This window comes from Budorcas taxicolor, chromosome 13, assembly GCF_023091745.1.
Source record: "Budorcas taxicolor isolate Tak-1 chromosome 13, Takin1.1, whole genome shotgun sequence".
Taxonomy (NCBI): Eukaryota; Metazoa; Chordata; class Mammalia; order Artiodactyla; family Bovidae; genus Budorcas; species Budorcas taxicolor.
In genome coordinates, this window is record NC_068922.1 from 56,343,150 (window position 1) to 56,404,097 (window position 60,948).

The window sequence follows — 60,948 nt, forward strand, 5'->3', positions numbered from 1 at the left end:
ATACAATATTGTAAAGTAATTAACCTCCAATTAAAATAAATAAATCTATATTTTAAAAAATTTTTTGTAGAAAAAGAAAGTCTTCTGTGTGCCTCTGATAAGCAGTAATAAACCAGTGGAGAGGAAATCACACCGAAAACATCCCTGCACTGTAGCCCCCTTGGTAATAATAATTTTCCCCCCAGGGAAAGTTATTTCTTGCCAGGCCTTTGTACAAGTTATTTCCTTGGCCGTGTTCTCACTTTCTTTCCCCACCCCTCTCTCTCTTTCACACACACACACACACACCCCTCTTGCCTTCCTGAATAACTGACACCTCCTCCAGGAATCCATTTCCAAGGTACTCACCCCAGAGAATAGACATTCACCCCTCTACCACCTTCTCTTCAGCCCTGAGGTGGCCTGACAGTTTTATTACCTATTGTGATTTGTGCTCTAGTGGCTCCTGGAAAAGACCCCTTTCTGTTAAGGGGTGATGAGGAGTGCAAGCTCTGGACTCAGCTCCCCTCCTTCTTCACTTCCGAGGTGCGTGGCCTTGGGTGAGTTACTTGTTTTCCCCAAGTCTACCACTGTCATCTACAAAGTGAGGTTGATAACAGAATGTGAGAAATAATGTAGGCAAATGTTTAACACAGGCCTGGCACTTAAATCAGTGCTCAGTAAATATTTGTCAAATGCATGCAGTCTATATACAGACTGAGCTTAAACAATACTCCATAGCCTATTTAAGAGCTCCTACAGGTTTTTGAGAAATCATTGGCATCACCATTATCACCATTTGACAGGTTCCCAGACCTGTAGCCAGACTTCCTAAGTCAGATCTAGAACCTGTATTTGTGCAAGCTCTCAGTGTGTTGTCTTGCTTCAGAACTAGGCTGTTTCTTCATAGGGACAGTGCTCAGCAGCTCAATGACCACTGACAGCCTGGAGATGATTCCACAGATGCAAAGTCCCCAGGTCCACTCACATTTTCCCATCACTATCATACCTGATGTACCACTGCTTAAGCTGGCAGTGGAGTTCTCTATGGAGCTATGGCCATAGGCGATAGATATTAGTATTTGGAGACCATTCCATGGGAATGTGGTGCCCAAACAATAACTAATCTGTTCAGGACCCTAAAAATACAAGTTTGTTAATGTTATTTATGACAATGGTGGTGGTGATGGTGGTGGTGGAGACGGTGATGGTGATGATGGAGGTGATGGTGATGGTGGAGGTGATGGTGATGATGAAGATGGTGATGCCAATGATGGTGATATCAATGATTTCTTGAAAACCTGTAAGAGAAGGACTATTGTTTTCCTCACTTTACAGACCAAGCAACAGGGGCTCAAAGTGTTGAATAAACTTAATCAGGCAGGAAGTGCATGATGGACTTGATGCCAAGCCCTTGCTTTCTCCCAAACCTCAGCAGATGTTCTAAACACCTACAATATGTCTTCTGTTAATATATATACAGTGTTTTCATCCCTTGTGGGACACCAGGGTTGGAAACATGATTCTTTTGTTAGGGTTACATTCGAGTTCTCCATAATCCTACCATCTCAATCAGTCTCAAGTTTAGTTCCTGACTAACAGACACAGGAATAGAAGTCCATCTCATGGTGGTAGAGAGGTAACGTGCTTTTAATATCTGTGTGTTCCTCTCCATCTCTCAGTGAAAATTGCTTGTGGCCAAGGGACCACTTCTAGCCAAAAGGATTAAAGAGCTACTGTGTTTCTTCATCTTTTCCCCACTGCAGCAAACTTGGAAGTCCAAATTGTACCGTTACTGGCCTTTGTCAAAATGAGAAATAAAGCACTGTTAGGTTAAGGGAACTTGTGGATTTATCTGCTCAAGCTGCTTGCTTTAACTTCCCTGGCTGCACACAGAGATTAATTTCAGGGTTAATTTCTCATTCCAACTTCTCCCATTCATTGCAAAGCTCAGGCCTTTATGGTGGCATTTTAATAATTAGAGTTACTGCATTATTCTAAAATTATTCTTAGCCTGTTTGGCTTTTGATGAACAATTCAGTGTTTGCTCCATGTTTAAAAACTGATTTATAGAATGTGTCAAGTCTTACAGTCAATGTCACCGAAGTTATTAAAAGCTAAGAGAAACAGACAGCTGCCTGTTGGGTCTTGATTAACAAGTCATGTGATGGATTAAGTTAATAAGCTTCCAAAGTAGGAGATAAAAGCTCCAAAAAGGCAGATCCAGAAAGTGAAAACACAAAGACAGTGCTGGCCACGTGGCCTCTAATAAACACCCAGAGAAGCCCAGAGTAGGGGCAGGAGTCCTGTAGCTGCTCACCTTGTCCCGTTCCTACTCTCCCTCAACCTGTCTTCCAAAGAAACTTGCCTATCCCGCAAAGCTGCGCAAAAAATGCAACAGAAGAATATCAACTTCTGTGGAAATTACAAACAGAATTTCATGAATATCACCCTCCTTTCATCTAAAGAACCTAAGGAAGTTTTTACAAATAATTAATTAAATTCAATTAACCCCCAAGTATTAAATCTCAGATGTCTGAATCCATAACTGAATCTTTCGAAGGAGGAGAAATCCATTACATGCACAAACACATAGACTCAGACCTTGATGGCAAGGAAGAACTTTCTTGAAATTGGGCATTTGGGTCAAAGCCCAGTGTTTCCATCTTCCAGGTTCTGCTAGTCTTGGTTTTATCATTTTCTCATAACTGCTCTGCTGCAGCCCCTGTCCAGCTGTGGCCCATCTCATCAATGTGGTCCCTTTAAGCCATTCAAAGCAGGGGGAGCAGCTCATGGGGGTCCCAAGGGTCTCTGGGAAAGTTTGACTCCAAGTTAAAACTTCTGAAGCAAGTCATTTCATTAAAGGGAGTTTTCTTACTTAGGCTTATTCCTAAAAACCAAAATCAAGCACAGAAGTAAGCTAATTGGTACAGATAATTGTCCAGAGGGTTGTGGCATCACAAGTTGGTGCAGGACCAGAGAAATGCAGTCAGCCATTATTAGGGGTCAGCCTCTGTCCTCTCTCTTGTCAGCTCCCCTCCATGCTGCCTAATATGGTGCCCTTGGCCCTCGAAGCACCACAGCTTCCCCTCATGGTTGCAAAATGGCTGCCACTGCCCCTGCACTTACACCCACTCAGGTTCCCTACCCAAAGACTTGATTAGAAAGAACTCCTGGGCCTGACCCTCATTGCCTCAGATTGGCTGATATGCTCATCTCTGAGCCAATTATGGTTGTGATCCTAACTAGCTTAGGTCATCCACAATTTTCCTCTAGAGCCCATGTGATCAGGGGATGAAGAAAGAGGACTGCCCAAAGGAATTCCCATATGTGCTTTCCCAGAAGAAGAGTGAAAAGACGTGTTGGAAAGACAGTCCTACAGACAGATTCCTACAATACCAACATACCAAAGTTCCTCTGCCATAGTTGATTCTGGATCACATTGATGTCCTTGAAAATGCTGAGACTCTGGGGAGCTGAGGTGAGAAAACCATCCATCAAAATGGAACCTCAGTCTTACGAATAGACACTGATGCACAGATTGGGGAAGATTCCAGCAAGGGAGAGGCAGAGCTGGACCCCTTTTCAGACCACATGTCCTACTGTGGGCTGTGCCTGGCTCTGGTCTCCGTAAACGCTACAGATTCCACATCAACTTTCTGTTAAACATGGTACCTGGCACGATGAGCTCGTTTTGCTGGGTTGAAAGCATTTCACATGTGAATTCTGTCTACTCCAGGTTTGTTTGGTCAGGGGCAAGCAGCTCCTGTCTAATTATCTTTATTCTGTTTTCAGTCCCTGCAGGAAGTGGCTTAAGAGCATTTTGATGACAGGGCAGTGTCAACCAGGGTAAGTGGTGGGAGGGAGGCAGCCCTGGCCTAGAGGGACCCCCTGAATACACGATTGACTGCACAACTTATGTGTCTCAGCTCATCTGAGGGGGGATGTTCTTTTAAAAGAGAGTCATTCGCTTCCTGCCATCTGAGTGGGTCCGCATGGGTCTGTGGCAGGGTTTTCCACCCTGAGCACTACTGGCCTTCTTGACTGGCTCATTCTCTGTTGTGGGCACCATCCTGTGCCCTGTGGGAAGTTTAGCAGGATGCCTAGCCTCCACCCCCTGCCCCCTGCGCATTCCAGGAGCACCCTTCCCTGAGTTGTAACAACTAAACTGTCTCCAGACATCGCCCAGGGCCCCTGAAACAAAATCGCCGTGATTGGGACCCCTGGCCTGTGGAACATGCCTTTAAAGTACAGCCCCCTAGAGCTCTCTGAGGCTGCTGACTCCAACTTCATTAAGCTGGGCTTCTCCCCACGGAGACAGCAAAATACAGAGTGAATTTCAGCTCTCGGAGGTGGTTCATTAGGATGATGGGAATAAGAGTAACAACAAAATCACTCTTTTTTTTCCCCTCAGTTAGTTTTATAAATGATCAATTAATGAAGACTGCAGCATCTGGAAACCGCAAGCAGTGGACGATATTGTTCCTAAAACCTGGGAACGGCCCAGTGATCTCTCCTGGTGAAGGCTCCTTCAGGGGTTCAGATTTCTATGTGAATTTTCCTGATTGGCAGACATAGCATCCTCAGGAAATTACCTTTTTCTTAAAACACGTGTCCTGGTAACACCGCCTCCCCCAGGTATGTGAATCCACTTAGCCACAGAATCCTAGGAGCCTGGTTGTGAACATCTCAAAGCGAAAGTGAAAAAGTGACAGTGTTAGTCACGCAGTCGTGCCCAGCTCTTTGCGACCCCATGGACAGCAGCCCGCCAGGCCCCTCTGTTCATGGGATCCTCCAGGCAAGAATACTGAAGCGGGTAGTCATTCCCTTCTCCAGGGGATCTCCCAAGGCAATTACTATAGAATTGATTGTTTTTAAATAGACATATGGGGAATACAGATGTCAAATGAGCACTCTCCCCTCACCTGGGCCAGCTGCACAATGATGCCAAACATTTCCCAGGTTCTGAACCCCAGCCCCCTTCACCCCACTTTCAGCCCATAGAGCTGTTACTCAGGCTAATTCCTCACCTGCTTACCCAGCGAGGCCCTGAATGACTTCTGACACTTTCCAAAAGTCAAATCCCAAGCTCAAAAAGTACTATGTGGCCAGAAAAATAAAAAAGAATATTTAAAATAACCTTGTCACAGGGGAGCAATAGCCATTTTGGAGAGTTTCAGAACTACAGTAAGTCATGCAACATGACGAGTGACACCTGCGCTGCACAAATATTTGAACAAAATGGAAAAAAACCTGTTCAATGAAGAAAACTAAACAAGGCAATTGCTCTGAAGTATGACACACATATTTTGCTATGTCAATGTTTTTTCTATTTATTGGTTTGCTTTGTAGGTCATATAACCTGCATTAATCAGTACTAAGTTTGGCTGTGAATGACAGAATACAAACCCCCAGTAAACAGAGACAAATGTATTTTTCACTCATGAAAGTCAGGTGATTCAGGCCCTCATGGTCCCCAAGGGGATGAGGCTTCTTCTAACACATCATTCTCCACTGGGAAGTCTCCATTCCCAAGATCCCCAATAGCCTTCCTTCACGGCCACATTCCCACCAGCGAGGAAGGGAGAGGGCTGGAAAGACCCTCCCTGCTCTCTTCTACCTCAGCATCCACTGAGATGTGCTGCTGCGGTGTGAGGTCCATTGGCCAGAACATGGTCACCTGGTCACATCAAGTTCAAGGAAGGCTGGAAAATGTCATTGTCATTTAGGGAAGCCATTGCCCTCGCTCAGACTTGGGAAAGAGGGACAGAAGGGACAGTGGGGATGGGGGACAGTAGTTTCTGCTGCCACCCACCCTTGGGCGCCCACCTATCTGTGCTCACACACAGAGAATGCCCTCCCCTGCATCCCCGTAGGGAACCGGCTATAAGGCCCCAGCCAATTTCTGCACCTGGCTCCCAATCCAGGATCCCAGGCAAAGCAACATCCTCTCCAACAGAAATGGACGAGGTTCTTCATGATTTCACAACCTACAAACTAGATCATAAGTTCCTGGTCTCAGCTCACCGAACATAAGGTCGATGAGTATGAACAGGAGGATGCAGCCATTTGGAAAAAAGCAAAATACTGAACAGCGTCACCAGTGACCCACCTGCAGGAGCAAACCCAGGGAAGCAGGAACAGTGGCAACCCCTCGGCAGCATCACCACGCCTGGCCCCACCTGCATCCCGGCTGCTGCCTCCCCTGCTCTGGGCTGGGATGGGATGCCCCTCCTGGGACCTGCATGGTTTTCACAGTTTGCTCCTTGTTTTCAGGGATTGCTCTAGAGCTGAATAATCAGAGGCTTTTTCAGACCAGGCTGTGGTTTCTTAGGCAAAGCACTTTTTCAAAAACGTAAAGATTTCTGATCTATTTGTTTCCAGTGGGCTCTCTTTGTTGAGACATAGTTTATAACCCTGGAGTATCTGACCTTCCTTGTTGGCCTCCAAGCTCGCTTTCTTTCTCGGCTGACACCTTCCGTCCCTTGGTACATGGCACCACCCACCTCAAGCCACCCGAAATGATGGCCCTGGGTAGGAAGGCAAAATCCTTAGAGATACTCTTGCCCTCAGGCTCACAGATTGGTGGGATGGGGCACTTGTTTTATTTTCCACTAAGTGTACTGCTTTGCACAAAATCATTTCAATGACTGATGTCATTTGAGGGACACAGCAGTTGCTTTTTCAGCCCTGCAAGGCTCCAAATTACCCAGCTCTCAGTCAACTTAGATTGCAGGCTTCAGGCGAGACCGTCTCCATTAGCACAGCTGCCTACATTTCATGCCATTCCAGCCCTGGCCAGCAGTCGCCCATGTCCATCTCTCCTGTGGGACTTAACTCTAATGCATTTCTACAGTATGAATTTCTCCCACAACTTTCTTCCTCAATCCTTTTTCAGAACAAGGAATGTGAAAGTGTTAGTCACTCAGTCATATCTGACTTTTTGTAACCCCATGGACTGTAGCCTGCCAGGCTCCTCTGTCCATGGAATTCTCCAGGCAAGAATACTGGAGTGGATTTCTATTCCCTTCTCCAAAGGATCTTCCTCACCCAGGGATTAAGCCCCTCTCCTGCAGTGCAGGCAGATTCTTTACCATCTAAGCCACCAGGGAAGCCCAAGGGCTGCTTTCCAAAAAACAACAGATGAGAGTTGTTAGTAAATGCTTTGTTTCTGCTTGATATGGGTCACCTGTCCTCCAGACCCACTGCCTGAATCCCTGCCCCCAGATGCATCTACAAGCTCATGCCCCAAGTTTGAGTTCTTCTATTTACAGCTTGCTTATCCTGCTCCTATAACACTTAAAAGTGCATGTGGCCTTGAGTGACAGAAAATCCAAAACAGCAGTGGCTTGAACAAAATGTATTTAATTCTCTTTCATTTGAGTCCAGAGTAACATGGTCCTGGAATGGGTCCAGCAGGGCTCCCTGGTGTTAGAGACCTCCACCCCTTCTATCCTGTCAGTGCACCATGCATCAGCTAATGACAATGTCCAGAGCGGCTGCCCCTGAGCCAGTCATCATCTCCTCATTCCAACCAGTAGAAAGAGAAGAGAGGGAAGAGATGAATCTACATCCCCATCCTTCCAGGACACTTCCGGGAAGTTGCCTTCCATTGACTGGAATGTAGTCACATGGCCACACTGGCTGCAAGGGAGGATGGGAAGTGTCATTCCCATTCTGGCCACACATTCTGGGTCTTTTATTGAGGAAGGAGAGGTAACAGATACTGAAGCAATTCTGCTGCAGCTGCATATTCTTGTCACATTCCAGTACCAGTGACCTCACGCTGGGAAAGTGAAAGGACCAGTCTTTTCTGTCTTTATAGCTCCAGCATTCTTTCTCCTCCTCCTTCTTCTCCTGGCGGCAGAGGCAGATTTATTTGGCCTCTAACACACACATTTCAGAGGAGACAACAACCACATGAGGTCTGCCATCTCCTGCCCACATGCCATCTTTCAGGGGACTGTTGCTATGCCTACTCAACAAGGGCATAAGATAAGGTTTCCTGGGTTAGTGTTTCAGCTGGGAAACTTTTAACAAAGATAACTTCTGTGCTCAGTAAATTAGAAAAGTAAGAAAAACAAACTCCCTTGATGAAAAATTCCATAAAGCCAATGAGACTGTAAATGGAAATGGAAACCCAAAATTGATGAAATGCAAAATAAATATTTAACTTATGAGATGGCAGCTATCTTTGGATTGCTAAGTAATTTGGAGGCTAATGTTCTTTAAAAAAATCACATTTTCTAGGAAAATATTTACTATTTCTGTTTTATTGCCTTCTTCATTGCCATTAGTAAGACTTGGTTTCATTCACGAGTGTATATAAATTCCACTGGAGGCTAACATTTTTTTCCCCAAAACTTCCAGGTGAGGCTGTTTCTAATGGAAACCCTTTAAAGCATGGAGATAGACCTGGGAATCAATCTGTGGGGAGAACCAGCCAATATTCAAGAATGTTCCCTGCAGACGTCAGTTGGGGCAGGTGATAATATATAATATAGACTGGAATCTAAAGGGGAAAGTCAAAGCATTATACCAGGTGGGCTTCATAAACATGCCAACAGGACCAGTGTCTCCACTGGACAATATACCCCAAAGGCTCAAGACCTATGAAAACATATATACAGGCTTAAGAATACACAAAGAAAACAGCAAAATCAAAATTAATAAATGTCTAATTAAATATCTACAAAATATAACATTTTGTTCTTGCTAACTGTTCAATTCCACATTCTTGAATTTTTCATGAGTATTTTATTTATTTATTTATTTCATGAGTATTTATTTTACTTCTGAGAACAATTAGTGGGAGAGAGCCTCATAATGTAAGAATGCACTAATAGGCACAACTGCCAAGATTTCATAACCATTAGTAAAGGAGTCAATTACCTACAGCCAAAAGCAAACTTATCTAAAACCTGTCAGAGTTGTATGGCAATGTATTTGATTTTAACACAGAGCATAGATAAAGTTGGGCTTCACTTATGGCTCAGGAGGTAAAGAATCTTCCTGCAATGCAGGAGACCCAGGTTCAATCCCTGGGTTGGGAAGATCCCCTGGAAAAGGAAAGGGCCCCCTACTCCAATATTGTTGCCTGGAGAATTCCATGGACAGAGAAGCCTGGCAGATTACAGTCCATGGGGTTGCAAAGGGTGGGATGCAACTGAGCAACTAACACTTTCACTTTTCAGTTTTCATGGATATATTTAAATGTTAGATGAGATGTGGAGTTCCTAAAAAGAACGCCTTAGACAAGGGGGTCAGCGTTCTTGTTTTCTTTAAAAGGCCAGGAAGTAAATGTGTTGGGCTTTGTGAGCCATATATCTCCATCGTGATTACTCAGCACTGCTATGGAAGCACAAAGTGGTTATGGATGGCCCTTAAATAACATATGAGCACAGCTGTGTACCAATAAAGCTTTATTTACAAAAACAGATGGTGGGCCAGTTGTTCCCCATGGCCATAGTTTTCTGTCCCTTGCCTCAGATCCAGGAGCATCCAATGACTTCCTACTGACCCTCACCAACCATTCAGACTCAAGAGTATACTGTTCTAAGACAGGACTAAGATAGGAATCCTGAATTTCCCAGAAAACTTCGTAGACTCTCCTCAGAATCATTCCAGAATTAGCACAGCTATTCTACAGAACTGTGAGTCAGTTTCAGACTTTCCAATCCTTTGGAGACGGTTTTCTTCTTTTTCAGTTACCCAAAGCACTAGGTGACACGTGAAATAACTATATACTAATTCTTGTGATCTCTTGCAGTATTTCCACAGCTTCTTTAGAAAGAAAAGTTTTAACTCTGCATCAGCTAAAACTTGGGGCTTCCCAGGTGGCACTAGTGATAAAGAACTTGCCAGCCAGTGCTGGAGATATAAGAGACACAAGTCTGATCTCTGGGTCAGGACAATCCCCTGGAAGAAGTCATGGAAACCCACGTCAGTATTCCTGCCTGGGAAATCCCGTGGACAGAGGAGCCTGGTGGGTTACGGTTCATAGGATCACAAAGAGTTGGACTCGAATTCAAGAGGGTGTGCACAAAAGACTATGCTCATTAGTTATATAATCTTTTTAGAGTTTGCCATAGGCTTTTAGATAACTAATATATATATTAAAGTGCCCTGGTATCTTTTAAAATTTTGCCTAACCAGTTTCTTATATATTACACAGCCAAGAAAACAGTATATACAGGGCACATGTCCTACTGTTTACTTTTTTTTTTTTTTTTTTCAGATAAAGGACACTATCACCTCCCCCCCAGTTTCCACAAGTAGTAAATGGACATGTAAAAATCAATTAAAGTTTGTGGTGTTGTATAAAAATAGAATTTAATCAGAACTTAGTCACTCAAAGGCTCCTAAGTTATTTTAATTACATAGTATATGCGAGTTAAATTATGTCGGTTTTTTTAAAAATATTTACCACTCGTAAAGTTTTAATTATTTCTCTTATGGTAATAAATTTTATCTATTTATCTACTCAAAAAGTGCAATGGGATTAATATATTTTTAAAAATCACTAAAACTAATTGCAAATATTCTACAAAATATTACCCTATTGTTTTTCACTTAAACTGAAGCAGAACCATAATAAAGAAATTTAAGTAAGCACTTAAAAATCTTTTCCCAGTTTTACCTGTAGTTTTCCCCAGCATTACCTATTGTTCTCAAATAATTGGGGTAATCTGTGGATTATATTTCATATATTCTCAGAGTTGGCCTGCTCATGGAAGCAAGGAATTACACAATTAAATTCAAATTTCTCTAGAAAATATGCCTGACAAATTTTTTTAAAAAGTATGGCCTGCTGTTTTGTTTTGGTTCAAGATGTCCCAGAATCTCCAATCATTTAATCCAGACTCAGTTTACCCTCATTCTGTTAGAACTAGAAGGTAATGTTTTAAAAACAAAAGGAGAAAAGCATTCTAGAATAGTGATTTCCCCTTGTGAATTATTCCAATTCACCAAAATATGCATTTTTTAGGAACGAAAAGCTGACTCAGAATATATTTCTTCTAGTGGAGCAGCCTTTGGCCCCAAAGAGTCCAGCAAGTCAGGCGGTAGGTCATGTTCAGAGAAGGTGAGAGAACTGAGGCTGTCTGCTTGCTCACACTCGCCCTCCTCTGCATAGACGTGAGGTGGGTAGCCAAGATCACCCTTGGGGTCGTGGGTGCCACAGAGCTGCTGGAGGGGAACCAGGGAGAGCAGGTGAGTGCCGTGGCCTGTCCCATCACAGGCCTTTCTACAGACTCAGATGAGGCAGCAAGCTCAGGGGAGGGACCCCATCACACTCCTCCTCATCTCAGGGAGGGAACACTGACAATGATGGTGCCCCTGACCTGGGCAGGATGACGGGAACACGGAAGAAAACCGCCCACCCCTTCCACCCACTTAGGGTAGACTCATCCCTCACCAAGGCCTGAGACCTCCCCTCCTGGCCCTATGCCTGCTGTCACCTTGAATGACCATCCTCAATACAGGTTTGTGGGATGGACGGATGGGTGAGGTTAAAGGGCTTTCCCCTGTTGACCTTCAAATACCCTAGAAGGTTGCTAATGGAAGTCTGAGCCTGTTTCATAGGTTGAGGTGGGGATGGGTTTACAAGACTCTTCTAAGCCATCACTGGCTCACAGCATTTATGTGAGAATGAACTCATCTAAGACCTGAAGACGTTCAGAATCAGACCCCCACACACACCATGTCCCCAGGCTCTCAGCCAGCTGTGTCCACCTTGCTCGGCTCACGGGGTCTCCTCCAGGCTCTCCATTTAGTGGGAATATCGTCTCCTGGCCCTGCATCTACTGGTGCCCAGATCTGCTGCCCACAGTACCTGGGAACCTTCATCCTTACATCACACACCGGCAGGGACTGTGGTCACCGTGTGGCCCTATGCCTTGGGGCATGGGTGGTGGGGGGAAACCAGCTGACAGGTGAATCCAGGGGCTGGGACCGGGGTGTCATCAGTCCCATCATGTTCCCTCAGTGCAGCCAAATAGATAACTAAGGATGGGACTGGTGAGCACACAGCAAACCAGGGTCTGCAGGGGTTCTGTGCTCAAAGCTCCCAAGGCCTGTGACAGCAGAAGCTTCCAGCCCTGATTCAGCAGTTTAGAAGCCCTGTGAGATCAATAATTCATCATAAACCCCAACTAAGTTAGAAGGCTCACAAGGGAAAGCACTGGGCCTTCTAATCTGCTGTTTTTCCCTCCTCTCACACCACCCAGCTCAGCTCCAAGTTTGCACTAATGAAGGCTCCCTGCCTGCCTGGGGGACAGGAGGATGGGCCTCAGCAGGAAGCAGCCTCCTTCAGCCCAGTCAGACGGTGAACTGGTCCCCACCCGCTCCATCCACAGGGCACAGCTGTGTGGGGTGGAGAGGGCAGATACACAGATGTGAATGTGGGTAAGCAAGATGACATGTAATGATAACCAGGCACTAAACTAGAAGGGTTCTCACTTCCCATGACCCGTCTTCATCCACTCTAATAGCCAGAGGAAGGGGCCCCCAGGCACGTCTCACAAAACAGGTCCCCAGGAGGCTCCGATGAGCACCCAGACCCTCTAACCCGGCATCTGCAGAGTTGGGGGCCTCTTACCTGACTCAGCACCTCCGCCATCACTCCTGCTCTCATTTCCAGGGGTCCTCTGGGCACCGCGGTATCAAGCCAAACCTGAAAAGCGAAGAAAGGAGTCCTAACCCTATCGGAGTCAGCTCACAGCTCCCCTCAGTTGATGGCCTCTGCTGGCTGGCACACGGGGGCCACCACCAGGGGGAGGACTGTCTCAGCTCTCCTGGAGGGGACAACAGGCCGAGGGCAGTTTAACCAGATGTCACCGCCATGTGTGCAGGGAGAGAGGGCAGCCCTGCCGGTTTTGACTGATGGACTGGTGGACCCTCCACGCCTTGGCTTCCAGGGAAGAAGGAAGCCGAGTGAGCCTGGCCAGCAGGGTTTGGGTCTGGTCCACACACGTGAATGAGCAAGAGGCTGACTGCCCCACATGGGGAAGCTCATCTCACTGCCTGTCCCCACAACACACAGCTCATCTCAGGTTCCAATCCCCCTCCTCTTGCCTTGGCAGGTCAGCCGCACCTTGTGCGCACAGGGTGCCGAGTGGCCTTCTCTCTCTCATGGACCCAGGTCTCAGGTTATGGCTGAGGAGTGGGGTAAAGCCATGAGGAGGTGGGCTTAGCATGCCCCACATGGGGGCCACCTGGGACCCCAGAGAGCCCCACCTGCATCGTGTAGTCAGGCCCGTGCAGGTGAGCCCAAGCAGCCCCTCACTCAGCCTCACACAGGTGCAGGGCCTCCACCCAAGGTGAGAGGAATGTAGTGATGGGCATGCAAGGTGCAAGAGAGGCCGCCTCCACCTGGGGCCTCTCAGGAAGAGGAGGGAAGGCCACCAGAGGCCAGGAGGCTGGAGGCAGCCCAGACCTGCAGGCGGAGGACAGTGCAAGAGAGACCAGATGACCGCAAGTCTCAGGGCTGCAGACCATCCCAGGACAACAGCCAGCTGTCAGGTGGGTTTAAATTGGAGAGTGACATGAGAGCTTTCCCTGGTGGCTCTGAGGGTAAAGCGTCTGCCTGCAGTGCAGAAGACCCAGATTCGACCCCTGGGTCGGGAAGATCCCCTGGAGAAGGAAATGACAACCCATTCCAATATTCTTGCCTGGAGAATCCCATGGATGGAGGAGCCTGGTAGGCCATAGTCCATGGGGTCCCAAAGAGTGGGACATGACTGAGTGACTTCACTTTCACTTTCAGAAACACATTGGTGACTTTTACAGCTGCAATGACTTCTGATCACCCCTGAATTTAGGGGTACTTTGTATACTCTGGGCTTCCCTGGTGGTACAGAGGTTAAAGCGTCTGCCTGCAATGTGGGAGACCTGGGTTCGATCCCTGGGTCGGGAAGATCCCCTGGAGAAGGAAATGGCAACCCACTCCAGTATTCTTGCCTGGAGAATCCCATGGACAGAGGAGCTTGGTGGGCTACAGTCCACGGGTCGCAAAGAGTCGGACACGACTGAGTGACTTCACTTTCACTTTGTATACTCCAGAAGATGTGTATAAAACACTGTGAAGTTTGGGATAATTTTACATGTCCATGAAGATATACAAACACACACCTGTCTGTACCCGTATCTATCTATACACATAAACCCATCCTATCACCATTGCGAACTGAACTAAACACTCTTAGCCAAAGAGATAGCAGGGATAACCCCTACCAACAACCCTGGAGACCTGCTGCCTGGCGATGCTGTGTCCTCAGTCACTGCCCTCCAGCTCCGTGGGCCTCTCGGGGGAGGATACAAGAGACATAGGCCCTTCCTCCAATGTGCTTGCTGGTCAGATCCTGTGGTCCTTCCCAGTCTGGTGGAAGGCACAACACCAGTCTCCAGGGAAACTCAGGGTCGATTTTTGCTTGAGTAGATTTTAGGTTCCACCACACGCCACTTTTTGCTGCTTTTGCTTCATTTTGCTGCATTTACCGCACATGACTCTGTCAAGGCCAAGAGCACAGTTTCCCTCCCCCAGCCACTCGGAACGGAGGACCTGGCTTCATGCATGTTCCCAGGACCCACGACTCCTCGAAGGTACTTCAGCAAGAGTGTTTGAATTTCATTCTAATTATGTGAAAGTTGTTTTAATGATAATATTTAATGTTATTTTTCCAATATAATGGAGAAGGGCTTACATCTTTTTAACTGAGGCCTCCCAACATGTTAATAAAAGCAAAAATGTTATAATTTGCTTTTATGAAATTTGAATGAAGCTTTTTATCACTTGTTTGCTAAATCAAGAGAACCTGATATGATAAGCTGAGCTCCCTTAAAGATATCTGAAACTGTTTATTGTCATAAATTGAAATTTTCTTGACACGTTAAGAATAGATTTCAACAATGTGAGGCAATGAATTAGGTTCTAAGGAAGAACTCTGCAAACTTCCTCCACTATAGCCAACTTTCTTTTTATTGTTATTGTTTCCAGTTGAATCACTGTTTTTATTTGTTGCTTTGGTAACAGGTGTATGTTGTAAATGGCATTGCACTTCAAAATCAGTACTAATAAAAAGCCGCTCTTTCCTATTTTATTTATAATTGCATTCTTTGTAAGATCTCATTTGTAAAGAAGGATACAGTATTGTAAAGTAAAAAAATAAAAATAAAAAAAAATAAAGGTGGGAAGAAAAAAAGAAAGGTTTAGGAGGAAATGGACTAGTGGCCCCTATGGTCCCCTTAGTTCAAAACTTCTATAAATACATAAAGAATCAAAGCAAAAAAATACTCAGGCCTTCACCAAGTTCCTAGCTTCTCAGCAGCAAAAGAAACTTGTCAGGGACTGAAATCCTCTGGTGCTTTCAGGTCTGGAGGTAAGTACTTTACTCAGTTCCCGTCTGCTCCCTAGAAGTCATGGTTCAGACCGTAAAGAATCCGCCTGCCAATTCAGGACACCCAGGTTCAGTCCCTGGGTTGGGAAGACCCCCTGGAGAAGGTAATGGCTACCCACTCCAGTATTCTCGCCTGGAGAATCCCGTGGACAGAGAAGCCTGGTGGGCTACAGTCCATAGGGCTGCAAAGAGTCAGACACGACTGAGTGACTAACACTTTCACTTTTTTCACTGCTTCCCACATTCACTGCTTTCAGCTTATTTGGATGTTGGTCGGGTGTATTTTTACCACCTTCCCCCTTCCCAGTTTCCCATTTTCAGGGCTTCCCACGGCTGCCAGGACCGTAAGGTCACTCTTTTCATGGTAACTTCTTCATTGGTACTTACAGGAGTAGAGTATTTGTTTCTCACACTTGGCTCAAAAAACACGCCATGACCCTGAAATTATTTTAGAAAATGAAAAATTAATTAAAGTAAAAAAAATGAATTGTTTATTGGTTTCATATAAGTTACCCAAGATGCAAACACATAACTAGAAATTCTTGTAACCATAAGGCCTCCTGTTTCTGCACTAAAGGTATCTAATGATAGCTGCTGCTGCTGCTGCTGCTGCTAAGTCGCTTCAGTCGTGTCTGACTCTGTGCGACCCCATAGACGGCAGCCCACCAGGCTCCCCCGTCCCTGGGATTCTCCAGACAAGAACACTGGAGTGGGTTGCCATTTCCTTCTCCAAAGCATGAAAGTGAAAAGTGAAAGTGAAGTTGCCCGGTCGTGTCCGACTCCTAGCAATCCCATGGACTGCAGCCTACCAGGCTCCTCCGTTCATGGGATTTTCCAGGCAAGAGTACTGGGGTGGGGTGCCATTGCCTTCTCCGTCTAATGATAGCAGTGTAGGTATTCCTAGCAGAAACCCATGGGTGAGTTTTATAGTTGCTTTGTGGGGATGGAACATGAAAATATGAGATTTTCAAGCCCATCTTGGGTCTACAAAATTCACATCAGACTCATGGTATGCTGAGAGTGTGGCCTCAAAGTCTGTGAATGTGGCCCATTCATCCCTAAGACCCAAGACAGGTTACATAATTGGAAGGACCCAGCACAAAAAATGTGAGCCCCTTGCCAGATACGAAGTGTTTCAAGATGGTGACAGGAGAGTATTAACCAAGTACAAGGCACTTCTGAGCACAGGGGCCTGTGGGACTGACTGGGTTCCATGCCTATGAAGCTGACCCTTCCACGGTCAGAGGCACACACCTATCAATGCACAAGCCCTTTCAACGATTCATGGAATCATGTTTGTGCAAAAGAGAAGAACTCATTTTTATCTTGGCTCAAATGTAGCCTGAGAAACTAATGAATTATAGAGGTCTTGAATTTTTTCTTAAAAGCTTTCCGTCATGAAAACAATGACTCTTTGGCCCTTGAGAACCCATTTTAGCTCGTGTCAGAAGAGGAAATTTTTTGTTAAACTAATAGCTAGCTACACTGCTGCTGCTGCTGCTAAGTACTTCAGTCATGTCCGACTCTGTGCGACCCCATAGACGGAAGCCCACCAGGCTCCGCCATGCCTGGGATTTTCCAGGCAAGAACACTGGAGTGGGTTGCCATTTCCTTCTCCAATGCATGAAAGTGAAAAGTGAAAGTAAATTTGCTCAGTCGTGTCCGACTCTTCGCGACTCCATGGACTGCAGCCTACCAGCTCCTCCATCCATGGAATTTTCAAGGCAAGAGTACTGGAGTGGGGTGCCATTGCCTTCTCTGAGCTAGCTACACTAATGAAGCCCAAATAAGGTCTGTATTTGAGGCCTGTGTCAATGGTGTCATACCAAAGTCAGTTTTCTGGTTTTGATAACATACTACGTAGACTTTCATCTTGGGGAAAGCTGTGTGGAAGGTACACAGGAACTCTGAACTATTTTTACAACCGTGTGTAAGCCTGAAAAGTCATCTTAAAAAGCACAGCTATAGTTTTAGAACGGGTACATGGAGTATATAAGGACACGGATCAGTTTGGCAAGAGGTGTGGAGTCACTGAACTGGAAGTTGGTTAGGGCCAAGGCCACTGCTCTTGATCCTATAGATGACCTCTGATACCCGGACACGAATGCAGAGAAATGTATTTATTTGTGGCTGTCATATTTGATCAGAGCTATCAAATAACAACTCAGTAACAACCAACAATCACAATAATTAGTTAGATATATGAGAAGGTTTTCACCACTATGTGTTTGTTCTACCAGAATCACAGAACCTTCTAGAAGGGAACTCACTGTCCATCACCAGTGAAGTCCCAGCAGCAGGAGCAAAGCCATGCAGCTCACTGGAGTTCCCAGGACAAGGTGTACTTGGTCAGATGCACTCAATGGAGAAGGTAGTGTTTCTTTTATATCCTAGGGGAAAACGCTGGTTTGCTCCAAAGGTAACGCATTTCCCTCTAGGTGAAAATAAAGAAGCTACACCTTTTCCTGCTCAGATACTCACATGCAAATAAAAATGAGCATTATGATGAGGGGGAGGGGAAATGGAAGTAAAAAAGGAAAGGTGAAGAGAAGCAAGAAAAAAAGAATAAAATAAAGTGGGTATATGTGACCCAACGTGACGTGAAGATTCTAACATTCTATGGATGATATTATAGACACCTGCCAACTGAATATGCACACAAGATCTAGAAGATGACACAGACAGATGAAACTGTTTAGATCTAGGGATGGGATTGTGGACAATTTTTGCTTTGGGTTTCTATTTTTAACATAAGCCCTTCAATCATGAAATAAAATTTCAAAAAAAAAGTAAAGCAGGCACAGGTCCTCAGTAACAGTTCTAAGGAAGTCTGTGCCTTGTCACAGATTTTAAAATAGCAGGTCACCTGATAATCATAAGTGACAATCTCACTGAGGGAAGGTGTGTAAATGGCTGACTATCAAACCAGCCACAACAGGTACACTGACTATTTGCAGGACATCATAAAGGGAACCTAGAGACCCACCAGAAAATAGAAGAGCAGCCTTGGTGTCCTCCCCTGCAGATGGGGGAGCAAGTACCCTCTGGTAAAGATGCAGAGGGATTATACTTGCAGAGTGCAAACCCCAGGGCACGATTAGTGGGCCAGAGGAGTTCTTACTGTGCTTACCAGGAGCTCTGGCCTCCAGAAGCTTATAGGCCAGTCAAGGAAGAGAGGCCCCTGCCAGCCCTCCCCAGGAGTCTCCGTGCTCCCTCCCTCTGGGAACATGGAGTGGTGGGCAGATGCCCTCTGGCCCTGGCCCTGCTCTCCCCAGCCAGGTGCCTGCACAATAAATGAAAGCAGCCCTGGGTCAACTTGGTCTTTTCCAAAGTGGAGTCTTCATCCGCTTAGAGAAGGGAAAGTTTAGCCAGACTGGGAACAGGGTTTCAAATGACACTGAACTGCGTGGTAAGAAAAATCAGTCCCTGTCTAATTCCTCGTCCATGCTCCTAATGACATCAAGGAGGAAGTGTCCGTCAGGTGCCAGCCTGTCCTGGTTCTCTCTCTCTTTCCACATTTTCTACCTAGAATTACAGGGTTCTATTTCTATTGTGTCTATGTTTCACCCACCTGCTCTTTATACAAGTAAAACTTGTTTTCTGCTTACAATTGAAATATTAAATTTCCTGTTTAAAGAAATGCACTTCTTTTGGACACAAGTCCATTTAAAGGAAATAATGTTTAAAGTCATGAAATTAGCATTGGACGGACTGGAGTGTGGCCCTGAGCCATCCAACACTTGAGCTGGGAGCAAAGGCATGTGAGGCTGAGCAGAACTGCAGGGGTTTTGCAGGTGGGGGTGGGGTGAAAGCAGGTGTGGCGTGGGCCTGTAGGGGGACTTCCCAGGATGTGGGTGGGGGAGTAGCCATGGTGTCCCCCTCGCATCGAATGATCATCGAAGTCACCCCTCTTGTTTCAACACAAGCAGCAAACGAGCCACACTCACCTTAGCTCCCAGCTTGGCGCCCGCCTCGGCTGGGCTGATGGACAGGGCTGGCATGTGATCCCTGAGGTATGATCTTCCCTGTGGGACAGAGGGAAAGAAATATGACTGGGGCTGAAATTACAGATGGTGGCATTAAACACAGACAACAGGGAGTAATGTCTCCCCTCTGGCATCACAGACAGCATCCTGAGCCTGGAAAACACAGCCTGTTCTGTGAAGCAGGAGGGCAACCCTGACAAGCGGACGCTTTGTAATCGCTGGTCAGGAAGTGAAGTTTCTTGTTGTTTAGCGGTTCACCTGAAGTGATGGCAACAACAAAAACCAAGCAACCAAAGAGAAAACCTTGTTGCAATCAGCCTCAGCATCTCAAAACTGGTCCTTGCCCTCTTCCAAGCCTCAATGATGGCTCTTGGGGTTACCACGGTGGGCAGTGCTGTGTGGAGCCTTATCCATTTCTCACTCAACGAATACTCACTGAGGGACTCAGAAGTTGAGAAGTGCTGGATTTCTTCTCTTTTAAAAAGACTGATTTATTTATTATTTCAGCTGTGGTGGGTCTTTGTTGCTGCGAGGGCTTTCTCTAGTTGCTCCAGGTGGGGACTACTCTTCGTCTCGGTGCTTGGGATTCTCACTGTGGTGGCTTCTCTTGTTGCAGAGCGCAGGCTCTCGGGCACACGCTCAGTAGTTGTGGCCCACGGGCTCAGTTGCTCTGCAGCATGTGGGATCTTCCTAGACCAGGAATCGAACCAGTGTCTCTTCTCCTGCACTGGCAGGCAGATTCTTGACCACTGGACCACCAGGAAAGGCCTGGATTTCTTTTCTAAGGGCTCACTGGCTTCCCCACAGAGAGGGGAGGACCCCGTGCTGTCCTGCAGACCCTTTTGATCAGGGGGCGTGTCCGGTGGCAGACAAGGAGAAGGCAGGTGGAATCAGTGATGGTGTCTAGATGAAGGGAATCTTCTCAACAGTATGCAGTGTGCCCAGTGTGTGGATGCAGGCTGGTGTATTCTATTCACATAAGATGGAATAACAGGGAAGTGTGGACACAGTGGGGCAGCCTTATTTACCAGTGGCTACAAGGACATAATTGGTAGCTGCTGTTAGTAATACTAGAGAAACTCACCTGAAAATGTCATTTGCCCTAAATAAAGTTTCTCGGCCTCAGCACTGCTAACACTCAGGCAGGTGACTTCTCTGTCATGGGGGCTGTCCTGAGCACAGCAGACCAGCCTGCCATGTCCCCTGGTTGGTTCTACCCACCAGACACAACAGCATCACCCACCCCCACCTCCCCGGCCAACTCTGCACTCGCAGTTGAGTTGTAACCACCAACACACCTCTAGACACTGCCAGCTATCCCCTGGGGTGGGGATGGGGGTCAGAATTGCCCCCAGTTGAGAGCCAGTGCCCTAGACAAGTGTGACGAGATGATGACATGAGGGGTGGTGAATGAGAGCAGTATGGAGGGCCTACTGCATGGTCCTCATGAGTCACAGTCTAGCTCCACTACCTGGGGAGGATCGGCTCTGCTCTCCTCGTTCCACGCGATCAGGGTCTGGATCCCCTCATCCTGTGGCACGGAGCAACCCTGCCTCTTGGCTTCAGACACAAGGTGGCATCGCAGCAGGAGGAGCAGAGCAGCTGTGACGAGACGGGGGGAGAGGAGATGCTGGAGTTCCGGCCGATCAGAGGTTCCCTCCCACAGGAGCCTGTGCTGCCAGCATAGAACTCGGCTGGGGGCTCATGGGGGCAAGCTGAACCTTCATCAATCTTTGCAGCCTCAGCACTTAGCACAGCCTGGGGCACAGTAGATGAGAGGTCTGATTTGTCGGACTGATTGAGTAATACTATGTGACCAGCAATATTCTACTGTCTCCTTGAAAATTGAGCTTCCTTGTTAGCCTTTGCCAAGCCTGGGAGCTTGTGTACATTGCTGTCCTCAGCTATTAAAATCACCTCTCCTCTGTTGCTCAGTCATGTCTGACTTTTTGCGACCCCATGGACTATAGCCCGCCAGGTTCCTCTGCCCATGGGATTTCTCAGGCAAGAATACTGGAGCGGGTTGTCATTTCCTTCTCCAGGGGATCTTCCCGACCCAGGGATTGAACCTGCGTCTCCTGCTTGGCAGGAATCCACAGACAGTGGACCGCTGTCCTTAGACAGTGTCTGTCTCTAGGTTCCATTGCTGTAAAGTCTGCTACTGAGCAGAAGCCCCCCTTGCCAGGCAGGCAGTCTGTCTGACCAGGGTGGAAACCTCCCATCCAAGCCTGGGCCTCCCATGAGCCTGGGGGTCATTCTCAAAGGCACCCCGCTGACCTCGGCCATCTGCGCTCCCCACCCCTGAGGACTCTATGCCCTTGGCTTATACCCAGGGAGAGGAGCTGCATTCCCAGGACAGCTCCTGTCTATGCTGACCTGCCAGAGCCAGGAACGCTACACAGAGAGGGACCAGGGTGCCCGGCAGGACCCCAGCTCTCGCGACGAGGGGCTCCGCACAGGTGAATCCATCGGGACAGGAGCAGACCCTCACGTGGACAGTCTGCTTCTGGGAAAGTCCCTGTTTGTCTCCGATGAGAAGCGGCACAGAGTAGTCACCAAGTGGAAGGGTTCTCTGCATTAGAAGTTCCACTGAATAACCTGCAGAGGGAGGGGGACCTTAGCTGCGTTGTGTTCATTCGCTCAGCTGCTCGGGGGTTATTTCTTAATGCCTCCCTCATGCCAGGCTCTGTAGGAAGTTTGAGGTGGCCATGACCACTCTCTCCCATGGACACCTTCTACTGCTAAGTCGCTTCAGTCATGTCCGACTCTTAGTGACCCCATGGACTGCAGCCTACCAGGCTCCTCCGTCCAGGGGCTTTTCCAGGCGAGAGTTCTGGAGTGGGGTGCCATTGCCTTCTCCCCCATGGACACCAGCTGCATGTAAAGTGGTTCCCAAGACCACCCTCAGGTTGATGATTCTCTAGAAGGGCTCAGGACTCACTGCAAACTGTCTACTCATGGCTACGGAAACAGCACCCCAGTTTTTCTTTAGGGGCACCCACACTTTCTGAACTCTGCCCATGTGGATCAGGAGAGGCTAAGCCCAGATCCCAGCCCGGTCCAGGTATGGGCTCAGAACCAGCCATCCAGTACATCTGCCCTCCCAACCCCCACCCAGGGTTGAGCAGGGCAGGTGGCTCAAGCCTTGTGATGATGTACACCTTCTTGCCAGGCACCAGAAAGAGTCCCAGGGACTCGCGGCCGCCACCCTGCTGTCTCCAAAGGAGAGCCTGCCTGCAGACGAAGGGACCACAAAGCCAAGGTCAAGAGCCACCGCCTCCAGGAAGTCCTCTGTGCGCCCAGGTCTGCTGGGACACAGGCTTACCTGCCCCTTTCTTGGTGACATAAGCTAGCACATTCCCCTTGGCCTGAGTGTGTGTGAGTCAGGTTTCTGTCCTTTTCCAGCCTTTCTCTCTGGCCAGTGTGATACGCACCCTTGTTTTCCCCCAGTCTCCACACGTCTTCTGTGTCTCCCCACGTGTTGTCCAGTTTGAAAGTGAATGGGTTGGAGTAGGGCTCTAGGTCGCTGTCCTCCGCCTCGATGAGGAGGGGTTTGTCTCCCGCAGACTGACAGACCTCCAGGTGCTGAGAACTCGGGCGGAGCATGGGAGCGTTGTCGTTGACGTCTGACAGGAAGAGCAGCATGGTCCCCGTTCCAGTCTGCGGAGGGACACCTGGGTGGGGAGGAGGATATCCCAGCAGGGCTGCTGATTAATTCCAGAGGCTGCTCAAGCACACAGACGCCTGCGAATGAGCGCTCTCGGCCTCTGCAGAAAAGAACCACTCCACAGAGACACTGAAGCCAATTCCCTTTCAATAAGCTTTATTGCAAGGGCTGGATCTGTTTTCCTGCTCTTTTGAAAATCTGGGTAGGATAAGTTAATAAAACATTTGTTGAATGAGGGACAATTGTTGGGTAGATGATAATATCAGCCATGGAAGTTGTTAAAGCAGGAGAGGGGGTGGGGTGGGGGGGAGCAGCAGTGGGGGATGGATGTGATGTAGTTCTGGAGACCTCAGCTTCTATGCTGGGTCCACACTGTGGTCCTGGTCTGGATCCTGCACTAGAGTTTTGCAAGGTGTCACCCCTGGAGGACGCTGGGCAACAGGTACCTGGGATCCCACTACCTTATTTCCAAAAACTGCATGTGTGTCTACAATGACCTCAAAATAAAAATTTATTTTTTAAAAACTATTCCACTGAAAAAACAGTGCCATTCAATAAAATATCCATAACAGAATTATGGAACCCTCACCTAAAACCAATTAGGAACACATATTTAATATCTCCCTAAGCAACATTAATTATACAACTGTTAATTATGCAAATGTGATATACAACCATGTATGCCTGGGAATCTGGGTTCATAAGACAACTCTTATTACAATTCTAATTTGCAGATTTTCTTAAATACAATCATTAAAATTACTTGATATATTTTATTTTTCTAGCTTTCTGCTTTGGTAGGTTTAGAAATACAGCCTTGAGAGAGATTATAGAGAAACGTGTTAAAACATGATGATAAAAATCACCGATCCTGGTTGATGACAAATTTGTCCTGCACAGTCACATTTTTCTGAGCTTATAAGACGGTCCAAGTGCAGAGAAACTGCTCATGTTTATCATATGCAATTGGCTTTGACAAAGAGCTAGAGAGTTGTCTTAAGAACAGATGAAAAAGATGCTGTGGTGGTGGCTGTGTCCTTATCAGGCTCATCATCTCTTCTGAATGAACACTGCCCCTCTTTCTATGGCATAGCCCCCTAATTTGCCATTTCAAGAATTATCATCAAAAATAATCATCAGTATAGATGCACAATGATAAAAAGGTTTATATCTTTCCCAGTTGTGCTGAAAGACACTCACCTGTGTCATTTCCCTTAAGAGCAAGAAAACATAGCCCCCTCTGACAATTCTGGGCCAGTGCTTACCATCATCTACAGCATGAGCGATGATTACGTAAATGCTGTCATTGACATGAGGAGATTCGCGGTCAACCGGCTTCACAGTGATGACCACCCCAGAGCGCTCATCGATGCTGACCCAGTTTGCGGGATCATAAGCCAGTTTGTATCTTGCAGAAGAAAACACATGTAATTTTTAAAATTAAAAAGTTACATCAAGAGACGAGTCCAAATATACCATGGCAGGCACAATTCCCATTGTGAATCCGGGAAATTGTAAGAACCTCTGTTAGGAGTGTTCCTGGCTCTGATGAAGGCCCAGAGACCTGAGACCCGACCAGAGTGTCAGAGCAATATTCACTGAACACCAGGTGTCCTGTCCTTGTCGGGCTGCACATAACTCTGTCCACCTCGGGGAAAACATTTCATCCTGGAACAGAGCCAGTCTTCAGTTGCCTGCAGGAGCTGGTGGCTTCATGTTAAGCCAAGCCCTCCTGTACAACAGAAGCACAAGACTATATTACCCCTGGAGCCTAGAGGATTCACACGTGGGTAATACAGCCAGGCGACGTGGTTGTCTACATCCTGCTTCATCTGTGTGCACCTGGTAACCCTTTTAATGGGCAAGCACACCTGGCCTACCAGAATTCCCCAAGATCTGTCAGAGTCAGATGGCAGCCATCAGAACCAACTGGGACCATCGGAACCCAACCTACCTGCTGAGAGACCCATAGAAGGAAAGGCCTGGACCCCCAGGCAAACAGAAAAGATGTCGCTCCCCAAAACAGCTGAAGACAGGGGATTTCATGTGCCTTCTCTTCCTCATCACTTAAAAGCCCTGGAAAAGGTCAGTAACTCTGCCTGATATTTGTCAAGTCAGGGTTTACAAAGGGACCAACCATACTCTAGGGACAGGAATATAGCCCTGAATCAGATCTGGGGTCTCTGTGGGTATCCCCCAGATGAGGTCCAGGCAGGGACTAGGAGCATTGGCATCATCTTGGAACTTGTTAGAAATGCAAATCTCAGCCCCAACCCCAGACCTCAAAATCAGAGACCCCAAGGGTGAGACCCAGCAAAGGGCATTTAACAGGCCTTCCAAGTGACTCTGATTCATGCTGCAGTTGGGCCTCTTTAACTCAGCACTTGCCTGCATAAACCTGTGGTGGTCTAGAACTCCAGGTTAGCTGCCCCCAAGGAGATGAGAAAACTGAGAAGCAAGCGTCAGGAAATTTTTATAGTCAGTGGCATTACTGTGACCCCCAAGCACACGATCATTTTTTTGTAATTTATTTTTAAATATTTTATAAAATAATTATTCCACAGTGAACTGGAAATTTTAAAAAGCAAATCTGGTCCTTCTCAATGGTTAAGTCAAGAAGCATTGCTCTAAGGAAGAATCTCAAACTCTAGTGCACACAGGGGTGTCCCGAGCAGGTGCAAGAAATGAGCAAAGCTGGTCGGATAAGGATTGATGTCAACTGATGAGCAAGAGGTCAAAGGGATCTCCCCCCATGCCCCCAGTGATCATGACCCCATTGGACACAGACTCAGTAATGCGAAATCTTCCTGTTTCAAGAACATTCAGTAATTCAGGTTGTTAGCATAGTCTTGATTTTTAAATGCTGGCAGCTTTATTATCTCTTTCTTTTTATTGCAGTAAAATGCACATAACATACAATTTACCACCTTCCCCATTTTAAATTGCATTTCAGTGGGATTAAATATTAATACATCACACTGCTATGCAACCATCACCACCATCCATCTCCACAGCTCTTTTCATTCTTGTAAAATTGAACTCTATGCCTACCAAACAATAACTTTCCATTTCCCCTCCTGCCAGCCCCTAGAAATCACCATTATATTTTATTTCTTTATGAGTTTTGACTACTCTAAGTACCTCCTATAAGTGGAATTGTACAGAATTTGTCTTTTTGTGACTAGTGCATTTCACTTAGCACAATGTCCTTAGGGTTCGTCCATGTTGGAGCATATTGCAGAATTCTGTTCATTTTTAAGGCTGAATAATATTCCATTGCATGTATGGACCACATTTTGTTTTCCCATTCATCATCAATATCTCCCTGGGTTGCTTCCACATGTTAGCTATTGTGATTAATGCTGCTATCAACATGGGTGTACAAGCATCTTTTTGAGGCCCTGTTTTCAGTTCTCTTGGGCATGTACCCAGAAGTAGAATTGCTGGATCATATGGTAATTCTATTTTTAATTTTTTGAGGAACTCCCCTACTGTTTTTCTCAGAGGCTGTATCACCTTATATTCCCACCAGCAGTGCCCAAGGATACCAATTTCTCCACATTCTCCCCAACACTTGTTTTCCTTCTTGTGTTTTTTTTTTAAATTGGAGGATAATTGGTTTACAATGTTATGTTGTCTTCTGCTGTACAACAGTGTGAATCAGCAATTGAACTGAGGTGGTTCAAATCTGGTGAACCTAGAGCCTGTTTTCTGGGGTTTTTTGATGAGTGTGAAGTGGTATCTCACTGCAGCTTTGATTTGCAGTCCCCTCATGATTAGTGATGTTGAGCATCTTTCATGTGCTTGTTTGCCACTTGTATCTTCTTCAGAGAAATGTCAGGTTTCTTGTCTGTTTTCGGATCAGGGTGGTGTTGTTGCTCTTGTTGAGTTTTCAAAGTTCTCTATATTTTCTGAATATTAATCCCTTATCAGATGTATGACTTGCCAGGATTTTCTCCCATTCTACCTTTGTACTCTGTGGATAGTGTCTTCTGATGCAAAAAAAAAAAAAAAAAGTTTCGGTTTTCATGAAGTCTGATTTGACTATCTTCTCTTTTGTTATCTGTGCCATTGGTGTCATTTCCAAGAAATGATCGCCACATCCAGCGTTGTGAAGTTTTGTCCTAGGTTTTCTTCGAATAGTCGTATTATTTTAGGTCTTACATTTACTTACTTGATCCATTTTGAGTTAATTTTTAAAATAATTTTATTTATTTATTTTTGGCTGTGCTGGGTCTTCGTTGCTGCTCAGACTTTTCTGTTAGTTGCAGCGAGCAGGGGCTCCTTTCTAGTTGTGGTGCACAGACTGCTCATTGCAGTAGCTTCTTTGGTTGCTGAGCAGAAGCTCTAGTGCACGAGGGCTTCAACAGTGGCATCCCCCTCAAGAACACAGGTTCAACAGTTGTGACGCATGGGCTTAGTTGCTCCACTGCGTGTGGAATCATCCCGGATCAGGAATCGATCCCATGTCTCCTGCATTGGCAGGCAGATTCTTTACTATTGATCCAACAGGGAAACCCTTGAGTTAATTTCTGTATATGGTGTTAGGTTTTCCGTTTGTGTCTTTGGATATCAAGAAAGCCTCTTGAAGATAAAAGAAAAGAAAGTGAAAATGAAGTCGCTCAGTCGTGCCCGACTCTTTGCAACCCCATGGACTATAGCCTACCAGGCTTCTCTGTCCATCGGATTTTCCATGCAAGGGTACTGGAGTGGGTTTTATCCATTCTGCCAAGCTCTGTCTTTTAATTGGAGAGTTTAATCTTTATATGTCTAAATTAATTACTGATGAGAAGGGAATTAATGTCTGTTAATTTTTCGCCCACCCCAGCTCCCACAGGCTGTGTAACCAGTTCCAGGGATAGAGGCACAGCTGCCTTGCATGGGGCTGGATGTAAGGGAGGTACTGAGCTAAGAGCCGAGATGAACCGCAATGAACCATGGTTTGCACTGTCTTCCCTGAAAGTTGCAATCCTTCCACAGATTCCTGAGTTCCAAATTCAGCCCATCAGATGAATTCTGCCAGCACCATCATTGTCCGGATGGGGACCAGTTCCCGGTGCTTATCACTCTGCCACCTTCCTGGGGATTGTGGCAACTTCATTTTAAAAAACAAAACACTAAGCAATCCAAGTATGTATCAACAGATGAATGGGTAAACAAAATGTGGTATATATACACACAGTGGAAATAATATTCAGCTTTAAAAGGAAGGAAATTCTGGCACATGCTGAGCATGAATGAAACTTGAAGACACTATGTATGCTAAGTGAAATATGCCAGTCACAGAAGTAAAGTCTGTGTGATCCCATTTGTGTGAAGTACTTAGAGCAGTCACATGCATAGAGACAGAAAGTAAAATGGCTGTGCAGGGTCCTAGAGGTGGGGGAGAATGGGGGGTTTATTGTTTACCGCGTGCAGAGTTTTAATTTGGGGAAATGAAGAGACGGAGGAGAGATTTTGCAGATGGGTGGTGGGAAGGTGCAATGTGACATACAGTATAAATGTACTCAATGTCCCTGAACCGCACACTTGAAAACAGTGATAATGGTAAACTCTATGTACATTTTGCCACAATTGAAAACACTTCTGCTGGCCAGAAGCCACAAGGCTGCCAGTTTACAACATTTGGTAAAGAGGGATTAGAAATACATAACAAATTATTTTAACACAGGAAAAAGACTGTGAAATAATTGTGTGCTCTATGCAAAGGAAACGAACAAGTGAATTCCTCCCGTGAGGGTCAGAGGACACTACAGAAGGAAAACGGCATCGAACCTGGGCTAGGGGAGTTCTGGGGTGGGTGACTTATGGCATTTTCACGACTGGGATGCAGTCGCCCTCAGGAGCACGTAGAAGGAGCCAGTTTCGAACAGGAACCCTCTCTGGCACGTGGCTAATTCTGCATGAATTCCCACCCTTCCCACTCCAGTCTCCCCACCTTATCTGGCCGGCGGTTCGATCTGGATCTGTAGCGTTGAACATTCCCAGCTGAGTCCCCGGCCCTGCGCCATCGACCTCACTGACGATGAAGGTCCCCGGGTGGAAGGTGGGCGGGTCGTTGGCATTGGTCACCCGCACACTCACGGTGGCGCTGGCCGAGGCCTGTTGGGGCCTCCGCAGCTGCCCCCCTTCGCAGGAGAAGAGCGGCTCTTCGTTCTCCACGACCACGACCAGGCTCCACGCTGGCTGAGTCTCATGGTCCAAAGGCTGCCACCCCAGAGAGAAGGTTTCATTAGTCCCCGTGGCTCTGCCGGCCAGAGAGAGCCTCTCAGCATGAGTTGTCACTGCTAACCCAGCGCCTGTGGCTTCTGTGCTTCATTTATTATTTACATTGTCTTTGATAACGATCAAAAGACAGTTGTCAGCCCATTTTCAAATCATTTATAGAGTTCTTTTTTTTTCCCCTCCCTCCTCCTGGTTGCAAAGAGCCACCATCAGTCAGAGGGTAATGAAAAATGCAACAAAAACCATAACCTAATGAAACATTAATGTGACAACTCTCCTGCAAAAACCCAGTGGCGCTTAGGGAAATATGGGTATTAATGATCATAGCTATTCAGGGGACAAAGTGGTCAGTGACTTAAAAGGGTTGAAAGACTACGAATATTTGGGAAATCCAGCCCCAGGCATTTGGCTTGAAAAACCCACAGAGCCCTGCTATTCACAGCGTGGTATGGCCCCTCGGCATCATCCGGGAGCTTGTTACACTGACAAGCAGAATCGGCCCCACTCCAGATATATTCATTCAGGTCTGCCTTTGAAGCTGACCCCCAGGCTGACTCACTTGCACTACACCAGAGGCACTGGTCATTCTAGGGTCTACCGAGAGCAATTAAGACTAAAGGCGCTAGAGTCAGACTGCTCCAGTCAGAACCCCTACTCCAGTCATGTCACTTCGTGAAAACAACCCAGCCTCTCTGGGCTTCAGTTTCTTCATCGTTAAATGAGATAATAATACTTTATTGCGGGCCAACTCTCTATTAGGCACAGCAGGCATAGTGTCAGGAGCCCACAGTATTTTTACGGGTCCATGCAAATGTTCTAATTTATTTCAAACCCAGAATAAAAATGCACTCATGGGGTTCGAGAAAATGTCGTCGTCGATGATTTTATCACATCAGGAGAAAGAAACTGATGGGACTACATAAACATACTAAATTTTGTCTAAAACAGACCCAAAGAATTTAATGTTGAAGTAACTGGTCATATCTAAAATAATCTTGAATACTGATATGATTTTGATGGGAGGAGCCATGAAGGCAAAAAGCTGAGGATCCACACAGCCGTGCATTCCTCACTGGCCATGGTGACTTGTGACCCAGCAGGCCATGTGCTCAGAGCACATGAATCATCTGTTGGCACCTACTTCATTGTCAGGAGTCCTACAGAAAGGGCCTTGATATCTACAGCCACCTTCTCAGATGCATTTACCTTGATAACATTTAAAATCCCTTCATTGGTCTCAGGATCCGTCGAAATGTCAAAATGTCCCTCTTCGTTGCCGTTCGTTATGTTGAACTTCACTCTCCACGCTGCTGTAGATGGTGAATCACCATCTTGAACCCCGAGACGTAACACACCCTGGTTGGCCCAGCCTTCCGAAATCTGAATGTTATACTGAGAGAGATGATCATCATTGTCGTGGAGAAAAAGAAACACAGTCGGAAAAGAGAACAGAGAAGAAGCAAGAAAACGTAGAGACAACAACTTGGATGCTTCTCCTATGACTGAACTTGACCACTAAGGATCTGGAAGTCTGTCTGTTATAGCAGAAAATGTGTCAACAACAAATTATCTCGTCCCTGTGACTGGATGCCCAAATAACTGAAGAGCTGCGTAACTTTAAAAGTGCCCTTCTATCCAATGCAAGGCACCACTTTTTAGAATAATAGTACACACCTTATTTTATGCTGCCTACAAAAATCTAACTCTACTAGGATAGAGCTCTTATGTATTTTAATTAAGGTGATAATCTTTCTAATACATAATAGATCTTTAAAATAGCTCCTTATTCAATACTTTTGGTGACAAGATAATTTCTCCAGCACATCAAAATAACAATGTGTATTTTTTTTCCAGCCCTACTTTCGAGAGTACAGCTTTTTACTAAGTTGGAGAAGGATTTTGAAACAAGACTCAGATATAATAAATATGTTTCAGTTATTACATACTGTTAAGTGAGCTGCTTTCATTGGAAATATTTAAACTTCAGTTTATACAATTAATTTTTTTTAATGACACAAAAAATAAGTGTTTGTAGCATTTGTTTATTCAACAAAGACTGTTGTGTACCAAATTCTGGTTTAGATGCTGTGAACAAAACAGCAAAAATCCCATCCCCAAGGAGCTGAGAACTGAGTGTATGTATGTTGGGGGGTCAGGTTGGGAATTTAACCAGGTCATCAGAAAAGACCTCCCTGAGAAGGGTCAGAAGAAAGACAGAAATACAATGGACGTTTTCCTCTTAAAAATTAATATGGAAGAGTGAAAAATTAAGAAACTAAAAGCAGATCATGACTGGTTTTTATTTCCTCTCTTAGCAATCTTCTGCATTTTAAGTGGTTTCATATTCCCAAACTGATTGGGACAATGAGTGCCAGCACCTTCCTCAAGCCTGAGGACCTAGCAGCCTGTGAAATCTTGTGTGGAGCCCTATATATAAACCAGGTGAGCTGGGGAAGGCCTGGCCCAAGTCTGCCTGCCCATCTTCTTATTTCAGAGCTCTGAACATTGTGGGTCAGGCTTGGGACAATTGGGCATGGTAGCAGACATTTCTGGTTATCACAACTTGGGATGCTACTGGCCTCCAGTGGGCAGAGGTCAAGGATGCTATTGTTCAACACGGTACAGGTCACTGGGCAGCCCCTCCCCACCCTCCCTGTGCCCTTCCTCCATCTCCAAAACATCAGCAGTGTGGAAAGTGAGAGGCCCTGAAGTGGACAGAGCCTGGATCCTTTGTCTTCCCCGAACCTCGGCCATCTCACCTGCAGGATGGAAAATGCAGCAGCTCCAACCAGTGAAAACCTAGGGATTCCTGTCAACACACTGAACACCGTTTTGGCCCAAAACAGTAACAAATGTAGGCTCACGTGATTGCTATTAACTGGTTCCCTATCAATGCAATTTTGACTTCTTGATTCTAAGCTGGAGTTATTTTGGAGATTGCCTGTATCTTGGGTGATGGAGGAATTCCCTCAGCAAACAGAGCCTGGGGCATGGAGGCTGTTCGTGTGGGGACTTACGTGGTCCTGCGTGAACCTGGGCATGTGGTTGTTGCTGTCTTGCACGTGCACATGGACGGTGGCTGTGGATGAGAGCGGCGGGTGGCCATAATCCCTCGCTCCAATGAGTAGTGTAAACCGAGGTGCCATCTACATAAGGAGGAAAAGGTAGGCAAAACCCTTCAAACACAGGAAAAAGAAATCTAATACAGAAATGTTCCATTTTAGCAATTTCAGTAGCCAGTCTAGCCACAGAGGGTTTCTCACTGCAAATGCAAACCCTAAGTCTGAGGCTCAGAGAGGGAGAACCCATTTTATTTTTCCAAAGCAATAAAGTGCACATAACCTCATAATCTAAGCATCCTGACAGTCGCACTTCTCCACTAACACGGTCAATCCGGAAACCACTCTCTCTCAGTACCGGTGTTTGAGAAACAAGGAAGTAAAGCACTTGAGAGTTTGGAGTATTTTCTTGATCCAGATCCACTGCTAACATCTGAAAAACAGGTTGACCTGGAAAGAATTTTTTAAATTGTTACTATTGGCCAACAGCAGCCTATCCAACCAGTAGAAGAATGATTCTTTGCTGAATGGCACTGGGGCTTACACCAGAATGGATTGAGTATGTAAATACAAAGGTCAAGCTATAGACATACTAGACAAAGTGAAGAGGAATATTTAAATCGTCATAAGGTCAAGAAGGACTTTCTAATCATGATTGCAAATTCAGAGGCTTAAAGGACAAAGTCAATAGATCAATTTTTAAGTGTGTGGTAAAAAAAACTATAAATAAAAGGAAGGAAATGATAAACCAGGAAAATATATTTGGAATACATGTTGGCCGACAGAGACATAGACATTCTTAATGTCAAAGGAGGAGGTTGAAGTCAAGAAGAAAAACTGACAGTGACGCTAACAGAAGTGGACAAAGAAAAGAAACAAGCAACTGACAAGGGAGCTAGAAATGGCCAGGAAAGCTATCACATGTTCAAGCACTTGGTAATTAGAGACGAACAATACACTAAGCACTGTCTTATGCTGCTGGGCTATGGATAAACAGCAACACGAAAGTTATTTGTGCGGTTTGGAGCAGCAATTCTACCTGTCTGAATTTGTGCTAAGTAGCCAATGCTTGAATGGCACACGCTTTTAGCTCAGATATGTTCACTGAAGCATGTTTTGTAAAAATAACAAAATGTGACAATGAGATGTAAATGTGCAACAAAAGAAGATTGGTTAAAAATCTTAAAGCACGTCCATAAAATAAAATATGACACACAAGATGCTCTAGGAGAATACTGTTAGGTTATAAACAGTAAAATTGCATTTTTAAAGAGAAAATTCTTAAATATGCACACATAAAAAGTCATGCACATATATTTGTGTGTGTGTTAGTCACTCAGTTGTGTTCGACACTTTGTGACCCCATGAACCATAGTCCACCAGGCTTCTGTCCATGGGATTCCCCAGGCAAGAATCCTGGAATGGGTGGCCATGTCCTTCTTCAGGTCATATATTTATACATATGTGATACCAAGGGAACATTTCATGCAAAGATGGGCTCGATAAAGGACAGAAATGGTATGGACCTAACAGAAGCAGAAGATATTAAGAAGAGGTGGCAAGAATACACAGAAGAACTGTACAAAACAGATCTTCACAACCCAGATAATCACGATGGTGTGATCACTCATCTAGAGCCAGACATCTTGGAATGTGAAGTCAAGTGGGCCTTAGAAAGCATCACTACGACCAAAGCTAGTGGAGGTGATGGAATTTCAGTGGAGCTATTTCAAATCCTGAAAGATGATGCTGTGAAAGTGCTGCACTCAATATGCCAGCCAGTTTGGAAAACTCAGCAGTGGCCACAGGACTGGAAAAGGTCAGTTTTCATTCCAATCCCTAAGAAAGGCAATGCCAAAGAATGCTCAAACTACCACACAATTGCACTCATCTCACATGCTAGTAAAGTAATGCTCAAAATTCTCCAAGCCAGGCTTCAACAATATGTGAACCATGAACTCCCTGATGTTCAAGCTGGTTTTAGAAAAGGCAGAGGAGCCAGAGATCAAATTGCCAACATCCACTGGATCATGGAAAAAGCAAGAGAATTCCAGAAAAACATCTATTTCTGCTTTATTGACTGTGCCAAAGCCTTTGACTGTATGGATCACAATAAACTGTGGAAAATTCTGAGAGAGATGGGAATACCAGACCACCTGACCTGCCTCTTGGGAAACCTATATGCAGGTCAGGAAGCAACAGTTAGAACTGGACATGGAACAACAGACTGGTTCCAAATAGGAAAAGGAGTACGTCAAGGCTGTATATTGTCACCCTGCTTATTTAACTTCTATGCAGAGTACATCATGAGAAACGCTGGACTGGAAGAAACACAAGCTGGAATCAAGATTGCCGGGAGAAATATCAATAATCTCAGATATGCAGATGACACCACCCTTATGGCAGAAAGTGAAGAGGAACTAAAAAAGAGGAGAGTGAAAAAGTTGTCTTAAAGCTCAACATTCAGAAAACGAAGATCATGGCATCTGGTCCCATCACTTCATGGGAAATAGATGGAGAAACAGTGGAAACAGTGTCAGACTTTATTTTGGGGGGCTCCAAAATCACTGCAGATGGTGACTGCAGCCATGAAATTAAAAGACGCTTACTCCTTGGAAGAAAAGTTATGACCAACCTAGATAGCATATTCAAAAGAAGAGACATTACTTTGCCGACTAAGGTCCGCTTAGTCAAGGCTATGGTTTTTCCTGTGGTCATGTATGGATGTGAGAGTTGGACTGTGAAGAAGGCTGAGCACCGAAGAATTGATGCGTTTGAACTGTGGTGCTGGAGAAGACTCTTGAGAGTCCCTTGGACTGCAAGGAGATCCAACCAGTCCATTCTGAAGGAGATCAACCCTGGGATTTCTTTGGAAGGAATGATGCTGAAGCTGAAACTCCAGTACTTTGGCCACCTCATGCGAAGAGTTGACTCATTGGAAAAGACTCTGATGCTGGGAGGGATTGGGGGCAGGAGAAGGGAACGACAGAGGATGAGATGGCTGGATGGCATCACGGAATCGATGGACGTGAGTCTGGGTGAACTCCGGGAGATGGTAATGGACATGGAGGCCTGGCGTGCTGCAATTCATTGGGTCGCAAAGAGTCGGACACGACTGAGTGACTGAACTGAACTGAATATAAACACATATACATTTTGTACTATGATAAAGATGAAAAAAATATGTACATATACAAGTATACATTTGTAATTATCTGTATAAATCTGTGAATATATACACACATATAAATGTAACATACCATGTGTGTATACACACACACATATGTAAAGTACAAAGAAGAATATTGAAAGAATCTAAACTAGAACATTAACGGTACTTATCTCTAATTGGTAGCATTAAAGATGCTTCCTATTTTAGTCTTTTTGTTTCTTGGAATTTTCCAAATTTCCCAGAGACTGTTTTGCAAAATAAATAATGCTTTTTGTTATTCAAATAGTTGCACATTTAAATGAGGATGATTCGGGTTTCAAGACTTGCAGAATCCTAGCTCAGGACTTTTAGATGCCATCTTGCTGCTATTTTACAGATGTTTACAGATGAGAACTTCGCAGAGATATGCAGGATCCCACCACCCACCTCTGCTTCTTCTTCCTCCGTTCATTTATTTTAGGTTGATATTTACAGATTAGCTTTTCCAACTGACAATTTCCACATCATTTTGCTGCTGATACAAAATGAGGCATGGAGACCTCATGGCATTTTGCTCTCATCCAGGGCCTGTGACCTTTGGGATGTGAACAGTGAGAGGCTCCCTCAAGACAACTAGGACTGAGGCGCCCTGTCAGTACAGAAGCTGGAAAACCTTCACGGCACAGAGAAGGCAGGGACCCCCTCAGCCCCACCTTGCGCACCTGCGGCATGGTCCTCCTTCACACTGATGTTAAATTCCTTCTCAGGGAATTCAGGAGCGTGATCATTCACATCATTGATCCTGATGTTGATAATCAAGGATTTATCCACGATGTGTCCTGTTAAGCGGTTGGCAACATCAAAATAAACCTAAGAAGCAGAGAAACCATATTACTGTTGCAGAACCATTGATTTGATGGCACGAATCCCATCCCAGTCAGTAATACTGTGTGTCCTGCATCAGTGTCCTCCATAGACTGAAAGTTCCTGAAGGCAGGGGTCACAGGCTCTCATTCACCCTGCGACCCCAGGGACTGAGCGTAGACTGGGCACTCAACAAGTGTTTGTAGGACAGATCAATGAGCTGACTTGAAAAAACACTTCACTCATTATTATTATTAATAGTAGGTTCAAATCTCAATTTCTCCACTTGTATCAACATAGGCAAGTTGTTATAAGCCTCAGTTCCTATATACTGTATGTCTTGTAATGAAAAGTAAGCACACTACTGCATATTGGTGAAACGTTGCAGAGAGAAAACACTTAAGCTTTGGGGAGAGGGAACCTTTAAAAGCAACTAGGACTAGGGATTCCCTGCAGCTCTAGTGCTTGGGGCTTAGTACTTTCATTGTCGTGGGCCCAAGTTCGATCCCCACAAGCCCCACAACCAATAAATAAATAAACTAGGACACCTATGGGCTTCCTTGATGGCTCGGTGGGTAAAGAATCTGCCTGCAATGCAGGAGACACAGGAGATGAGGCTTCAATCCCTGGGTTGGGAAGATGCCCTGGAGGAGGACACGGCAGCCCACGCCAGTATTCTGGCCTGAAAGATCCCATGGACAGAGGAGCCTGGTGGGCTACCATCCAAAGGGTCTCAAAGAGTCCAACACAACTGAGCAACCAAACACACACACACACATACACACACATACACAGAGAATAATAAGCTAGAAATCATTAAGAAAGATAATTTACAACCCCAAGCGTTCGGAAGTTAAGCAAAGCATTTCTAAATAATGTACAGATCAAAGAAGAAATCACAATGGAAATCAGAAAATATTTTGAACTAAACGGTAATTAAAACACAACAAATCGAAATGCATTTTCCTCTCAACATTCAAATATCAAACTCAGCCTTTCTCTTCGTGCTTTGATTCTGTAGAAGCTAGCAGCTCACTAAAAGCTTGCAAAATGATTGTTTACAGACACGCAACCATTTTTGTGTTTGGCAATAGGGATTTTTGAGATTTGCCTATACTATAGCTTCTAGGTCTCAAATTCCCTGTTGAAAGCATGTTACCAAGACACTTTTGCCTGAATTATAGTCTGCTTATACAAAATGTTTAGTGAAATAAACGTGCAGTTCTTTTATTCTTCACATCAAAGGCTTGGGTGTGAAGAAGCAACCAGAAGTCTTTCTGACAGTGTGGTGGTATAAAAGTTTCTGCTTTGGTAGCATTCCTGGATACTTTGGAGTCTTGCAAAACTCAACTCACAGTGAATCAGATTGGAGAAGTATTTATGGAATGAAAAAGTGAAGTGAAAGTGAAGTCGTTCAGTCGTGTCCGACTCTTTGCGACCCCATGGAGCCTATCAGGCTCCTCCATCCATGGGATTTTCCAGGCAAGAGTGCTGGAGTGGATTGCCATTTCCTGCTCCAGGGGATCTTCCCGACCCAGGGATCGAACCCGGGTCTCCCGCATTGCAGGCAGACGCTTTACCATCTGAGCCACCAGGGAAGCTGGTAGAATAAAAAGGTAGAAAGAAAATAAGCCACGCATTTGCCACTGACAAAGGAACAAACATGGCGAAGGCGCCATTGATCTGAGGGGTCATGATCTCACAAGGTCTTGTGAATGTCCCTGATTTGTGCCCCATAACAGAATCACTGTCAAAAGCAGAAAGCTCATGGGCCAGGTCCATCATTCTGCCTCAGCCAAATCACATCTATAAGAGATTCAGGAACTGCATCATCACCCACTTACACAAAACAGCTGTTACATGTGGAAACCAACAAAAAGGCAGCCTGAACCACAAGAGCCTTGATTCTGTTTTTTGAAAATAACAGTACCCATCCCAGCACTGACTAATGATTGCTTGCTGGAAAGGGCATTCTCTGGAACTGCTGAAGATGTAAGTGAATGGAAGCATCCTGAGAGGACAAGTGTCCTAACACGACCCCCGCTGCAGAGCTCCTCCCATCATTCTGCTCTGAGCAGATGCTAAAACTGGTGTGCGTGCATGCGTGCATACATGCACGTGTGCAACAAAAGCTGAGGTGCCAGTGGGAATCCTTGGGTCCTTCTGTCTCCTTGAAAGCCAATTACACCCTGTTGTTACCATATTTTTTGCAAATGATTATGTGAAGTTGTGCGTGCATGCGTGCTAAGTCCTTTAGTCAAGTCTGACCTTCTGCGACCCTATGGGCTGTAGCCCACCAGGCTCCTCTGTCCATGGGATTCTCCAGGCAAGAATACTGGAGTAGGTTGCCATTTCTTTCTCCAGGGGATCTTCCTGAACCAGAGATCAAACCCACATCACTTGCATCTCCTGCACTGGCAAGCAGGTTCTTTACCACTAGTACCACCTGGGAAGCTCCATGTGAAGCTGTAAGGACACACAAAATATTAAATATAAAAACATATAAACAAAAGCAATGTTCTTAAGTCCACTCCTGAGGACACTTAGAGAGCATCTTCCTCAAATGGTTCATTCAGGAGGGTGGTCCATGAGATTGCCTCAGCACCAATGAGGCAATTGGGGCCAACTCTTGAAGACAACAATAACAGACTGGTTCCAAATAGGAAAAGGGGTATGTCAAGGCTATATATTGTCACCCTGCTTATTTAACATATGCAGAGTACATCATGAGAAACACTGGGCTGGAGGAAGCACAAGCTGGAATCAAGATTGCCGGGAGAAATATCAATAACCTCTGATATGCAGATGATACCACCCTGATGGCAGAAAGTGAAGAGGAACTAAACAGCCTCTTGATGAAAGTGAAAGAAAAGAGTGAAAAAGTTGGCTTAAAGCTCAGCACTCAGAAAATGAAGATCATGGCATCTGGTCCCATCACTTCATGGCAAATAGATGGAGAAACAGTGGAAACAGTGGCTGACTTTATTTTGGGGGCCTCCAAAATCACTGCAGACAGTGATTGAAGCCATGAAATTAAAAGACACTTACTCCTTGGAAGGAAAGTTATGACCAACCTAGATAGCATATTCAAAAACAGAGACATTACTTTGTTGACAAAGGTCCATCTGGTCAAGGCTATGGTTTTTCCAGTGGTCATGTAAGGATGTGAGAGTTGGACTATAAAGAAAGCTGAGTGCCAAGGAATTGATGCTTTTGAACTGTGGTGTTGGAGAAGACTCTTGAGAGTCCCTTGGACTCCACAGAGATCCAACCAGTCCATCCTAAAGGAGATCAGTCCTGGATGTTCATTGATAGGACTGAAGTTGAAGCTGAAACTCCAATACTTTGGCCACCTGATGCGAAGAGCTGACTTATGTGAAAAGACCCTGATGCTGGGAAAGATTGAGGGCAGGAAGAGAAGGGGTCAACAGAGGATGAGATGGCTGGATGGCATCACCGACTCAATGGACATGAGTTTGAGTGAACTCCGGGAGTTGGTGATGGACATGGAGGCCTGGCGTGCTGCGGTTCATGGTGTCTCAAAGAGTCGGACACAACTGAGCGATTGAACTGAACTGAACTTGAAGGCAAGGTTTTAAGGGATGAGGCACCACTGTCTTAGTCATTTATCTTTAGGGCAGAAGAAACAGAAAGTGACTCAGAGACCACTTCAGAGGGATCCAGCAATGACTCTGCTCCCTGAAGAGTGAGCAGTTCTCCAGTATCACAAATGCACCTGTCGTGTCAGGGCAATTTAGAGACTATTCATGCAGAGAAATTACTGTTCTTGCACGAGGTCAAAATGTTTAAGTGGAATCCTTAATTTTCATAAAATTTAATAAATTTTTAGCCTATGAATGTTGACAATAGGCAGTACAAATGCTTGCAAGGACACAGATGCAAGGTGGTCACCTCTGTGGAATCAGATCAGAGAAGAAATTGGGAGTGAGGAGAGGTTTTTAATGACTATACCATTAGCATAAATAAGTAAATAAATTATTAGGGATTTTTAAATTCCATAAGAAGCCTTTATTAGCTTTATACCTAAAAAGTAAGATAAGCAACAGGAAAGTCTCATTCACTACTTGTGGGAATGCAAACGGTGTAGCTACTTTGGAAGACAGTTTGGCAATTTCTTACAAAACTAAACATACTCTTTCCACACAATCCAACAATCATGTTACGTCCTGAACATGGATGTTCAGTTTTATTCATAATCATCAAAATTTGGAAGCAACCAAGATGGCCTTCAGCAGGTGAACGGATAAACAAAGAGCGGTACATCCATAGTGTTCCACAATGGAATATTTTTCAGCAATGAAAAGACATGGAGGAAGCTTCAGTGCATATCGCCAAGAGAAAGGAGACGATCTTGAACAGGTGACAGACTGTACCATTCCAACCCTATGATGTTCTGGAAAAGGCAAAACCATGCAGACAGTAACAGGATCAGCAGTTGCCAAGGGCTCCGAGGAGAGGAAGGAATGAATAGATGGAGCACAGGGGAACCTTAGGGCAGTGAAACCATGATGCCAGAAGGGTGGGTGCATGTCACTATACATTGCCAAAACCCAGAGAATGTACAGCACAAAGAGTGAATCCACGTGTAAACTATGGGCTTCGGCTAATGATTATGTATGGCATTGGTTCATCGATTGTAACAAATGTCCTATAGTAATGCAGAATATTAATAATAGAGCAAACTATGGGATGAGTGGGAAAGTGAGCAGGTAATAGAAACTCTGTGCATGTATGCGTGCTATGTCCCTTCAGTCATGTCTGACTCTTTGCAACCCCATGGACTGTAGCCAGCCAGGGTCCTTTGTCCATGGCATTCTCCAGGCAAGAATACTGAAGTGGGTTGCCATACCCTCCTCCAGGGGATCTTCCTGACCTCGGGGTCAAACTCGCATCTCCAGGAGGTAGATTCTTTACCACTGAGTCACTGGGGAAGCCCATAGGAATTCTGTACTTTCTATCTATTTTTCTGTAACCCTAAAATGGTTCTAAGAAATAAAGTCTATTAATTTTAAAAAAGGGCCCCTGCTTCCAAAATAAGGCATAGGCAATCATATATATATATAAAAAGTAGGTCTACTCTGACTTGCTACTGAATCTCTCATTGCTTTAGGAAAAAAATAGCAATTTTATTTGTTGAAGACTGAAAAGCTTTCGGGGAGTCCGCAGAGAGTCAGAAGGAGCACCAAGGAGCTCTCAAGCAAATGACCTTTTATGGTGGGAATGCTGGTTTCTCCTCTCAAGGGGCCTCTGGTGACTAGATGCAGAGCCCTGCTCAGGGACAATGAGTAAGTATGGGGCTTATTGCCAGAGAAGAAGCCCCAATGAGGCCCAGGGAGGGTGGACTTGCCTGGGGCCTGGCTGAGTCTGAGTCTGAGTCTGAAGTTGCTCAGTCGTGTCCTACTCTTTGCGACCCCATGGACTGTAGCCTATCAGGCTCCTCCGTCCATGGGATTTTCCAGGCAAGAGTGCTGGAGTGGATTGCCATTTCCTTCTCCAGGGGATCTTCCTGACCCAGGAATCGAACCCGGGTCTCCCACATTGCAGGCAGACGCTTTAAAGTCTGAGCCACCAGGGAAGCTCAGCTCCTTTCTTCTTTCATAAGTCCTGGAGGGAGGCTCCCTTGTATTCCTCCTCTGCAACATTTAAAAAATATATTTATTTATCTGGCTGCAGTGAGTCTTAGTTGCGGCACACAAAATCTTGGGTCTTCTTGTGGCAGGGAGATCTTTATGAACTCAGTTGCGGCATCTGGGCTCTTGTTCCCTGACCCGGGATTGAACCCAGGCCCTCTGCACTGGGAGTACTGAGTCTTAGCCACGGGACCACCAGGGAAGTCCACCTGCTCTGAATTATTTGAGAGGGTCCATGACTGTCAGGCTCAGAGCCTGGAGGCAGAGCAGCCCAGATTCAAGTGCAGTTAGGTGTGGGGTCGACTTGATGGTGCCACCAGCTGGTACTTCGTCTCTTCCCTCTATGGCCCCAGAGTCCAGAGTAGGCTGCTTCACCAGCCAGCCGTCTTAGGACCCTAAGAGCTTCAGGCAGCCATCTGCCCCACCCTCCACTTTTCCTGTTTGTACCTCCTCAGGCCTTTTCCCCAGCAGACTCGCTGCTCGCTGATCAGCAGCCACCATGTTGGTCCTGCTCAGCGTCATAAGATGCTGCCCCAGGCCCCACGTCCACTCTCGTTCAGCTCTCTCCTCTCCCTCTATGAGACAAAGGATGCTGCAAGGCTGCTAGTCCTGAACTTGTCTGCTTTGGGGACTCCAACATACATTTTTAAATTTCTGTGCAAGCTAACTGGCTTTCTCCAGCACTGTTTTTCCACATGCTCCTCCATAATTTATGATGGTGCTGGCAAAGCTCTGCTCCTTAATCACCCTGACTTCTGGCTCTAAGTTTGTGCCAACTATAATCCTCCCACTTAAAAACAAGAGCCACATGTTTGTTTTATGTTTATTATTCTATGTTACATTTATTATCCTAAAGCTACATCTGAGACCTTTAGTTCTGAAAGATGCCTGAGAGGCATAAGTGCTATTTGTTTTTGGCAAGATACTAAGAATTTCCAGGGACTCAGAATCACAATGGGGAAAGGAAATGTCATGGATATTCTCCACACTTTTAAAGGGTTTTCAGACTTTTGTTACAGCCTTCAGATTTATATCCTTGGGTAAACACACCACAGGGCATTGATGTGATAGCTACATGAAATTACATGTACAAGATCCTTTATCCTAGACACAAGCATATAAAAAGAAACATCTTAAATGCCAAGCACACAATACAAACTCACATCTATGCATAGCTTAGAAATAGGTGAAGATAACTATGTTGGGATAAAGAGCCACAAATAATCATTATGAGGAATGTAAAAAGGTGACTTTCTTGAGTGTACTTGTACCCTATGAAATTGAGCATATTTTGATATAAATAGAAAAGATCTCTACACAGAAAAAAGACTTTTTCCCTCTCTCGGTCTTAAATCTTCCAGCAATTCTCAGTTGGTGCTGCTGTTTTCTTTTTTAAATTTTTTTATTTACTTATTTATTTTTGGTTGTTCTTGGTCTTTCTTGCTGCACAGGCTTTAGTCCGGTTTCAGTGAGTGGGGGCTGCTCTCTAGCTGTGGTACACGCTGGCCTCTGATTGCAGTGGCTTCTATGTTGCAGAGCTTTAGAGCGCAAGCTCAGTATTTGAGGTGCACGGGCTTAACTGCTCTGGGGCATGTGGAGTCTTTTCAGACCAGGAATCAAACCCAGGTCTCCTGCATTGGCAGGCAGATTCTTTACCACTGAGCCAACAGGGAAGCCCCTGCTACTGCTTTCTTGTAGGTTTTTTATGGGATTAACCAGAAATTAGCTCCTCCCACCACCCTGTCACCTTCAGAACACAAGTTTTAGCCAGCTTTAGCGTCTCCTTTGGAGAAGGCAGTGGCACCCCACTCCAGTACTCTTGCCTGGAAAATCCCATGGACGGGGGAGCCTGGTGGGCTGCAGTCCATGGGGTCACTAAGAGTCGGACACGACTGAGCGACTTCACTTTCACCTTTCACTTTTATGCATTGGAGAAGGAAATGGCAGCCCACTCCAGTGTTCTTGCCTGGAGAATCCCAGGGACGGGGGAGCCTGGTAGGGGGCTGTCTATGGGGTCGCACAGAGTCGGACACGACTGAAACGACTCAGCAGCAGCAGCAGCAGCAGTGTCTCCTTTGCTATCTGCAGGAGTAAAGCAGTGCTGCTAGAGCTGTCTTCTTGCCAATACATTAGACTTACTGAATTTTTAATAACATCCTGTCCTTAAGGACCGTCAAAAAGCGGTAGTAAGCATTCTTAGAGAAGCCGGTGATTAAGCTAGAGCACTCAGTTTGGGTAGTGTGCCTATGACACTCTGCTTGTCCCACCTTCAGGGCTGATAATCCTCAGCAGCCTGTCTCACATCTTGCTAACTAGCAGCTAACCCCCTGGGTTAGTCCCCCATGACTTTTGCATCAAGCTGGGTGCCTACAACAAAAATGTATTCTCCTGCAGTTCTGGAGGCCAGCACCAAAACTGGGGTGTCTATAGGGTGGATTCCTTCCTGGGACTCTGCAGAATGGTCCACTCCAGGCCCCTCTTCTTACTTCCCGTGGTGTCAGCGATCCTTAGTGTTTTCCTGGCCTATAGACCCATCACTCCAGTTTCTGTCTCCAGCTTCCCATGGCCTCCTTTTCTTTCTCTCTGTGTCCAAATCTCCCTCCCCTTACAAGGATGCTGGTTACTAGACCAAGACCTAACCCAATTCAGCATGGTGTTCAGATGCTGTCATAACCAACTCTTAGCAATCCCATGGACTGTAGCCCACCAGGCTCCTCTGTGCATGGGATTTCCCAGGCAAGAATACTGGAGTGGGTTGCCATTCCCTCCTCCCTGACCCAGGGATTGACCCAGTATCCTTTGCTACCTGGGAATCCCAAATGCCAACCTTAGTACGTTATTAAAGATGTTAAAAGCAATCAAACAACAGTAACCAAAATGAAACCGCCCCAAGCACTACGTATTTTGTTCCACCCTTGCACAGCTTGCGCCTGTTAACTGTTGTGTCCTAGCTCCTCCACAGTCAACCTGCAGAGGCCTGGGGACCAGCAGCAGCATCTCCTGGGAGCTTGTGAGAGATGCAGGAGCTCAGGCCTGCTCCACCCACAGAAACAGAACCTGCATTTTAGCCAGATTCCCAGGTGACCTGTTTGCTCAGTAAAGATAGAGAAGTGCTGTCCCAGGGTCCCCCTTATGACCTTACATTCCATCTTATTTTAATTATTTATCTATCTATTTTCTTTTTGGCTGAGCTGGGTCTTCACTGCTGCATACAGGCGTTCTCTAGTTGTGGTATGTGGGTGCCTCACTGTGGAGGCTTCTCTTGTTGCAGAGCACAGGCTCTAGGCTCAGAGGCTTCAGTGGTTCCAGCTCCCATACTCTAGAGCAGGGGCTCTGTGTTTGTGGTGCACGGGCTTAGTTGCCCTGTGGCATGTGGGATCTTCCTGGACCAGGGATTGAACCTGGGCTTCCTGCATTTGTAGGTGAATTCTAAACCACTGGACCATCAGGGAAGTCTCTATATTCCCTCTTTTTTTCAAAAACTGCACATTTTATGGAGGGGTTTGAAGGATTATATGGAGAGAGAAGACCTAGACCATCATCTTTGCATGTCCTTTGGAAGTTTCGGAGAATTTCTGCCTGTTTAAAAATTACAGAGTCCAAGACCACTAATGTGTTAAGGGTATATAGCTTATCATGTGTATGAATTTTCTAAGTGAGTGGAGAAAAGCTTCACAAATTACTTCTTGCCAATATTAAAAACATCTCCCCCCTTGAAGGAGGAAATGCTTAGGCAAGCATGTCCGAGAACAGAGCCCAGGTTCCAGCAGAATTCAAACTAGAACATGGGCTGCAGACTTCTAAGAAGCCCTGTAAGCTTTGGCTGGTAGCACAAGATACTACCATGTCGTTGTGGGCATTTTTATTTCAAGTTTCCTTTACAGTTTTGAACTTGAATTTCAGCCTCATGGCAGACCATGGTATGTGTGCAGTTGCTCAGTCATGTCCCACTATTTGTGACCCCATAGACAGCCTGCCAGGCTACTCTGTCCATGGAATTTCCCAGGTAAGAATGCTGGAGTGGGTTGCCATTTCGTCCTCCAGGGGATCTTCCCAATTTAGGGATCAAACCCTGAGGCCTCTGCATTGGCAGGTGGATCCTATACCACCTGGGAAGCGCAGACCACATTACTGGGGTGATAAATCAGAAAGAACACCTAGACTCATAGGAACAAACCATCGCCACGGCTATAATTCCTCCTTCATCAGGTTACTACGCATCCGTGGAGTCCATTTGCAGCCTCTCTCCATAGACGTCATCTGTGACTCACCAAAAACTACATCAGCCCATTTTATAAACATTCCATAGCTCTATACCCAAACACTTTCAAATATCCTGATCATATCAGCATATCAGTTGTTAGAAGGGAAACCTGCATCAATTCACAGATTAGAGAAGTTATGACAAAGCCAAAGTCCAGAATTCGAAGAGATTACAAAATTAACCTCTAGGTCCCAGGCACATATCTAAAGCACGTCACAGTTTATAAGATGTCAAGCTCCCAGAGCCTGGCACACAGCCAGCTTACAGAATGCTTGCCAAATACAACATTTCTGCACAATCTTTGCAGTAAATCTTAGCTTATGTGCTTAGTCACTCGGTCATGTTTGACTCCTTGTGACGCTATGGACCATAGTCCACCAGGCTCCTCTGTTCACAGGATTCTCCAGGCAAAAATACTGGAGTGGGTTGCCATTTCCTTCTCCAGAGGATCTTTCCGAGACAGGGATCAAACCAGGGTCTCTTGCATTGCAGGCAAATTCTTTTCCGTCTAAGCCACCAGAGAAGCCCAAGTTTAGAATGCATCACATTTTAGGTACCTTAAAAAACGGTGTTTTCTCTCGATCAACAGGGCGGTGAACATATATTTTCCCATTCACATTATCTTCTATAGAAAACAAACCAATCTCTGGATATTCATCCACACCAGGTCCTCTGATTAAATATATTATTTCCATGTTAGCGGACATATTATTGAACAGCTGGAAGGGAAAAAAAGGAGAGGGGAAACAAACAGGGTGAGAGTACCTATCAAATATCTAGGCTAATATTTAAAGGCAGTTTTAAGTTATAGTTTTGAGAATTTATCCTAAAGAAATAAACAAGTAGGGAAAGATGCAGGAACAAGGAATACAGCAGCAGTTTGGTTTGTAATAGTGAAGAATGGGAAACAGCATAAATGTCCATCCTTATTGGAAGAATCTCATAGGGGTCCTCTCCTCCCATGACACCCATGCCTCCTACCACTTCTCTGCCTGGCATCTTAGCCTCCTGCCAACAGCGACGTGTTGAATTGGACAGGGTGATGGGCCTTTCCCGACAGCAGCTGCCTTACCTCACCCACAAATTTGGGGAAGGGTCCTGGGTCTTCCTCCTCCAGCTCCAAGGTGGTAATAACCCATCTTCTCTTGGATCGCCGTAGAAGCCGGCTGTCTCCCTGGGGATCACAGAGACTGCAATGAGGGGGAGGATGTTGGTGAGGGGCTGGGGGTAGGGCACAGTGATTGACATGCCTTCCCTTTCTCATCCTCACAACAACCTCCAATGCCTAAAAATCCATTCTCTTTACAACTACAGAGTCGGTACTAAACTGTGGGCCATGTGACGCCCGGGGATTTCACATACATATGTGGCTCCTGAGATGTTTCAGGGGCTATGGAGACAATGCTAAAGATCATTGTCTAGTGTGTGCTGACGTCTAAACTTGACATGCACAGAGTAGCGAGATCAATAAGAAAATTACCCCCTCTCTATTCCTCTCTCTGGGCTTCCCTTGTGGCTCAGACAGTAAAGAATCTGCTATGCAGGAGATCTGCTTAGATCCCTGGGTGGAGAAGATCCCCTGGAGAAGGGAATGGCAACCTACTCCAGTATTCTTGCCTGGAGAATCCCATGGACAGAAGAGCCCGGCAGGCAACAGGTCATGGGGTTGCAAGAGGCGGACATGACTGAGTGACAAACACACATTCTTCTCTCCCTGTTTCTGAAACCCTTGGTTGAGAAAGCCTCCATTCAGTGCTGTGGGGTCTGCAATGCGTCTCTGTCTACTCACCTGCCTTGTGACAGAGACTGAGACTTAGACCCGAACATGAGGGTCAGAGATTTGTTGGGCAAAAGAAGATAGATAGAATTGAACAGTGGGGTTTTATTTGTTTTACATCTATTTTACTGTTGTTCTTCAGTTGCTCAGTTGAGTCCGACTCCTTGCGACCCCATGGACTGCAGCACACCAGGCTTCCCTGTCCCCCACCATCTCTCAGAGCCTGCCCAAACTCATGTCCATTGAGTCAGCAATACCATCCAACCATCTCATCCTCTGTTGTCGCCTTTTCCTCCTGCCTTCCATCTTTCCCAGCATCAGGGTCTTTTCCAATGAGTCAGCTCTTTGCATCAGGTGGCCTAACTATTGGAGCTTCAGCTTCAGCATCATTCCTTCTAATGAATATTCAGGATTGATTTCCTTTAGGATTGACTGGTTTGATCTCCTTGCAGTCCAAGGGACTCTCAAGAGTCTTCTCCAACACTACAGTTCAAAAGCATTAATTCCTCAACGTTCAGCCTTCTTTATGGTACAGCTTTCACATCTATAACATGACTACTAGCAAAACCATAGTTTTGACTATACAGACCTCTGTCAGCAAAGTAATATCTCTGCTTTTTAATATGCTGTCTAGGTTTGTCATAGATTTTCTTCTAAGGAGCAAGCATCTTTTAATTTCATGGTTGCAGTCACTGTCTGCAGTGATTTTGGAACCCAAGAAAATAAAGTGTGTCACTGTTTCTATTGTTTCCCCATCTTTTTGCCATGAAGTGGTGTGGCCAGATGCCATGATCTTCATTTTTTGAATGTTGAGTTTTAAGCCAACTTTTTCACTATCCTCTTTCACTCTCATAAGAGGCTCTTCAGTTCCTCTTCACTTTCTGCCATCAGGGTAGTGTCATCTGCATATCTTAAATTATTGATATTTCTCCCAGCAATCTTGATTCCAGCTTGTACTTCATCCAGCCAGGCATTTTGCATGAGACACTCTGCATATAAGTTAAATAAGCAGGGTGACAATATACAGCCTTGACGTACTCCTTTCCCAGTTTGGAACCAGTCCGTTGTTCCATGTCTGGTTCTAACTGTTGCTTCTTGACCTGCATACAGGTTTCTCAGAAGGCAGGTCAGGTGGTCTGGTATTCCCATCTCTTTCAGAATTTTCCACAGTTTGTTGTGATCCACACAGTCAAAGGCTTTAGTGTAGTCAATGAAGCAGAATTAGATGTCTTTCTGGAACTCTCTTGCTTTTTGTATGATCCAACAGGTGCTGGCAATTTGATCTCTGGTTCCTCTGCCTTTTCTAAATCCAGCTTGAACATCTGGAAGGTCTCGGTTCACGTACTATTGAAGTCTGGCTTGGAGGATTTTGAGCGTTACTTTGCCAGCATGTGAACTGAGTGCAATTGTGCAGTAGTTTGAACACTCTTTGGCATTGCCCTTCTTTAGGATTGGAATGAAAACCTACTTTTTCCAGTTTTACTGTTCAGTTCAGTTCAGTTCCGTCGCTCAGTCGTGTCCGACTCTTTGCGACCCCATGAGTCGCAGCACACCAGGCCTCCCTATCCATCACCAACTCCCGGAGTTCGCTCAGACTCTGTTAGCATATATTTATTATTTTGGTTGGCCGAAAAGTTCACTCAGGTCCATAAGATGCTAATGGAAAAGCCTGAATGAACTTTTTGACCAACCCAATATAAGTATAGTTGGTATCTAGCCACGTTCATTTTTATTCAGAAGATGTGCTCCTAAAAAATAGCTGAATTAGACAGTGAGTTGATCACAGGAGCTACAGGAAGGAAACCATCACAAGGTGGATGGTGATGTGGTGAAACCTCAAAGTGGTGGTGGCGACAGTGTCCCCTGCACTGGCCTGCACCCACATACTGGAAGACAGCAGGTCTGCTTCCTCCAGCTCCCTAAGGTGGAAAGGAGTGTGGGCGACCCTGGGGCCAGGACCGTATACTCAACTTCTGACTTTCACAGATTGCTCCTCTTTTAATTAGACATAAAGGCATCCTCTGCAAGTCTCCACAGTCCTTCAAGATTCTAAAAGGTCACACCTAGTTACTCATCTATTTTGTGGCAACTGAATATTGACAGGGCACTAAAAAACTCAAAGTTGCAAGGCAGCCTCTAAGTAAAGTACAATCTCACTTGGTTTATTGAAAAACTGAATTCCAAACCCCACCTTTGTTTGATTAGTAAGATCATCGTTTTCTTGTCGGGTGCTGTTGACAGTGCTGACCTTAAAAATAAAAATGACATTAATTAGCAGGGAGTGTACTTAGCAGATGGAGAAGGCACTGGCACCCCACTCCAGTACTCTTGCCCAGAAAATCCCATGGGCGGAGGAGCCTGGTGGGCTGCAGTCCATGGGATCGCGAAGAGTCGGACACGACTGAGTGAATTCACTTTCACTTTTCACTTTCATGCATTGGAGAAGGAAATGGCAACCCACTCCAGTGTTCTTGCCTGGAGAATCCCAGGGATGGGGGAGCCTGGTGGGCTGCTGTCTATGGGGTCGCACAGAGTCAGACATGACTGAAGCGACTTAGCAGCAGCAGCAGCAGTACTTAGCAGAACCAGGTAGACCCTGCCCGAAGTCACACAAATCTTCTAGAATTAGAGCAGAGAAAAAAAGGAACTGCTTTTGGTTTTGATAACTAATTTCTTGCTCTTGACATCTCAATTCAAAATTGCCATTTTCCTTCTGTGACTGTAAGAGAAGTAACCAGAAAATTCTGATCTAGTGTTACCAATGGTAGGGACATTTAAAGCCCTACCTGCTACTGTTATGTGAGCATAACACAGTAAGTGGGAAGTCCAACTGTCTGTTCAGGGTGAGCCAAGTGTATTTATATGTGCACATGTAAAATAGCACCAAATGTTAATTTGTGGTGGGATTCAAGTGGACTTTTATGTAGGTTTTTTATTTTTCCCTTATTCGTAGACTTATCCCTTATTTTTAGACTTTATCATAAAATAACAAAACTAAGGGATTTGGTACTTTACAGTTACATAATGATTTTCATCGATAATTACGATATGCTATGCTAAGTTGCGTCAGTTGTGTCCAGCTCTTTGTGACACTATAGAATGTAGTCCACCAGGCTCCTCTGTCCATGGATTCAAGAATACTGGAGTGAGTTGCCATGCCCTCCTCCAAGAGATCTTCCCAACCCAGATGCCGAACCCCTGTCTCTTATGTCTCCTCTGTTGGCAGGCAGGTTCCTTCCCATCTGGGAAGACTTGATAATTATTTTATCATTTTTTAAACAACAGTCCCCCTCTGGAAAAATCTCCACACATGAACAGTAAGAGTGCTGAACTTGAAAGAGACAAGCTATGCAATGCATGTCAAACCAACACAAAACACGTGTGCCTGTATGTTTGTGTGTATGTGTGCATGTATGTGTGCATGTGCACTGACACTCATATTTCTACCTCCTTCATTTTCACTACCGCATAACTTTTAACTATATGAAAAGGGGACAATTTATCATTCTCCAATGATGGCCATTTACGTTACTTCCAGTTGTTTGTTATCACACATACACAGTGATGCTGTGGTTATAGACTATACATATAGAAAATTTCTCTGGAGGACAGTTTTCAGTTTGTTTCACCGGGGTCCCTGACCTTATCAGAGACTCCACAAGGCCAAACACATTTATAATAATTGAAGACACTACTCGTCTATTACTCTGTGTGACATGTGCACTGATGGTAGCAAATATTGGTGATAAAAATATTGTAAAGTAATTACCCTCCAATTAAAATAAATAAATTTATATTTAACAATGCTGGTGCCTTAGGACCATTGGAGACCATGACACAAACTCCTCTGATGGTCTCGCATGCTTCCTTACCACGTACAGGCAGGAAAGAGGAAAGGAGGGACGAATAAGGGAAGGTGGGAGGGAGGGAGGGAAGGAGAGAAGGAGGAAGGGAGAAATGAAGGAAGCGGAAAAAGGGCCAGTCTCCGTTAAGAATGATATGATTGATAAATGCACCTCGTTGTTGAAATGAGAAGGGGTGTGGCAGGAAATACTGTTAATTATACCCCATGCCCCTCCTGCGCGTGTGTCTTTTAGACACTCTGCGTGTCTAGGTGGAGGTATGAACCCAGTGCTGCCCATCCGTGTAGAAGGTTTGTCTCAGAGAAAAGCACGTGTGTGATTGTCAGAGTTGACAGCTAAACAGGCCACAATTTTTTTTTTTTTTTAATGAAGCAGCATTTTCCCCAAAAGAATGACTGACCAACCGTGGCTGTTCAGGAATGATTACTTGATCGACAGGTCTTTGATAATAAACAGTCAGCCCATCATTTCAAGAAAAACAATGGACGGTGTCATGTTGCCGATGATAAATTTTAAGCTTTCAAGCAAAAAAATAGAACTTTGGAAAACTTGAGCTTGACAGCTTCCCAACACATAAAGATTTTTCTGCTGATATCGGTGGACAGATTAATGAATGTGACTTTTTGATTTTTTAGAATGAAATATGTCAACATGTGGAAGAACTGCATAGCTCAGTGGGCAAAGAGTTTCCTACTGATTAAGATATCACAGTCCAAAATAACACACAGGTGGGAGTTATTCAAAATTCAAGAGACTCCAATGGTTTTCATAGAACAGAGTAATGAAATTTATTAACATGCTTTCAGGCTCCACATGGCAAGTGACTGTTAAAAATGGACTACTTGTCAAATTCTGGCATGACATCAAAAAGAGTACCGACAGTTCCAGGCTATAAAAATATTCCTCCCTTTCCATAAGAATTGCTTCATATACTTGAAGCAAACAGCATTTACAACAGACTGAGTTCAGAATCACAGAGGAGAGTCCAGGTATCTGCTTTTAAGCCAGACAGCCAAGAGATTTGCAAAAATATGAAATTGTACCATTCTTCACACTGAATGGAAATGTGGAAAATACATTAATTTTTCATAGATGTTTGGTTTATATTAGTTTGTAATGGATTTATTATTATCTCTTTACAAATTTGTGTTTTTGCTGTATAGCAAAATGATTCAGTTATATATATATCTATATATTCTTTTTCATATTCTTTTCCATTATGGTTTATTAGGATGTTGAATATAGTTCCCTGTGCTAGACAGTAAGTTTTTGTTTATCTGTTAATATTTTATATATAGTAGCTTCTATCTGCTAATTCCAAACACCTTTTTAAAAATTTATTTTTATTAAAAAAATTTTGAAATATAATTGATTTACAATGCATCAGTTTCAGGTGTACAGTAAAATGACTTAGTCATATATATATATTCTTTTTTACATTCTCTTCCATTATAGATTATTATAAGGTATTGAATATTTTCCCTGTGCTATGCAGTAGGCCCTTGTTAGTTGTCTATTTTAATCAGTATCTTTAATGAATTGAGAAGTACATTTAAAATTTCCCAGTCTTGGAAATTCCCTGGTGGTCCAGTGATTAGGACTCTGTGCTTCTACTGCAAGAGGCCTGGGTTTGATCCCTGGGCAGGGAACTAGAATCCCACAAGCTGTATAGTGTATTCAAAAAAAAAAAAATCAGTGTTAATTTCTATTATGGGGAGCACCAGTAGATATAACCACATAAACAATAACTCTTTGGGTTCTGCCTAAAGTTTACAAGTGGAAAGGCATCCTGAGAGTAAGAGGCTTGATAACTGCTACTCTAGGATTTATGAGGCTTCCCAAGTTGTAAAAAACCTGCCTGCCAATACAGGAGACATAAGAGATGCAGGTTCGATCCCTGGATCAGGAAGATCCCCTGGAGGAGGGCCTGGCAACCCACTCCAGTATTTTTGCCTGGAGAGTCCCACAGACAGAGGAGCCTGGCGGGCTACAGCCCATAGGGTCAAAAGGAGTTAGACACAACTTAAGTGCCTTAGCACAGCACAGCACAGCAGCACTCTAGGATTTATACCTAAAATCTCCTGGGGACAGGGTGAGCCATCACCAGCCCACCTAGATCCTGCCCAACAACCTTCACTGTGGTCACGTCCCTGCCCCCACCTGTAAAGATGTAACCTTAGCCAACAGCTTGTCACAGCATAAAGGACTGTGTATTAGATAACGGTGTCATAGCGCATGAAGAAATATCCTTCAGATCTTCCCTTCTTGTGGTTGGCCACCCTCCTGGTGGGTGGGGATGATATTGCATCATCTGGTTTTGTTAACGTCAAATGTAACCATAATATTTGTTTCCTGCCATAGACTCTATTTCTGTCTTTTTTTCCTAAAGGCAAAGTTTTTTTTTTTAACTCCTTTCATTCCAAAATATCAAATATTGATTTATTCACTAACTGCTTCTTGATTAATGTAACTAATTTTAAATGAAGGGTCCAACCAGGTGCGTGAAGCTTCCCTGGTGGCTCAGAGGGTAATTAATCTGTCTTCAGTGTGGGAGACCTGGGCTCATTCCCTGTGTCAGGAAGATCTCCTGGAGAAGGGAATGGTTACACATTCCAGTATTCTTGCCTCTGTCTATGGATAGAGGAGCCTGGCGGGCTACAATCCATGGGATCACAAAGAGTCAGACACAACTGAGCAACTAACACAACCAGGTGTGTAGTTTTAACAAGTAGAAAATTGCAGTCCTGGGACAGCATGAAAAAATTCATCCCATTTCTAAAACAGGTGTATTTCCAGGTGGCCCAGGTCATGAACAAAGAATACCGTAAGGTTTTGTATCCTCTCTGGCCTCAGTTTCCCCTTCTGTGGGCGAGCATGTGAAGCAAGGTATCTTTAAGGTCCTTTCAATCAGAAAGCTCTAGGTTCATTTTCCTAGGATGACACATAAGGGCACAGCCGACAGTCACGTGGAAGTAGCTGGAGAGCTGGAAGAGGCCTGAGATAGTGTATTTCTTCACCCAGAGATGCCTGAAATTTCACATCCTGAATGTACACATGTATTACTTCTCTGGTGCGCAGCTTAGAATTAACTTGCATCATCTCGTCTGGGTAAGGCAGAGAGACTGGAAAACGGTTACATTTGCCAAAATGATCTTGTTAAGTATGCTTATTATATTTCCCATCCTTGACAATTTTAGGCTGTTTGTCCAAACAGGATGCCGTTCAAATGATTTCCATAATGCTTCCTATAATTCAGTGGGGGAGAAAAATGTTCTCAAAGTATGTCTCCAGCTACAGTGTCCACCTGACTGTTTCATGGGAGTGTGGCAGGTGGGCAGTCATTGCAAGATCCAACCTGCCTATCGCTTGAAAGTTGCTGCTGGACTTGAGGGAATGTCACGGGCATTGTGCTGGCCTGGCTGAGTAGCCGTGGCTGCCTCAGGGAAGAAGTTATCTGAGTAAATAAAGGCTTTGTATTTATAGAAGAACCTAGATAGTATATTCAAAAGCAGAGACATTACTTTGCTGACTAAGGTCTGTCTAGTCAAGGCTATGGTTTTTCCTGTGGTCATGTATGGATGTGAGAGTTGGACTGTGAAGAAGGCTGAGTGCTGAAGAATTGATGCTTTTGAACTGTGGTGTTGGAGAAGACTCTTGAGAGTCCCTTGGACAGCAAGGAGATCCAACCAGTCCATTCTGAAGGAGATCAACCCTGGGATTTCTTTGGAGGGAATGATGCTGAAGCTGAAACTCCAGTACTTTGGCCACCTCATGGGAAGAGTTGACTCATTGGAAAAGACTCTGATGCTGGGAGGGATAGGGGGCAGGAGGAGAAGGGGACGACCGAGGATGAGATGGCTGGATGGCATCACTGACTCAGTGGACGTGAGTCTGGGTGAACTCCAGGAGATGGTGATGGACAGGGAGGCCTGGCGTGCTGCAATTCATGGAGTTGCAAAGAGTCGGACACGACTGAGCGACTGAACTGAACTGAACTGAAAGAACTAAGAAGGCAATATGGAAACAATTGTTTCCTGCAAATATTTCACTGTTGACAGCAAATTTGAATTCAAGAACAACTTTTTTACTGAGGTATAATGACATACACCGTTATATTCCTTTCATGAAAACAGTACCATGATTCAATCCATATTCGTATGCATTTCGAAATGATCATCACATTGAAAGGTAGTGAAAGTGTTAGTTACTCAGTCGTGTCTGACTCTTTGAGACCCCATGGACTGTATCCCACCGGCCTCCTCTGTCTGTGGGATTCTCCAGGCAAGAATACTGGAGTGGGTGGCCATTCCCTTCTCCAGGAGGAATGAAACCCAGGTCTGCTCCTTTGCAGGCAGATTCTTTACCATCTGAGCCACATCACAATAAGTCGACTTAATATCTGTCACCATTTATAGTAACAGATATTTTTTCTTGTGATGAGAACTTCTACATTCTACTCTGTTAATGAATTTTATATATGCATATGGTCTTATGAACTAGAGCCACCATGCTGTACATTTAAGTTGCTTTAAGCCGCCAGTTTGTCCTTTGTTATGGCAGCCCTTGGAGACGAGTATGCATGCAGTCCAAACAGTCTCTGCATACAGAAGCTTGGCTGATCCTTTACAAGTGCAAATTCAGCATGGGGCAGCAGCAAACAGGGTTCCCAGAATTCTTAGGACAGAGCCTGGCCACCCAGTCTCTGCTGAGGGCTCAGCATCACCTCTGACCACACAATTCCTCATGTCTTGCAATCCACTGACTCTTGTTCTTGAATGAGGGGTTTGAGTGAATTAATCGGGCAGATCATACAGGCTAACAGACTTTTTAACAATAACTCAACTCAGAATTTCCCAGATTAAATAGCAACAACAACCTACCAACCCTAACAGACATTGTTCACTAACTTCATTCTCAAACCCTCCCTCCTCTCAGGTTCTAGAAGCTGCTCCAGCCCAAAGCCGAGGGTGTGCAAGCTCTCAGGGCTGGAAATGGCAAAGAGGGGGATAGGACCCTGCTTCTGCGGCTTGTTGTTAGATTTGGAACAAAGACTCGCAGCAGAGTTGCAACTTTGTTCTTTGCTTCATGTCAGGATGACAACGTGAAGGTGGAGATTTGGGGAGAACACTGTTGTAGATATCTCAGCTCTTCAGCAGAATGGGTACCAGTTTTAAATCTGGAGGTCAAGGGAGGGATAGTGGGTGCCTTATTTGCATATCGTCAGTGGTTAAAAGTCAGTGTAGGTGGGAGAAGGTAGGTGCCAAAACGAATAGGTTACTTATAGCCAATTCAGCAAAAAGTTGGGCACCTCTTGGACACAAAGGTCTTCTCCAATTGAGGGTCCAGAGTGCAGATTGCTCAAAACCACGGAACACTTGTTTATCCCATTATCTCCCTCGGCCTTGATCCCCGGAATCTATATATAGTTGCTTCCACCAAACACTGAATTGCTACACACAGTCCAGCCCTGCTGCCCACTGCCCACCCCACCCACCACACCCTCAGTCATGAATTAACCTGCCTGGGCTCTGTGCTAACACGCAGAAATGAGAAACAGACAGCTCTGTTTTCTAATGAGTCCAGTTAGGGGTAAGAGCAAGAGTAAGAGAAAGATGGGAACAAGGTTTGATTTGTGACATATCCAAATCCAGGCTAATGTGGGCTACTGAAACAGAATTCTACTAGGAGTGGTCAGAAAGAAAAAAACAAATATCATATATTATGCATGTATGTGGAATCTAGAAAAATGGTACAGATGAACCTATTTGCAAAGCAGAGATAGAGACAGAGACATAGTGAACAAATGTATGGACACCAAGGGGAGAAGTGTGAGGTGGGATGAATTGGGAGACTGGGGTTGACATCCACACACTACTACTACTGCTGTCGCTTCAGTCATGTCTGACTCTGTGCGGCCCCACAGACAGCAGCCCACCAGGCTCCCCCGTCCCTGGGATTCTCCAGGCAAGAACACTGGAGTGGGTTGCCATTTCCTTCTCCAATGCATGAAAGTGAAAAGTAAAAGTGAAGTCGCTCAGTCGTGCCTGACTCTTAGCCACCCCATGGACTGCAGCCCACCAGGCTCCTCTGTCCATGGGATTTTCCAGGCAAGAGTACTGGAATGGGGTGCCATTGCCTTCTCCTACTATGTATAAAATAGATAATTAAAGAGAACTTACTGGGTGGCACAGAGAACTCTGCTCAGTGCTCAGTGGTGACCTGAACAGGAATGAAATGCCCCCCTAAATGTATACATTTAGCTCTTTCTCTTTGCCATATAGCAGAAAGTAGCAACACTGTAAAGCAACTATACTCCAATTGAAACTTTTTTTAAAGTAGCCAAGAAAAATTTCTGAACATTTTGGGGCTGGTGCATGGGGATGACCCACAGAGATGTTGTGGGGAGGGAGGTGGGAGGGGGGTCCATGTTTGGGAACACATGTAAGAATTAAAGATTTTAAAATTAAACAAAAAAAAAGCAAAGGGTGGCGAACAGGGCATCGAATTTCAGAAGCAGAGCTGGCCAGACAACTAGGGACTTTTTGTTTCCTCTTCTGTTTACAGTAATACCCAGCACTTATGAAAGCACCTGGCCCGGAACGAGTGGCCCACCAACAGTAGCAGCGCAGGCACTGAGTGAAGAGAAAAACCGTCCCGTCAGGGCGCGGAAAACAGCAAGAAAAGATCCTCTGCATTTCCTCATTGACTCCCACAGCCACCCAGGTCAAGTAAGTGCCTGCAGTAGCTCCATTTTCAGATGGAGGCAATGAGGCTTAACAAGATGAAGGTAGAGCCTTGAAAACCCAGATGCCCAGGCTGCATCCCCAGATCAGCTCTGCTGAATCCAGAGGTGAGTGGCCTCTGGGCTCTGGGACTCTCGCAGCATCTGAGAAGAGTCAAGCTTGAACCAAGGTGAGGACCAGGGCCAAGCAACAGCCCAGGTGCCAAGCCAGGTTATGGTGCAGTGCAGACCCACCATCCTGACCCCCACCCGCTGCAGGGCCTCCTGCCTCTGCCCTGGCCGGGTTTATAAGGGAGAACCCAGGAGCAGTGCCAGAGCCCCATGGCTCTCCCTCTCTGTCTGAGGAAAGTGGGCTAAGCGGAGCGGCCATGCCCCACAGGCAGATGCAGCCTAAACTCCGTCCACGGTAAGTACAAGCAACAAGTCCAGACATTTCCATCTTGATTCTACTGTTTGTTTCCGAGTTGAGCCATGGCAACTGGTGAGGGGCAGGGGGTGGGGAGGCAGGGGGATTTAGCCCTCCCACCCCCATGGGTTTGCTCAAACCCTCTTCGACATACACAATTGAGATTTTTTTCAGTCTTATGTAAAGTGAAAAGAAATGTCCTTAGGAAACGCATTGATACAAATCTAAACGTATGTATCCTATATAAACCAGTCTTAGCCTGTTCCCACTACTCTGCCAAATCCCTCCTTGGTGTTAATTCTGGAACCCCTCTTCTTTCCCTAAAGAAAGTAGTAAAGCTCCCACCCTCCCCCCGACTCCCCCCCCCACCCTGCCCGCAGCTGCAGGGCATCACACTCAGCCCCGTTCCCCCACCCTTGAACAGGCAGAGCCAGCTGGAGCTGTGCGGTCAGCTCCTGGTCCCCAGCAGGTAAACCCCACGTTGTGGGTACCAGTCCCTGCTCACCAGCATCAGGAGCGCGAGGAGCAGCAGCAGCGCGGGGTGAACCCTGCAGCGCATGCCGCCTGGTGCACACCCACAGCCCGAGGGCATGGCAAGTCCTCCCGGCTGTGGGCCCGTCCTTCCCAGCAGGCTCTCTTCTCCTAACACCGTCTGGTCACCTTGTCACAGACACTCTCTCAACTCTTCCCCTCCCTGCTCCCGAGCATTCTTGTATTTATCAGGGGTGGGATGGGAGGCTGAGGCTTAGCCTTTGGCCTCATTAACCACAGGCAGAATTCTCAGGAAGGGAGTGGGGGAAATAAAACTGCCCCAGTGACACGCACAGCAGGCGTCATGCCAGGAATCTGACCCCAGGAGACCAGGGCTCAGTCAGAGGAGGGTGAAGCCAGTGTCTATGGGGAAATAGGGGTTTGGTTTCTTTGTTTTTGTTTCCAAAATCAGTGGAATGCCTACTGATCTCTTCCTTGTAGCAGAGTATTTTAATGCTCGTTTCCTTATAGGCTCTATTGCTTGAAATCAAAGAACTGGAAAAGGACTCCAAAAAAGAATAACTTTATTAAGAGATGAAAAAAAAAAAGAGAAAAGTAGAATTTTACCTTCCAAAGCATTAACCATCTTTATCCCAATCATTTCTTGAGGCTCTGGGGTTCATAGACTTCACCAAAATCTCCTTTACGTTTAGATGAACCTGCCTTTTTGATTCTGAGATGAAAGAAAGAGGGAGGAGGGATGGGAAAGAGGCTCCCTGTGGGAGGGTCTCTGTACTGACCTGGGGTCTTTACATTAGGATTCTGGAAAAAAGATAAGTCGAGGTTCTAACATACCAATACTTCAGGCTGCAATGAACAAGTGGAAAACAAGATCTAACACTCATTAGTCCTCATTACCTTAACGTATTACCTGTGATCACATCACCTTGTTGAAAACACTAAACAGTTCTTCAAGAGGTGAAATAAAAGATAATCTTTACCTTGTCTTAATGTATTTTCATGGCTCTGTGACAGGTTGCTGCACTTTTTAATTTGAATTGTTTATAATCTGAATCCAAGTTGTTTGTTACTAAAAGGAGTAACTAATGCAATTTTTAAACCTTTCTATATTTCCTGTACATAGAGTTGGGAGGAGGGTGGGAGGAGTGTTCAGGACACATGTATACCTATGGCCAATTCATACTGATGTATGGCAAAACCCATCACAATATTGTAATTATCCATCCTCCAATTAAAATAAAGAAATAATTTTTTTAAAGAAGCAGAATAATAATGATCAAATTTACAACTTTGAATAAATAAATCTTGCATTTACTTTCAAGATGGATATTTTTATTCCATGTAAATCTATTGGCCACCTGATGCGAAGGGCTGACTCATTTGAAAAGACCCTGATGCTGAGAAAGATTGAGGGCAGAAGGGAGGGC

At 45.3% G+C, this 60,948-nt stretch overlaps 1 protein-coding gene across 1 annotated transcript; it reads right to left on the minus strand.

The window, feature by feature from the left end:
* Nucleotides 1-10,962: 10,962 nt before the first annotated feature.
* On the minus strand, nucleotides 10,963-59,621 carry CDH26 (cadherin 26). The gene is made up of 17 exons (XM_052651276.1): nucleotides 59,535-59,621; nucleotides 50,210-50,266; nucleotides 47,314-47,415; nucleotides 46,799-46,960; nucleotides 36,176-36,332; nucleotides 32,595-32,761; nucleotides 32,270-32,398; nucleotides 30,459-30,644; nucleotides 28,966-29,234; nucleotides 24,293-24,435; nucleotides 22,795-23,064; nucleotides 21,737-21,958; nucleotides 20,832-20,962; nucleotides 19,322-19,399; nucleotides 15,762-15,812; nucleotides 12,578-12,652; nucleotides 10,963-11,166 (listed from the first exon to the last, which is right to left on the minus strand). The coding sequence occupies exons 1-17, from the start codon at nucleotides 59,619-59,621 to the stop codon at nucleotides 10,963-10,965; spliced, it is 2,490 nt and encodes an 829-aa protein (XP_052507236.1).
* Between the last annotated feature and the right edge of the window lie 1,327 nt (nucleotides 59,622-60,948).

What these genes read in the sequence shown, in the direction of transcription:
- CDH26 (XM_052651276.1), bottom strand. Translation starts at nt 59,621, where the DNA reads ATGCCCTCGGGCTGTGGGTGTGCACCAGGCGGCATGCGCTGCAGGGTT. An exon ending in GCAGAGCCGATCCTCCCCAG is followed by an intron (nt 19,400 to 20,831) that starts GTAGTGGAGCTA and finishes TCTGTCCCACAG; the next exon opens with GGAAGATCATACCTCAGGGA. An exon ending in TGGCGGAGGTGCTGAGTCAG is followed by an intron (nt 11,167 to 12,577) that starts GTAAGAGGCCCC and finishes GTTCCCCTCCAG; the next exon opens with CAGCTCTGTGGCACCCACGA.